Source organism: Neofelis nebulosa, chromosome 4 (assembly GCF_028018385.1).
Source record: "Neofelis nebulosa isolate mNeoNeb1 chromosome 4, mNeoNeb1.pri, whole genome shotgun sequence".
NCBI classification, from domain to species: Eukaryota; Metazoa; Chordata; class Mammalia; order Carnivora; family Felidae; genus Neofelis; species Neofelis nebulosa.
Window position 1 is genome coordinate 37065557 of NC_080785.1, and position 60948 is coordinate 37126504.

General features: G+C 36.5%; 1 protein-coding gene across 1 annotated transcript; it reads left to right on the forward strand.

Annotated features, from left to right (window-relative positions):
* The first annotated feature begins 21116 nt into the window (after window positions 1-21116).
* PPP1R3A (protein phosphatase 1 regulatory subunit 3A) lies at window positions 21117-60308 on the forward strand. The gene is made up of 4 exons (XM_058724541.1): window positions 21117-21961; window positions 54568-54626; window positions 54960-55084; window positions 57004-60308. Exons 1-4 carry the CDS (start codon window positions 21174-21176, stop codon window positions 59395-59397), a joined length of 3366 nt encoding a protein of 1121 aa, XP_058580524.1. The 5' UTR covers window positions 21117-21173; the 3' UTR covers window positions 59398-60308.
* Window positions 60309-60948: the final 640 nt, after the last annotated feature.

The window sequence follows — 60948 nt, forward strand, 5'->3', positions numbered from 1 at the left end:
CTCCTACTTCCATTCTCTCTCCAGCTGGTCCTGTCCCTTCTCCCCATGTACCTGCAGTGGGCGCTAGATGCACACGTTGTATGTGTGTGGGACGGATGGGCCAGCTGAGAACCCTAGAATTGCTTCTTGTTGACACATAGTGCTTCTCCCACGCCTGGTCCTCTTCTGGGCGAGAAGCATGCAGTTCCTGCATGGTGTCAATACCAGCTGCCTCAGATCTTGGACTCAGAGTCTTAAAGGGAAGATAGTCTCACCCTCTTCCAGGAGGTTTGGAACTCTATTCCCAGTTTTGCTGGCATTTCCAGTCTTCTGGTTGATTTCAGGAATGCCAAGTTAGGGTTAGTTCCAGAATCTGATGCCTACCTGGGTACATACCCCTCAGAGGAAGGTAATATTTTCTTCTGAAACTCTCATATATTTTTATCCAGATAATGGGTTGCTTGCCTGCTTTATCAAGGGAGACTGCCCCTCATGGGCCCCATGGTGATTTGTCTTCTGAGGGCAAGTCTAGGTAGGAGGACTTGTTCAAGGATACAGAGGGCGTTCTGTGGCAAAACTCTCAGTTGAGAAAATGAGAGAACAATTTTCCCTGTCCCCCCGCCCCCAAACATACAAACTTCATCTCTCCTAGGGTGCCCAGCCTCATAATAGTAAAAAGAAGAATCGTTCAAGGTTTTTAAGGAGTTTACAATCTAGTCGAGAAGATCAGGGTTAATTTTCTGTAAGGGGAAGAACATTGTCTTACATTTCTTTGGAGTCTCATTAGCCAAGACTCTCAGTCATTGCTAAGGTTATTGTTATGTACAGTAACTAAGAGAAGATGATATATCAAGTTTCAGATTTGTAAACTGAATAAAATACCGTTCAAGTGGAAACATTCAAATTAATAAAGATAAGTAAGACATAGATGAGCCCTTTTGATTTGAAATGCAGATTGGGGTGTTACTGTACAGTGATGAGAGAAAAAATGGAGTACACTGCTGTCCTAAAGGAAACTAGCTCCAGGTGAAGATGCTGCTGCATGACGTTTTGATACATAATAATGGTAATAATAAAATTTGTTATTTATTAACTCCCCTGAAATTATTTAAACCTCTCAACAATCTTATGGGTCAGATGGTATTATAATCTTTGTTTTACAAATGGGGCTCACGGTACATTGGTTGTTTTCCAACATCATATGGTAGATATTAAGGTATATGGTAGAGATCAAATTAAAACCTAGAAATTTGGACTTCAGAGCTTATGCATTGAAGAAGACTAATAACTGGTTGCTTCTGCAATTTTGTGCACTCCTGTATTTTGTGAATTTGTTTTATGTATGTATGCATGAATGTATTTACATATATATATATATATATATATATATATATGTATGTAAATATCTGTTCAGTTCTGCCTCTGATCCTTTAACTAACCTCATCCCTAGTCAGGGGAAATGTATAAGGTCCTAGTCTCACAGCGCAGAGATTTAACATTATTGTTGTCTATTCTTGATTCATTCAAGTCTTACACCTAATTTTAGGGACTGAGCTTTTGCCTTGTGATTCACTCCCAGAGCCTTTTTGTCCCTCTACATTTCCATTTTGGTTACATGGACAGCATTCCAGTTCTGTCTTTTGCATGCTGTTCTGTTACGAGATTAAAGTATTCAAGTTTGTGAACCTGAATGCTTGAAACTTCCAAGTATTCAAGTTCGCACATAGCTCAACTTGATTTACCTCTTCACTATCTGAAAGCTTAAATTCAAGACACTTTTCAGATGGTAATATCTACTGGCTCTGGTAATTGATTGCATCAGGGGTGGGGGAGTACTATCTACATTGCTATAATCATTTTCTCTCAAGCTAGATAGATGGGGTATTGGACATAAACATGCTGCACATTTCTGGCCTAAATCGTTGAATGGTTGCTGATGCTTCCATATGGTATACAGAAAGAATTAATAATTGAAGATGAGGCCAAGAAAAGAATTAACAATGAAACCAGCCTGATGGCTGGCTGGCTCCTGGCGCCATCAACTAAAATAGAAAACCTGGGAGAGGAAAATGTTTGAGGGGAATGTAGTTGAGTTATAAATATAACATAACTTTGGATACAGTAAGCTTAATATACCTTTGACATTGAAAGTAAATGTATAACTCTTGAATTTAGAAGAGAGCATTAGAGGGGTGCCTAGGTGGTTCAGTAGGTTGGGCATCTGACTCTTGCTTATGGCTCAGGTCGTGATCCCAGGGTTGTGAAATCAAGCCCCATATCAGGCTTTGTGCTGAGTATGGAGCCTGCTTGAGGTTCTCTCTCTCTCTCTCTCTCTCTCTCTCTCTCTCTCCCTCCCTCTCTCCCTCTCTCCCTCTCCCTCTCTCTGACTGCTTGTACTATCTTTAGCTACTAAGGAAAAGTGTAATAGGATCTCTATGTTGAATATTATTAACGTGGCTTACTCTTTTGCTTTTGTGAGCTGTAGTCCATTGAAGAGATCTTTCTGATTTGATGTAGGTTAAATTTCTTCCAAAAGGAATGAAAAGAAAAAGATAGAAGTAATAACTAGTATTCAAGAGTAGAATGTACAGCAAGGCAATAGTCCGGATTTCAGTGATTGAGAATTGGACTTTCCATATTCCATTATGTCTATCGTTAGCATAGACTTAGGGATCTAGAGTATAGATTTTTGCATAAGCTTTCTAGACAGGAAGAGGATGGAGGACAAAAAAAAAAAAAACACAAAACAAAAAACCGTGTCTCTTTCTAACCCTAGAGAAATGTGACAAGAAAAAAGAGAAGTGGGAGAATATGATGAATAGATCTATCCCTTCTGTGAGTCAAGATACCACCGTGCGGAGTGAAGTCTTGCCCAATTGAGACTCTGGGTGGAGGGCCTCTCATACTTTTTCTTGTACCATCCTGGCTGGGGCTCAGCCATAACAGAGTAATTTTGAAGGCACAGCCTGAAGTTTTATTTTTCCAATTCACTCTTACCCGTTCCTGTGTATTATAGGCCCCCTGGGTAGCTAAGAGTCTGATTGGCGACTTGCCAAGACTTGGCAGTGTGATGTATTTCTGTGAGTGGACCACCTAGGCTGGTACTGAATGGGATACTCAGCTTAGTGTTTATAGCAGCAATATGAGCAAAAGTGAGGGTGAACCTGCCAGGGGAGCGATCTGCATATTGGAGAACCCAAAAGAATGGTACACCATTTTCTTGCTCAGTTTTTAGCATGGGAGGACCACAGAGCATCCAGAAACTAGACCATTAAGGAGCATCACCAGGAGGCTGGAGGAGCCAGAAAACCCCACCAAAGGAATGCCCCACTCCTGTGACCCTTACCCCACACCCAGGTGTCATGTTGAAGAAGAACCTGGGAGGCGGTACAAAGAGTAAGAAATCTGAGAGACTCAAGTTTCCCAGAGTTGCTGAACATTACCCAAATGTGTTATTTCAATTGTCATATTTGACTAAGTTTTAAAATGGATTGGACAGTTAGTTAATGCTTCTCCTAATAAACCACAATGGGGTCTCCTGAAGACCGATTAGCTATAGATGAAAAACTTAAAAATTGTATATTCCCTAAGAATTACATTTTGTAACCCACTTTCATGTTTATTAAAGTAACAACAATTACCCTTCCCATATATCTGTGCATCTATTAGTTCTTTTCCTAGTCTTTTATAGAAAATGATACATGTATCTGTCTCTGTATTAGTCTGCTAGGGCTGCTCTAAGAGAGTACTATGGACGGGGTGGCTTAAGCAATAGAAATTTATTTTTATACAGTTATGGAGGCTGGAAGTCCAGGATCAAGGTGTCAGCAGGGTTGGTTTCTACTGAGACCTCTCTTTCCAGCGGTATACTCTGCTTCCCATTGTGTTTTCATGTGACCTTTTCTCTGTGCATGCACACCCCAATGCCCTTTCCTCTTCTTATAAGGACACCAGTCCTATCGGATTAGAGCCACTCTTTTGACCTCACTTAATCTTTCCTTTATTAAAATTTTTAGTATTAATTTATTTTTGAGATAGAGAGAGAGAGAGAGAGAGAGAGACAGAACATGAGCAGGGGAGGGACAGAGAGAGAGGGGACACAATCCAAAGCAGGCTCCAGGCTCTGAGCTATCAACACAGAGCCCAATGCAGGGCTCAAACTCACAGACTGCCAGATCATGACCTGAACTGAAGTCAGACACTTAACTGACTGAGCCACCCAGGTGCCCCTGACCTCATTTAATCTTAACTGCCTCCTTAAAGACTCTATTTCCAAATACAGTCACGTTGAGGGTTAGGGCTTCAAAATACAAATTTGGAGGAGATATATTTCAGTCCATAGCAGTCTCCATCACTGTATTTGTTATCTGACAGAGACCTTGTCATTATTTCCCTAATCTCTGCCTGGTGACTGATAGGTAGTAGTACTTAATAAATGATGGGTAGATACAAAGTAATACATACATAATCTAGAGTATAGTATGGTGAGTAAAGGCACAGACTTTTGAGACTTGTGTTCAAGGTCCAGCTACACCTCTCATCCAGACCCAGTTTCTAAATCTGTAAAGTAGGCATAATGATAACACCTCTTTTTGTTGTTGTTGTTAGAAGATTAAATGCTTGTCTAGTAGATTTTACATACTCACTAAATGTTAGTTATGATTCTTAACATTTAACTGCTTCATTTGATCAACCTACTTTTATTTGCATATCAGCTTAAAATTGGCACCTTTCAGTCTGATCAGCAGGATCAGGGCATCTGGGTTATAATCAAGGGCTACAGACATAGGGGTAGAGTGAGCATGTCACAGAGCCATCATCCTGGGCAGTTGTTCTCTAGGGATTGTTTCTGTCTGCTTGGGGGTGATGTTTTGGCCCTCGTGATGGGTAATATTCTTAGTATTTTCAGGCAAAGTTAGGCTGAATTAATTTTAGAACTGACCCACTTACATATTTTTAAACTTTAGACTACGGCAGCTGCACAGCTAAGTTGGACAATTTACAAACTGTATTATGGCTTATATGGGGCAGGCCATTCTCGAAATAGGACCAAGAGGCTCGAGAGCCCAAGTGATTGGTTCTTGACAGATTCAAAATATCAATTAAATCCTTAACCCTTGGTCATCTGATGGAGTCTAGCAGTTTGGGAGTGGGGGTGCGGTGGGGGAGGAAACATATCATATAGTCTGGTATGGAATCAAACCCAAAAAATGAAAATTCAAATCTAGAATGCCACAGAATGGTTAACAAATAAATACAAATTTGGGCAAGTTTCCATTACACTGAACTATAATTACCTGCCAAATTTTTATTTTATTTTTTATTAATTTATTTAAAAATTTTATTCATTTATTTTGAAAGAGAGAGCATGAGCATGGGAGGAGGGGGGGGGAGAAAGAGAGAAAGAAGAGAGAGAGAGAGAGAGAGAGAGGGAGAGAGAGAGAGAAAATCCCAAGCAGGCTCTACACCATCGGCACAAAGCCCAATGCGGGGCTGGAACTCACAAACCATGAGATCATGACCTGACCCAAAATCAAGAGTCGGACGCCTAACCAACTGAGCCACCCAGGGGCCCCACCAAATTTCAATTTTAATACTTGGATTAACTTGGTAAACTTGCAGGATTTTCATGTGTTCAGGAAATGGTATAAGAGTAATTATTAACCTCAAAACAATATTTGTGAAGTCTTTTTACCATTTCCTCCATGAATCTTAAAATAATTGTTTGAGCTAAAATCCCCTCCCCTAAACTGATTAGAACTTGATCTGTGTACTCCTCATATGTTACTGTTATCATTCAGTGCATGATGGTTTGTTATACCTCTTCTTCCTCCCTCTCCCTGCTGCCTTCCTTGAATTCAACAGTTGTAACTGATTGATCTTTATATCTCTTGCAATGATGTTCAGAGTCCTACACATAGTAGGTGCTGAATAAATATTAAGGAAATCCAATGTAACCAGTATCTATTCAGAGCCCGCTCCCTGCTTCGTCCTCTCATTCACAATTCAACCATAACGTTTTTCCTACTAAGTTGAACTTGGACTTACAATTTTTCTCAACACAGCGCTCCAGGGAGCTACTATCTGTCAGTTATGCTTGGTATGAGAATGAAATGACTTTGCTATTCTGGCCCTTGAGTTTCCAGCCAGAGATTTTGCCTTGAATTGTGGTCATTCATCTAGGCTCTTGTTAAGGATAAATGAAGTGAGGGGTTTTTAAATGAGGGCAAAGCTATCACTGGTACCTAAAAAATAACTCTTATATGCTATGTGTATTGATAATAGGTCAGGAACACTATTTTAATGTGGGAAAGACAACCAGCTCCTATCAATAGTTGTGACCAAATAAGAGTGTAAGAGCGAAATAATTACTACTAAGTATCCTGAGTCACATTAGGCCAAATCATTTGCTTTGATAATTAGATATAGAGATAGCCTTATTTCCATTAGTGTTTATTCAGTATTCATTATTCAGTGCAGTGTGAAAGAATTCCAAGACGTTGCCCTACCATTCTCACTGAAGAAGTCAGTTTATTGACCACTTTTCTTTTTTTTAAAGAGAGAGGGCACACACGCGAGCCAGGGCAGATAGAGAGAGTATCCTAAGCAGGCTCCACACTCAGCACGTAGCCCAATGCAGAGCTCGATCTCAGACCATGAGATAGTAACCTGAGCCGAAATCAAGAGTCAGACGCCTAACATTTTATTGACTACTGTTTTAAAGATTATGGAGTTCTCCTTTATTATTACCTATTTAGTTTAAATTATTTTTAAAACTATTTGACACTATTATGAAGTTTCTAAGAGTAGTTATAGACATGGGGCGCCTGGGTGGCTCAGTCGGCTAAGCGTCCGACTTCGGCTCAGGTCACGATCTCACTGTCCGTGGGTTCGAGCCCCGCGTCGGGCTCTGTGCTGACGGCTCAGAGCCTGGAGCCTGTTTCAGATTCTGTGTCTCCCTCTCTCTGACCCTCCCCCGTTCATGCTCTGTCTCTCTCTGTCTCAAAAATAAATAAACGTTAAAAAAAATTTTTTAAAAATAAATAAAATTTAAAAAAAAGAGTAGTTATAGACCTTTGCTTCAAAATAAATGATTTCGCTCTTTTAGAATTTTGGACAATACTTATCTTGGTATTTATTTCTATGTGCATGGAAGTCTGTTTCTCTTATGTCCACCTCAGGGAAAAGTTTGTGATCATGTGTGCATGACAAGGGGAATTATGAACACTTGGCCACACTCAAGGAGATACTGGGGAGGCAGCCCTTTGTGCACTAGACCCTGTGCTCTCTTTTGATCAGAGTTAAGAAGACTACTCATACTAAAATTCTTCTGGTCAGTGAGAGGCTGTTTGGAGTAAAGTGGAGAAGGCTGGAGAAATGGTCAGTTACATTCCCCATTATGTAATTAATGCCTTTTACAAGTAGACACTAATGATATTGTATTTACTAGTAGCTTTGATGCAAGAAAGAAATAAAGACAAAAATTACTTGGTCAAGAAAGAATAATGAAACCAGAATAAATGAATTCTCACAGTCAAATCTGAAAGTAGTAGTATTTCTTCAAAGAGCTGAGACGTATGCAGAAGGTTTTATCCATTTTTCTTAGAAGATATATTACAAAACATAACTATAATAACTACATGTCTAATATCACAACAAAGCACTATATTTAGAAGGAAATTTAAAGATATTAGAATTTCATCTCATCAACCAAACTAAAGAATAAATTAACATCATTCTAAGATTTATTTATTGGCAAATAGTTTCTTCCTGTCAAAATTCTATCAGGATCCGATTTTCTAGGCCTATTAAAAATAATAGGTAAATCAATAATAATTTGGTGAACTTCTTTCCACTTCAACCTCCTTCACATAAAATGAATGAAAACATTCCACTTAACCACTTATTGAAAGAGAAATAAAGTCATAATTTGTTGACATGGAATCAATGTCTCCTGTTTGGCCTTGGTCTTGCTTTTTTATCTAAGATGAGATACTACCTTGTGAAAATATTTTGGTTTAAGCACACATATTTTAAAATTAATTGTAAGCCTTTCTATTCAACTAAAGGCAAGTCATAAAAGGGACACTATGGCTGCCAACGTTTTGATAATAGTGGGTACTGTGGTTAAAAAACCTAAAGTCAAACAAATATTCCTCAATATTTATCAATATTATTCATTTAATATCTGATTATGGATCACATTTTGATAGCATGTTATGGGTAACGGCTCTACATAGTTCTAATATCAAGTAAATTGCTTAAAGGATATGTCCACTTATGGCAATTTACTGTTTATTATCTATATTGTGTGAGAAACATTTCTAAAATATTTACCAATATAGACTAATACTATTAATCACCAATGATTGATGGAGAAAATTGACCAGAAGTTTGCACTTGTCAATGACAAAACAAAAATGCTATAATTAAAAAATGGAAGTATAAATGCATTCAAAATTGAAATTTCTAAAAAATTAATACAAACCCTTCTCCAAGGGTAGCCTGTTTTTATTCTTACTGGAGAAATCATGGGATAATAATTCACTTCTTCATTAAAATATCAGCATCCCACATCTTTTATCTCTGTTAGAAAAATAACTGAAAACTAAAATCCCACCAGTTCTCAACTTTGTGTTTCTGTAACTGTTAAAACAAACAAACAAAAAAAAAGAGTACTACATTACTTGTAAGGCTCATGAGACATTTTGAAAGTTTTAATTTATACTAGTTGTAAAGTTCTATTTGCTTATTATGCATGTTGTTTTTACATGCATAATTGTTTAGGTAGGTGAATGAAATGCATAAAAGGCAGAAGGAAACTAAAGGACTCTAGAACACCAACATTCAACTCCTCTATACCTTACACCTTGCCTTGCTCTTAGTCCCAATTCTATTTTTGGTTTTGTCTTTATTCTTAGGACATATTTCGAACTCCATATGAAGACCTTACAGGGAGTCCATGCATGGAGCATGCCTGCCACATGCTGGGGAAATAGAACACACTGTAATTATCTCTATTTTATAAGGGATGAAACTGAGATGCAGAAAGGTTAAGCCATTTGTGAGAAACCACATATAAGTAAGCATTCTTTGAGATGGAGATAGAAACCTTTAATCAAGAAGAGGTTAAAATGTCATGATTCCAAATCTGAAATAGATGGTCTGAAATGGCAGATTCTTAAGAGAGAATAATTAAAGGAGTTGATGCCTCATTGTCTTTAACGATATTCCTTGCTGTTCCATCAAACCATTGAATAGATAAGAGGTGAGCAATAAGTTTCAAGCTGATCTTTTGTATAGCCAGATAATTTAGACAAAAGCTCATAGGGATGGTGTGGAAAGTAAATTCACCTACCTGGCCTCCCAACTCCAACTTTCAGTAAAGGGTGAATGAGTGACACCTGGACACATGGAACAGAATAAAATTATTCTGTATATTCTGCTTTTCTTTTTGAAATTTGCAGTGTCGGGCCACTGACCGTGTATGCTATGATAATTGTAGTAATTTGCACCTTGGAATCAGAGATTGCTATGTCTCTCCTGAATTTTAGACTGGGCAAATGAACTTTATTCATATTCTATTTTCACTTCACCTATGCTCAGAAGACTCAACCTACAATTATGTAAGATGGTTCATCCTACTTCTTTACCACAGTGACCATGATTTCCAGTGTTTAAAAAGTGAAAGAGAATACCACCTTCCAGACAGGCTAGCACCTATTTTTTTTTACTTCTCTCTCCATTCTGGGAAAGTTCAGGATCAGAAACCTTATCACACACCTTCTCACCCTCGATTTAAATTCCAATTACTCTCCTGGGGTAAGGAAATAGGCCATTCCTAAATTTAAAAAATTTGCAACCAGGGGCAAATAGTGAAAGTATGTATTTATCACATCTCCTGTAGTGATTCTAATTCTCTGATATCAGTTTTTAATGGATCATTTCCCTTACATCTTTATATTTTATATGAAACTATACTTGAAAATGATCTAATGTTAGTCTACTTGTTCATGAATTCATAACTCTTTTCTTTTGCACTCTACTGTTCTTTAAAGTTTTTTTTTCAAGTAAATCTGTATAATGCATGATGAAAATTTATCCTAAAGGGCTTCTTATATAAATGAGTGTGATAAACATCTCACTATGGTGACTGTCAATACATTAAAACCTTTTCAGTTGTTCTTTTCAAGAGGTTATTCTGAAAGATACAAAGCACTCTTTAGACTCCATAGAGGCAGTGGAGAAATCACCTACAAGTGAGGAGAAGCAGAGAAATGATGATGTATTAGTGATGAAGGATTCCTTTATCAATTAGGAAGCACCTTTGGACTTTCTCATTGTCAAGGAGTGTGATAGTGATCTCATTGCAATTGCTTGGATAAAGAGGATAGATACTGCTTCCTTTTAGGGGACTCCACTGATCCCCAGAGTTAGATTTTACATACTATCCCAGTCTTTAATATGGATACAACAAAAATATCCAGAAGAGTTTAGCTGCTTATGCCCAGGAGAACAACTTCAGGAGTGGCAGGGGCCACACTTTAAGCACTTCTTTTAGTTATTAGACAAGATCTACTTAAAGAGTTTGAGGGGGAAGACCATCAAATTGTGAGCTGAGCAACGGCTGGCTTTGCCTATACTGCTAGTGCTCTGATAACAAGAGGGGAAAAAATTCCCTTCTTCCTTGTAAACCTGCTTCTTTTACAATAAAATGTAGTACAGTGTCTACTGGCTTTCTAGAATCCCTTCCAGTTTAAATGTGCTCTAGTATACAAACGTCTTCTGGTAAGCCCTTCAATACCAGCTCTTATTTACTTCATCCTCTGTGAAATTAGTAAGAAAAATTAAGCTGAAATTTTGAGCCAATCTTGCAATATTATGCAAGTAATGAAATGACTCAATAATGTTGTCTGATCTGAATTTGGTGATAATTATGGTACTATCTTCGTGGTCTAGTTCTAGGACACGCAGATTGCCTGTTAAGAGTGAAATGCCATTTGGCGTGCCTGGGTGTCTCATTGGGTTAAGCATCTGACTCTTGATTTCAGCTCAGATTATGATCTCATGGTTCATGAGATTGAGCCCTGGGTCAGCCTCTGTGCTGACTGCATAGAGCCTGCTTGGGATTCTTATTCTCTCTCTGCTCCTACCCTGCTTGGCTTGCGTAAGCATGCTCTCTCTCTCTCTCTCTCTCTCTCTCTCTCTCCCCCCCCCCGAAAGAAAAAGAAAGAAAGAAAGAAAGTAAGAAAGAAAGAAAGAAAGAAAGAAAGAAAGAAAGAAAGAAAGAAAATGTTATTCATCACAGCAGTCTAGTGTGGTTCAGCCAGTTGTTTATGTGATGTAGGCAACTTACCTAAATTATGTGTGGAAAGCTATCAACTGAAATTTTTAAAATTAAAAGAAAGTCACAGTCTAATAAACTTTTAACGAAGTAAAAGGATGAACATTAATCATTGTATCTGAAAATATTTGTCTAATTCACATTGGAGAAGTTGAGTTACACTTCCTGTGATAAACTGTGGTCCCCTTAAAGGCAAGAGCACTTTCTCATTCACCCTGGCACAGGGTAAAAGTATTAATAAGTATTTACTGAAGTGAATCTTATGAAATAGAACTTTAGGGAGTTCATCGATTGTGTGTGTTGGGACAAGCACTTTTATACACACAATGAACAAACAGGCACGATTCAATACACAAGTTTAAGCACATTGCAGTAAACTTCATGAGGTATATAGAGTCAGAATTAGAAAATTAAAAAGGACCTTGGAGATTATCTAATTGTTTTATGATATTGAAATTTTATTTTAATGAGAGAACATGACTAGAAATCACATTCTCATTCTCTGGGAGCTGGGAATGTGAAAGAATTTATATTTAGCCTTTCTGAGGGAATTACCAAGTTAAAATAAGTTTAAATTCCAAAAGTGTAGAAAGGAGAATATCAGATCCTTCCTATCCCCACCTGTTTACCCTTTAGGCCTCTAGGAACTTCCTGTCTTCTGTTGTGTTATTTTGGTATGGATTGAGGGTAGCGGTGACTATTTTTCAGATGGGCTGATGAGACTGGGGTTGGGAGATAGAAAGATTGGGAGCTGAAATATTCAATGGAAAAGATACAACAGCTACAACTCTTCTTTTTCTTCTGTGGTTATTCCAGTGTAAAGCGAACACTGTAAGTTACCTTAAAAGGAAGTTACACAAGCAGAAAGAGAAGAAAGTGTTTATTATAAAAGCAATAATATCTAACGAATTTGTGCTTCAAAAATATAATATTTTATGCAAGTTTAAAGCAATATATTACCTTATGTTTCATTTCAGTGTATGTTACTATAAACCCAACACCTGCTGTTTGCTAGGCACAGTGCTTGACCTTTAAAAAAAAGATATCATCTTGGGGCAACTGAGTGGCTCAGTCAGTTAAGCAACCAACTCTTGATTTTGGCTCAGGTGATGATCTTACAGTTGCGTGAGTTCAAGCCCCACACTGGGCTCTGTGCTGACCCTGCAGAGCCTGCTTGGGATTCTCTCTCTCTCTGCCCCTCCCCTGCTCAGGCTCTCTCTGTCTCTATCAAAATAAATAAACTTTAAAAAAAGGTATCATCTCATTTAATATTCATGGCATTACTGTTACTATTTTTGCTTTACAAGTATATAAAGAAAATGAGGATCCCTTAGAACAGTCAAATATTTGCTCAAGGTCACAAGACGGTCAATGTATGAGCTATGTTTTAAATAGAATTTTCTTGACTCAAATGCTGTTTTCATAATGGGCTGCTCTCTCCCCAGTGGACATCAGTTGAACTGAATCTAGCGTAAAACGGCAGGTAGATGAAGGGTACTAGCTTTGGGACTAATTCCATCCTTTACTAACTAGCTGTGCTGAAAAAATTTAGTTCCATCAAAGTAAAGCTCAAAAATCAGAAAACTCATCAGTGGTGTGAGAAATCATGATAGTGGTTACCTTTGCGAAGTAGCCACTGGGAATGGATAGGAGACAGATCTCTGGCTGAGCACTGGTAATCTATTTTTTTAGACTAAGTGGTGGTTAAATGGCTAGGTTCACTTTGAGAAAAATTCAGTGAGCTGTACACTAATGGTTTATGAACTTTTCTGCACGAATGCAATACTTTAAAAGTTTTCTTTCAGTTGACATAATTTTATGAAGAATTTGATTAGCACAGTAAGTTTTTATGACAATATCAAATGCTGCTTCCACAATAAAAATAAAAATAGTGGTGCTGGGAAAACTGGACAGTGATATGCAGAAAAATGAACCTGGACCACTTTCTTACACCATACACAAAAATAAACTCAAAATGGATGAAAGACCTAAATGTAAGACAGGAAACCATCAAAGTCCTTGAGGAGAAAGCAAGCAAAACCTCTCTGACCTTGGCTGCAGCAACTTTTTACTCAACACGTCTCCGGAGGCAAGGGAAACAAAAGCAAAAATGAACTATTGGGACCTCATCAAAATAAAAAGCTTCTGCACATTGAAGGAAACAATCAGCAAAACGAAAAGGCAACCGATGGAATGGGAGAAGGTATTTGCAAACGACATATCAGATAAAGGGTTAGTATCCAAAATCTATAAAGAACTTACCAAACTCAACACCCAAAAAACAAATAATCCAGTGAAGAAATTGGCAAAAGACATGAATAGACACTTTTCCAAAGAAGACATCCAGATGGCCAACTGTCACATGAAAAAAATGCTCCACATCACTCATCATCAGGGAAATACAGATCAAAACCACAATGAGATACCACCTCACACCTGTCAGAATGGCTAACATTAGCAACTCAGGCAACAACAGATCTTGGTGAGGATGCGGAGAAAGAGGATCTCTTTTGCACTGCTGGTGGGAATGCAAGCTGGTGCAGCCACTCTGGAAAACAGTATGGAGGTTCCTCAAAAAATTAAAAATAGAACTACCCTGCAACACAGCAATTGCACCACTAGGTATTTATCCGAGGGATATAGGTGTGCTGTTTCAAAAGGGCACATGCACCCCAATGTTTATAGCAGCACTATCAACAATAGGCAAAGTACGGAAAGAGCCCAAATGTCCATCGATGGATGAATGGATAAAGAAGTGGTATATATATACAATGGAGTATTACTCAGCGACCAAAAATAATGAAATCTTGCCATTCACAGCTACATGGATGGAACGAGAGGATATTATGCTAAGTGAAATCAGTCAGAGAGGGACAAATACCATATGATTTCACCCATATGAAGACTTTAAGATACAAACCAGATGAACATAAGGGAAGGGAAGCAAAAATAATATAAAAACAGGGAGGGGGACAAAACATAAGAGAACAATGGAGAACAATCTCTCTTAAGTATGGAGAACAAACAAAGGGTTTCTGGAGGGGTTGTGGGAGAGGAGTGGGCTAAATGGGTAAGGGGAATTAAGGAATCCACTCCTGAAATCATTGTTGCACTATATGTTAACTAAGTTGGATGTAAATTTAAAAAGTAAAAAAATAAATAAATAAAATTTTTAAAAAAAGTAACCCTGGGGTGGGGTTACTAATATAAATTAGGTTGTGGCACAAAATGACAAAGATCTTTTTCTTACAATTTTTAAAAGTGAGATGTGCTGCCTTATGATGCAGTGAGTTTGCAATCACTAAATTTATCTAAGGTAAAGATAGAAACATTCCTATTAATAAATCTTAAAAGGGAGTCTTTAAAGGGTGGAGGTGGACAGAATAACTTCCAAGGAACTTTCTTACCTAGGAGACATAATTTTATCCTTATCATGAACAAACACAAGCTCCTGAATGTGTTCTACCAAATAATTTTCCAAACACTGGTCATCAGTGAGCAAATCATTTAAACTTTCAAGCTGATTCCACCTGAAAGAACACGTATTTCTCAGTTCCTTGTATTTTTGACAACTCTTTTGTTATAGGATTTAAAAATATATATGACTAAACTACTGGTTAAGCAAGAGATTATGTCCAGATTTTTTTTTTTATTCTTAAGAAAAATCTAAAATAATCCCAAACAGTTGACTACTCTATTGGTAAAAGATGATGTGCCAAGGGAAAATTTTAAATGATGCTAAATATATCTATTCACTGTTCCAGGAGTGCCTTATGAAAAATTGAGCAAGTTCTATTTATTTCTCCCCTAAATAAATTAGATATGCATAATATGTGTATGTGTTCACATAAACATCATCATGTATTTTTCATATTATATAGCAAAGAGATTTTTATAATGGGTCCTGATTCGATTTGTGCCCAACTTTAGGTGCATGAAAGGGACAGACTGGTACATGTTCTACTTTTAATTTACACGACTGCCTCCTCCTGACTGTCAAGTCATTTGTGGATCCCAATAATTCTTAAATATTTGGTTCAGAGACCCAGGAAGTAAATTTGGTATAGTCAACACAGTAAAATGGAGACACGCACAAATTTAACATATACTTGCAGAGAATTTTCAGATCCTTTGTTTTCCATCCACTTACCCTGCAATGTAAATAGATCACAGGTTTCAAGCTCCTAGCCTGGTAAACTAATATGTGCAGTAGAGGCAACTAAGTAATGCTGACAATGTTGCTGACTTTGTTAGAATGTTAAACGCTGTTAGGCATTGTACCCTGCATGGCAAATTCAGTTTAAGGTTCTTTAAGCTGTTACCGAAGCATGAACTATTTATCCTCATCCAAAACTGTGCCAAGCATTGCATAAAGTGAATATATATCTTTAGAACTTCAGGAGAAACTCCTGGTTGATGCTACATTTTTGGCTATATTAAGTGAGTCAAATGGGAGAAGAGCCATAAAGGTCAATTAATAATTTACTAAGAAATTATTAAGTTATCCTGGTCTTTGAGAAATTTATGATCTATTTTTCTTCTAGGGCTAATACTGGATTCACCCCCAACCTGAGTTAAGAATCCAGTTGACCACTTAGATTTGGATGTTTTTATATGTAAAATGAAGGGGTTGATGCTTGATTGCTTCACAACCTTAGAACTGTAGATTTTTTTTTTTTAAGTTGTATTTCTATGTCTTTATTTCAATCAAAGGAGTTTAAAGAACATTATCTAATCCATAGAAAATAAGCACTTGGCGCTTGAATATTATACTAGTTTTTCTTTTGTAAATTAAACTAAGGAATGAGGATGCTGCCTTTGGTGGCAAACTCTTTTCCTGTAACATGATCAATTACCTACACTGAATCATTCATCTCTCCATGGGATAAATGACACATACCGTTAAAAATTTATCTTCACCTGGCAAAGTTTCCACTTTCTGCTGATTTATCTGCGTGTCCTCTGTTGGTAGATGTGCACATTTGCAGAGGATTTTTTCCAGTAATTGGCATCTGATGAGCCAATCTGTGTCTCAAACTATGTTTGAAGTAGTGTCCTTTAACTAATAGTCCTTTAAAATACCAAGTATCAATATTAGTTCTAAAACGATCATATAATTCATTTTTATAACTTAGATCAGTAATCCCCAAATAGGAGTATAGCTGAGTCTCCGAGGGAGAGAGAGGACAGTGTAAGATATTATATTTACCCAAAGCAGCAAAGGTTAAAAAAGGTTGAGTGACTCTGTCATGAAGAAAAATTATCTGGACACTCTGGAGATCTTTCATCAAATGGAAAAAAGAAAGTTCACAAAAGTTAATTGATTTTAAAAAATAAACTGGATCTAGAACAAATGAATTTTAATGACTATTTTTCAAAAAATGATTACTTTGTTAATTCTGAATTGTAAAGCTAAAAGTTGGTGTATGTATGGGATAATATGGAGAACACCAGACAGAAAGCAAGAAAGAGCTGGGTTCAAGTTCCAGCTCGGTTACTAAATGATGGGGCTTTCACTATTCCAGGCTCCCATTTTCCTTTATGAAAGTGAAGGGACTAGCCTACATGATTTCTAAATGCCTTAAAATTCTGCTACTCTGTAACTCTACTAAATTTTTATGCCTTTTTTTAAATAAAACTATTGTATAGATTCTATGTCAAAAACAAAAACAAAAACACCTAAAACTTGAGGGATGATAGCTATGATTCTTTCTAACCAGAATACAAGTCCTTGTCTCTCTGGCCCACAGACTCACAGATCATGTACCTTAACCGATCTATACCGGAATCACTTGTGCAGTATCATCAACCTGGAAGCTCTTATTCAGTAGATCTAATGGTGCACCTGAACCTGTGTCATCTGAACACCTCTCAGTGATGCTTGGTTGAAAATCACTCTTCCACGTTCTCTTTTGACAAAATGTCTCTTGAGTTTAAGTTGCAAAGATTTATGACAACAAGGGAAACAGATACAAAGTTATAATCTCAGAAAAGAGGGTTTCTTTCTTTGCCATCTGTGGATAAACTCAATATTTCTTATTTATGACCCTCACCGGATCAGAGTTTACAGATGTTAGATATTTGAGTATTTTGCTGTGACAACAAATTATCAGGGAATAAGAATTCAGTTGGCATTGAGATAGACTATGTATAAGGCAAGAGGAACACACATACATATTTTAAATTATATATGCTTAAATATAGTGCATAAGCACATAATGATAACTTAATAATAAACTTTGAATCTCTGATACCTTTGTCCCTCCAGCTCCATTTGGCACTTTTTTCACCCTTCTCTACCCAGCTTCTTTGCACCAGGAGACTGACCTGAGTGAACTGTAATTGTCCCCAAAGCCTCTGGCCAATGCCTAATTCTGGTAGGACATCATATGAAAGGAGAAAAGTAAATTAAGTGTATTTTTGTTCCTAGATCTCTCCTGGAAAGGTCATATTTGGCTGGCTGTGTCCCTCAACCAAAGATCATGGTGCTCTTTGCTTTCAAGCTCTGATGATTACCCCTTTCCTCATCCATTGAGGGAAGGTAACCAACGCTGTTGCAACTGGCTCCCAGTTTGTTGCACTAGCCCTGTGGCTTTTCTGCATTTACACTTTATAAATAGATCCTTGTAAATAAACCCTCCTGGAATTATCTTATTTTGAGCATGACATTGATTTCCCACTTACTGGGATCCTGACTGATACAGATGTTAAAGGTGACTTTGAGACTCTTTGATAAGTACGAAGTGGAATATGTGAAAACTCGAGCTGTAGTTTGTTAAAAAAAAAAAAAAAAAAAAAGGTATGCCTATACAGTTGAAGAACAGGGTGGTAAAAGTCATGTTAAAATTGAAGTAGTAGTGAATATGAGAAAATGGGACGTTGGTTTGACCTAGGATATTAAAAAGAAGCAAGGAGATGTGAATTTTAACTGAATACAAATACGAAATCACAAGGCTGAAACCGGTAGTGTTTCTGTACCTGCTCCAGAGACACCTGATCTGTGATTAACAGAATACTATGGGCAAGCTGGAAGGAGTTCCTAGAGGAGTAACAAAATGATAAAAAAGTGCTGGAGGACTGACATGTGAGAAGAGATTGAAAGGATGAAATCACCGGGCTTTAGCTAAGTGACTAAGGAGCAACATTCAACTGTCTCCAATCTTGTGAAGGTTATAGACTCCTAAAGAGAGGCAGTGATTACTACAAATCAAGGGAATAGTGCTCTGTGTAAAGAGACAACTTAAGAAGGGAAAAGTTTACCTCAAATAACAAGCCCATTTTCTAATGTAGAGCTATTTTGTGTCTTATAAAACTATGTTACAGAGTTAAGTGTTACATATTATAGTCTTTGAAAAAGACAAAATCAAACAAATTACAAATTATTACTTAATATTCTATATGTAGGTTCTCTATAATCTATTATCTATTGATGTATCTTAGAAATCAGCCTTCCATAGCATATTTAGAAATAAAAATAATGCCTGCTATTATTACAGTAAGTTTTGTGTTAGACATTTAACACACAGCTCATTTAATCGTTAACATTGCATAACAGTTATAGAAAATGAGGGTTAGAAAATTTGAGCAAAATTCTGAGCGTTGCCCAGCTACTAAGTGGCAGAGCCCGAATACAACCCATGGGTCTTTATCTCTGTCTCTGCTTATCATCCTTCAATAGTTAAGTTACTTCTGTATATTATTGTATCTATAAATTTTCATTCTTCTATTGTTTACATGACTATAAGGATTATTGACTAATTCTTTAAATTATTTTGTTACTATTTTCCTTGAATACCTAGTGATATATTTAGGTAACTTGGATTATGTCTACTCAAAGTTTATGGTCATGAACTTTGCCAAGGATAGCCATTTCCATAGCCATTTTCCATTCTTGCACAATCCGTGAGGTTACCACTCCTTCTTGTTTTATGGGTGAGGTAAGGCCCAAATAACTTAATTTCCTTATTCTAGATCCTACTCATTTTTAATTAAAAAAATAATTTCCTGAACCACTATTTTATGCAACTCAAATTGTCCAATAAGTTATAATATACTTACAAAGCTATGATATTAAAGAAATGCTATTGGACAGCCCGCCTTTTTTAATTAATCACCTCTCACAATTTAATTAATTGAGGGGCATCTGGGTGGCTCAGTCAGTTGAGCAACTGACTCTTGGTTTCAACTCAGGTCATGATATCATGGTTAGTGAGTTCGAGACCCACATCTAGCTCCATGCAGACAACAGGGAGCCTGCCTGGGATTCTCTCTCCCCCTCTCTTTCTGCCCCTCCCCTGCTCTCTCTGTCTCTCAAAAGAGATAAGCTGAAAATATATTTTTTTAATGTTTTTAATTTAATTCATTGAGTCAAAGAGATAGCGAAAGATCTTGCTCATGTCTAATATTTCAAAGAGTACAGAAGAAGACTATCAAGTCAAGAGTCTCCTCTACCCTACAACCCTCAACCTCTATGATCAGAGATAACCACTGCTAACAATGTCTTCTGTGTCTTTCCAGGAATTTTCTGTGCAAATATCTGTACACACTTTCTTTTCTCACTTAGCTATTTATCTTGGTTATCTTTCTGTATCAATATATAAAGAGCTACTGTAGCCTTTTAATGACTACAAAACATTTTATTGTATGGGTGTCCCAGTATTTACTTTCTTGTTGATGGATATTTGGATAGTTTCTAGAGTTTTAAAATAATTCTGTTATGAATACACACACACACACACACACACACACACACACAAATTTATCTTTGTATACTTAGGTTGTACTGATAAGGCAATTTCTAGCTGGAACATTCCAGGGCCAAAGCTTATGCATATTTAATTTTTTTAATAGGTATTTACCTGATTGTCATCCCCAAAGTGGGTTTTACACGAACACAAGAATTCAGTGGTCTAAAAAGGCTGCTCACATTTTAAAACTCACATCAAACTCCAAGATTTCATGGTATTAACTTCTGCTCTGTGGGCATGAAATGGCAATTTGCCAAAGATGAACATTTTATTCTACATAAATATTTCACTCCTGGGCCAGGCTTACCATTGCTCATATATATTTTTAAGTCAATAACATATTACTTGTGTGTATTTTTCCATAGCTTAATTAAAAGAAACTCACTAATGTTTAAAATAACGGATTTGACTAATTATTTGTTCTAGGCCTTGGCTTAGGCCATTTCTCCCACCTGGAAAATCCGCTTCACTCCAACCCTGTATGTCTATATCCTACCTACCCTTCGTGCTTTATTTCAAATGATGCCTTCTCCATCTAAATCATGTTTCCTGAGAACTCCCAGCACCTCTATTTAACCCTTTTATAGTTCACATTTTACATTCACTGTAAGGCCCTGTTAAATAGTAGCTACCATTCTTATTAGGCACTGGATTTTTCCAGTTCTACAAATGTTCTTATTTTCTTCCGTCTGCCCTTGTCTGCTCCAATTGATTGATTTAGCTCAAACTACATATTAGTATTGTGGTTGTTTTTATTTTTAAGATCAACTGGTTATAACAATTTTTAATTGTAAAGCTTCAGATTTTTCAACACAGTAAAAAATGATTTAAAATGTCTTTTTAGAACTCAGCTCATAAACAAATGCAACTTTAAAAGCTGAGAGTTAAATCCGAAACATACTGGTGAGAGTAACATGGATGCTATCATATTAAAGGCCTTTGGAGGCGAGCTAGCATAGTTTACACGCCATTGGACCTATTTATAGAGCTGACTCCTTTCTGCAATGTCAACTGTAACATTATACTTATTTTAAGCCTCAGTATCTCAAATATCAGCCTCTACTAGTTGTACAGTTCTCTCTTATTTGATACCAGAGAGCCCAATGGAGTCTTCTGAAGAGCCTAGTCAGATTAGCAAAGATAACTTTTTAGAAGTTCCTAATTTGTCTGATTCTCTTTCTGAAGATGAAGAAGTTAAAGCTACCTTCAAACCTGGTTTCTCCCCTCAACCTAGTAGACGAGGTTCTGATTCTTCTGAAGATATGTACCTGGGCACTCCATCTTCAGGTACAAGAAGAGTTTCATTCGCTGACACCTTTGGATTCAATCTTGTGTCTGTCAAAGAATTTGATTGCTGGGATTTACCGAGTGTTTCAACCGGTTTTGACTTAAGTAAGGACATTTTCCACACAGAAGAATATGTTTTATCTCCACTCTTTGAGTTGCCTTCTTCAAAAGAAGACCTTATGCAGCAACTTCAAGTACAGAAAGCAATACTGGAGTCAACTGAGTATCCTCCTGGGTCTACGAGTATGAAGGGCATTATTCGAGTTTTGAATATTTCTTTTGAGAAGTTAGTATATGTGAGAATGTCCTTGGATGACTGGCAGACACATTATGACATTTTAGCAGAATATGTCCCAAATTCATGTGATGGTGAAACTGATCAGTTCTCCTTTAAGATTTTATTGGTTCCCCCTTACCAAAAAGATGGCAGTAAAGTTGAGTTTTGTATACGTTACGAAACTTCTGTTGGTACGTTTTGGTCAAATAATAATGGCACAAATTATATACTGATTTGTCAAAAGAAAGAACAAGAGCCAGAGCCGGTAAAACCACGGGAAGACGTTCCTAATAGACAAATAAAAGGCTGCTTAAAGGTAAAATCAAGGTAAGGATATGTCTTACATTCATTACTCTTCATAGTCTTAAAGTATTTTATGTCATTCTTCATTTCATGTGTTGTAAGAAATAGCCATTCTGTTTAAAAATATACTGCTCATTATATAGAAAACAACGGTGCTAGGCTTTAACAACGTCAGTGCTATTCAAATAATAGCACTGTGTTATCTCTCCTCCAAATGCAAGGAAAAATATGGGTATAATATAATAAATGGAGAAGCAGGGGAGTACAATGTGCATATTGCCCGCCTAATGACTTACAAATTGTTAAATTCAACCATGGAATGTAGACTCTTAACATGTAAAGCTTCTTTTGGACATATATAGTATATTTACTTTCAGTGGCTTTTAAATGTCTATGCCATACTTCAAAACATTTCTGATTCTCACAAAACAGTGTTTCAATATGCTCTTAGTTCTCAGAAATTTGTAGGCTTCCCTCCAAACTTTTTAATGACTGATTAAGTCATATAGGGGTGTTTGGAGTGATATGTGTTAAGTAAATCCTAACAGTGATGACTTTAACGACAAACTAAGACAAAGACAAAAGTATATGAGTGATGTATGAATCACATAGAAAGTTTATAATTATAAACAAATATAACATTATAGAACACAAAGTAGCATAAGTTAGTAAAAGCAAATGGAGCAGAATTAAAAAAAAAAAATGACCCAAATAGAAATAAGGAGATTCAGCTTTATAGATCAGAGATTTGGGATGTGACTCCTCATTAGTAACCCTGCTCTCCTGTTAATATGAAAAAATAAAGAAAACTGCATTCAGCTGTCTCCACTGTAGAGTTGGCTAATTTCCATGACACTAGGTTAGTAGATAAAACATCCAGGAGGAGATAGATTCCTTCTGATCCTCCAAGTGTCTCAGTGGGAAAGTCGACATTGCTCCACAAGTCACAGGCAAATGTTTGATTGTCCTTTGGGTGGTCCATCCTAACTGCTACTAGACCTAAAGATTCTCACAATTGCACCAGAAATAGTGTAATTTGAAGGTGGAACTGTATTAGGAATCAAGACACTGAGATTCCAAGTGGAATTTAATAAAAAATATAAGGAATAACGTTGGAAAAATTTTAACCTCTTTATGCTTTAATGTCTTGATTTATTATATGATAGTAAATAGTAACACTAAATGTGTTAGTCTAACACATTGATGAACTAAATATAACACAGGTGGAAGCAATTCAATCATATAAAATATTTCTATTTTCATTATCCTTTAAAGTCATTTGAAAGATTGGCTTGCTCCACTTTGAGAAGTTTGCCAACTTTCTCAGTCCAAATAAAACTTTCTCAGATTTTAACTGATGCTGTTAAGAGAATAGTATAACCATAATCTCTACATGTGCTAAAATAATAACTTAGATGTTTATGAAATTACTTGGCAACATGTTACCTATATAGACAAAATAAGTTCAACACTATTTAACAAAGTAATTTATATACACAAACATGCACACTGAATACTTTACAATATCTATTAAACGTGCTGCAACTTGCTCTCTCTGTTAGTGAAAAGCAAAATTTAGAAAGGTCACAACCTTATTGTCAACATGCTAATAGAAGAAGCAGTGTTTAAGTCCAAGGTATTTTCTGAAGTTTAAGATGCAGCTTTAAAAATACAAGCAGTGAACTATGGTATAGATAGAGGATTCTTTTGATAGATAAACCCTGACTTGAGACCAAGAACAAAAAAGGGCAACTGATAGGTCTAATCTTCTACCCCAGTTATGATATTATTGGAACTTCTCCTAGTCTAAGATATGTATAACTATATACATCCATACACACATTTGTATTCAGAACAGTAATCATTGGATTCATAGCGGACACCATTCAAGTTTTAATATTGCTTTGGGGAAAAACCTGAGAAGAACTAAACCACAAAATGGTCTAAAGGCCTGTAAAGTTTCCTAATGAGTTATAAAAATGGAAAAAATCTCTCTCCTTCAAAACCACAAATACATTTTCTGCACTTCTATAACTTAAAAATGACCAACATAATTCAAACCACATTTTGAAAAAAGCATTTGCCTCTGGAGGAGGCCTTTTGTGCTGAGTTTCAGTCCAACATGAATTTTTACATCTGATTTATATACCACTCAAAATGGAGTGTATAAAGGAAATCCTGACAGATCCTTAGAACAGCATGTGCCGTAATAGAATATTTATACAGCTTTTCCATGATATAATTTATATGCAATGGGGTTTCAAATATTCCTAAAACTCACACAAGAGAGCATTATCAAATTTCTAAATGAATATTGCAGTTGGATTTCATTGTGAAGAATTTAGTTAGGGAAAAAGAGCACACCTTATTAGTGTTATTTTGCAAAACGTGTAGTTGGCTGAAATAAAAGTGAACTAATACTTATTTGATCAAAAAATTATAGCTTCTAAAATACCCTCCTCCCTTCAAAGAGTTACGGAATCTAGATAGGTTTTTGTTGTTGTTGTTGTTGCTGTTTTTAGTGTTTCCACACTTCCTCCATAGCTTAATTTGGAGGGCACTTCTTCCATAGGATAAATACAGAAGAGAAATTTATGTGGATTTTTGCTCCATACATGCAAGCAATTGATAATACTGTGTTATACAACTCAGAGTTAAAGTGAAAATAAACTGTCCTGATGCAGACAGTAACATCTAGCTCCAATTCTTTTTAAAACCAAAGTTAATTTCCTATCAGGGTCCTGGAGATTGTATCTTCTGAAAGTGTCAATAATTCCTTCTAATAAATACAGAATGAACTGTGGGAACACATTTAGTGAGGTAGGATTTCTGTTATGTCAATCACCCTAGGCACTATGCTTTTCCTGTGGAGATTTTTTTCAGGTCAGAGTCTGAAAATCTCTACATTGATATGGCTGTCTATTTGATGTTTGTTAATCTATCCACTTTGACAGAAAGAAATATCTAGAGGGAGAGGAAAGCAGAGTTTGTAACTCTCAGGCATGTGACTGAGAGTGACCCAAAGGTATTTAATTGCACGGAAAGTCATGCATCATGAGATACTTGATAAGTGTCACCACATATATGGCACAGGTGTATGTGTTAGCAAACAAACTAAGCAGATTTCTGATCTGCATTCCTTGGGATTTATTTCAAAATAAATGACCAAAAGAAATAAATGACATTGATATAAATTACATTAAATTTACAGAGATAAATAAGCCAAAAATAGCATGCATAAGCAGTTAAAATTACGGGCTTCAGAGTTAAACATATCTGGCTTTGAGTCCAAGCTCTACCATGCTGGCTGTGTGACTTTGGGCAAGTTAAGTTTGGTTTCTTCATCTGTTAATTGGGAATAACAGTAGTACTACTATCTTCTAGGGGTTGAGATTTCTGTGGCATGATACATATTAACTTCTATGGCACAGTGTCTGGCCATGGTAAGTTTTCAGTAAATGTTAACCAGCATAAAAAAAGACAAGGCTAACTTTAGCTTTAGGTGGATCTCAAAAACCCTAGAAAGGCTCAACCTGCCCCAAAGTCTTGATACCAAGACTTTCCTTTCAGGGTTCCCAACTTTTCAGCTTTGGAGAGCCATTCCTTTGTCTGTTGCAGGATTTTAATCAATAAACAAAACTAATTCAATTGCAAATTTTCGTGAGAAATGTGTCACCTTATATCTGAAACACCCTGAAACTGGGTTTCTTAATGAGTATTAAAATTTCCACATTTACTAGATGACAAAACGGAGGAACAGAAAGGAAGGGGTAAAAAAAAAAAAAGGCATGAATTTCAGCATTGAACAGACATGCATATTAATCCCAGTAAAATATATAGTTAGTAGCTAGGTGACTGTGGACATATTACTTCACTTCTCAGCGCCTCAGTTTATTCATCTGTAAAATAGGGGTAATGATGCCTGATATTGTGATGATTCAATTACCATAAAATTAGATACTTTTAAGGCTTCTAGTAGAGTGCTGGCCACATACAGAGTAGTCATCAAAAGCGAAGCATATTCGCCATGATTATCAAATCTTGTTCAGCTAATTTCCTGATTCTTGGACTTGCATGATTTCTCTAGACCTCATAGTCTACCTTGTTCAGGTTCCAAAACTCATTCAACAAGTGTTTATTAAGGACCTGTGTGTTGTCAGACACCAGTATCCATGAGAAAAACATGGCTGCAAACATGACTCTGAGATGAGGAGAGGCCCCAAAGAAAAGGCCTCCCAGGGGCTGAGAGAAGAGAAAGGGAAAGAGAGAGACCATCTCTTTCAAGAGCTCCAATTCTTTGGGTATACGGTGGGATAAAAAATAAAGTAAGAACCATTTACATTATGTTTCATGTTTTCTAGAACATGTGATCTATCACTGATCTTGTGCAAGGGCTAGAGGAGTGACCTTTTTGTTCCCCCACCAGCTGCTAAATGTATGTTCCCAACTGTTGGGTACACAGACTGACTTCATCTGGTTTTCTATTTTATTAAGTGAACCCAATTTATTATTTTAAGTAAAGAAATGGCATGATATAGGTGTTGGATGGTATTTATAACTTGGCCAGGTGAATGCAAATAAATTCCTGAAAGATTTCAATGCCAAAGGAGAAAATTGATCAGTCTTCAATTTTTGTACCCGAGAATAGAATAAGGCACATTCAAGAAGGGAAAAGAGAGAAATATTTTCTAAAGCATGATTTTAAGATTACAGAGAGTTTACCTTTCAGGGTGGTATAAAATCGTCAAAATGAAGCCAAGAAAAGCATTGGAAAATGGAGCATAAGATATGGTAATGTTGCACGTTCCAGTCAGGCCCATTGGATCGTGAGACTTCCTTAATTTACACTTACAGTATAATCTGGGATCCTGGAAATAGTCCAAAGAGGTGTAAATAGCCCCATGAGGCCTTTAGGACTTAATGTATTCCATAACTAACTTGTTGTGAGTCCGTACTAATTGTGGAAGCCAGGTCTGGTTAAAGCGGGGGGGACCCTGGCAAGGCCATATGGAAACATAAAATGCAGCTGCACAGGACCTGTCAAGAGGACCGTTTAGAAGCTGCCAGCTGGTTGACAGCAAGGAGCCAAGTAGCTTAGTTTCCTTGGAGATCTACCAGGGCTTTGTGGCTTCCTGGTTTTGTATAAACCCATAGCCCTAGAAGCCTAGACTCCATGGAGTAGTTTTGGAGCCTTTTCTGAGAGAAGAAGAACATGAGAGTCTCATCATTCAAGGTGTTTCTGAAGCTCTGGTTGAAGGAAATCATTATGGATCCCGTTTCTTACATGGATCCTCTGGATCTCCATGAGACTTTACTTCCCACCCAAAGCCCATCTGCAAGTCTACACAAATTCTGATAGGGCCCAAGCATTCTGAGCCAATAAGGCTGCAAGAAGAAAAAATGATTATAATTTGGGACATTTAGTTTTCCACCTTCTTCCAATTTTGCTGCCTGTGGCTCTTGTCCCTCTTCTAAGTTTTCACCCCAACACCCCAACAGAAATAATATAGGGGAAGTGACCTCAGGAGCAGACACCTGAGGTGGGCCCGACTCCTTAGTGCCCTGGCAGACGTAAAAGGTCTTCTACGCTCTGACACTTCACTTTGAAACCATGCCTGAAACTTTTACACACACACACACACACACACACACACACACACACTTCCCTTCCTTAAATGCAGACACATCTAGGATGGAAGGGACTATCTTTATCTTACACCTGATTAAAGTCAGCTGCACAAGTGGCTTTAAGTGTGGATTGAAACAATGGAAATGGATACTTTTAGAGCAGAGAGCATTATGGGATACAAGGCAAGTTTGTGTACGGAGTTGTAGTAAAGGCTCCATAGAGGCAAGAGGACTCGGGGGGGGGGGGGGGGGTCTGGACTGTATGTGTGTATTGAAAGGAAAAGGTGGATTCCATAAACAATGAGGCCTAATGGAAACAGCATACCATTTAAAGTCGGGCAGATTTGAGCTGTCAGTATAACTAATTACTAACTGTGCAAACTTGGATAAATTATATTTTTCATCCTTTTCACTAAGGCCAAAATAGGGATAATAATTTCTACTTGGCAGAGGTGCTATGAGAAATACATGAGTTAACATATACAAGCATCTGTCTCAGTTGCTGATACTTTATATGCACTCAAAATGGCATTGGTGATAAATTCCACTTTTTAAAGTTTATTTATTTATTTTGAGAGAGATGCAGAGAAAGTGAGTGGGGGAGGATAACAGAGAGAGGGTTAGAGGATCTGAAGCAGGATTCGTGCTACAGACAGCCTGATGCAGGGCTTGAACTCATGAACCTCAAGACCACGACCTAAGCTGCAGTTGGACACTTAACTGACTGACCCACCCAGGCACCCTGATAAATTCCACTTTTATAAATCTTGTATATGGCTAGTTCTATGCTCAGGATTAATGGAGGCATGATTTTCTTTCTTATAATAATTTCTGCTGCCAGGACCCAGGCTAATACAAAGAGTTTCAAATTTAGTTTATTAGATTCAATAAGCTTTTGGTCACCAATCAGGGACACCAATATTGATGCCACTGCTGCTATGAGGAAAATTATTTCCAAATTCCAGCAATTTCTGGGTTACAAAAAAAAATCTGGATTGCCTGTTCATAAGTTGAACACTACTTACAAAAAACTACAACGTGTTTCTTTTTAAGGTAGTTCTTAAAATAGTTCTTTTGGACTAAATAAATAAAGTTACCGGCACACGACTTCACCTTATCACTTTATACCTATGAATAGAAGATGAAATTGAATTTTATTTAGTTCTTTTCCTCTAAGAAAATATATTATATACCATTGCATTTCAGTCATTTCTTTGTTTTAAAGCATTCTCCGTACCCTACCTCTATATAAAAAAGAAAAAATCTCCTCAGGACATATGTCTCGGATCTTTTCAGGCTTTTATTCTGCTTCTCTAATAGTTTTACTTGGGTAAATGCCATGGTAGTGTTATTATCTATTATATAAGTAATAACTGGTTTTGAAAGCTTAATCATATCACCCTGCTGTTTAAAGATTTTATGACAAAATAGAAATTGCTAGATTGGAATGCTATATGGCATTGTTTAGTGACAGAGACCAAGTGTACATTCAACAAATCTGTCTCAGGAAATTTTGCTACTCCCTCCCCCTCAAGTGAAAGGGTCTGAAAATGGGGTATGTTGCAAATAAGTACCATTTACGTCACAAACAGAAATGGGATTCAAACTGTCATAAGACAATGACTGTCCTATGTGTGGTTGTGGATTTGAATTTTATTTACCCCTTTTGAAATCTGTAGTAGTAAAAAAGACAAAATATCCCCCAATTCAGATTTGTAAAGCATGCCAAATAGTAGGCCCTTTTCTTAATTATGTGAAACAGATTTTATAGCCCATTTAATATTGATGGTATTCTGATTTGTTTTACAGATTTAAGCTATGATACAAATCAAATAGACTATAACTTCCTAAGTAAAACCCCAAGCTTATTTTCATTCTTAAAAATTACTGTGGATGTCCATACACAATTACAAATCACATAGAAATGTGTAGGTAAATTTCAGCTTCATAAGCCATGTGTGAAATGAAACTGGGAACAATGCTCACGTTTTACTAATATCTCCCTTTGAGGATTAATACAGCTGATTTTATAATGTACTGTCATATGTTAAATCTTTTGGGTATTTACCAATAGAAGCATTGCACAGATTTTGAAAATCACATTCAGGTGCAATAGAAAATATAATCTTCACATATATTCTAAGTAGGTCTCTATTGTGTTTGGTGTAAATAAAGTTACAATCATTGTTTCCAATGTTAAAACACACTTGATTTCTGAGTAATTTTCAACAAGTCGTATTGTTTTAGAAAAGACCGCTTAATTCTTTTGCTTCCAGGCAGACTTATGCCAAAAACTACTCGGGCCGAATGGTTATATATTCTCTTATTAATCATCTACCGGGAAATTGTGCTCTTCAGTAATGTATTCTATCAGGAATTCCTTGTCTTTTATGTGCCATTCATATTGTTCTAGGTCTTTAATCTTGCCATTTGTTTCCTCGGTTTCTGTGACTGATTTCTATTTTCTTTGTCAAGTAACCTAACAGCTTTAGATTGTTACCCTGCAGGCCTAACTAGTAAACTACTAAACTAGTTGGTGGTATTCTAATGCAAAAATCAAAGAAGAAAAAAAACCTCCTCACCAACTAGATTTTCCGAAGGAGTGAAGGGTATCACTATTCCAAGGATGGCACTGTGGGCACTAACATTTCAGGTGTGGCAGGGAACAGAAGGCTGCTAAACAGCTCTCCCGATCCTGCCATTAGTAGCTTTGAGTTCTGAGTTCTGGAGTGATTGTTATTATTACTGTACTTCCTATGGGAGTCACAGAAGAGAAAGATACTTAATTTACAAAATTACAAAGTTAGAGGTATTTCAGAAGATTACTCAGTGTATTTCTCAATTCTACCTAAAAAGATAGCTGTTAGAATCTTAGAGGGGCGCCTGGGTGGCGCAGTCGGTTAAGCGTCCGACTTCAGCCAGGTCACGATCTCGCGGTCCGTGAGTTCGAGCCCCGCGTCAGGCTCTGGGCTGATGGCTCGGAGCCTGGAGCCTGTTTCCGATTCTGTGTCTCCCTCTCTCTCTGCCCCTCCCCCGTTTATGCTCTGTCTCTCTCTGTCCCAAAAATAAATTAAAAAAAAAAAAAAAAACGTTGGAAAAAAAAAAAAAAAAAAAGAATCTTAGACAAATAATGAATAATTTAGAATAGCTATGTACACTATTTTATAGATATCTAATATTTTAATAAAATTTCACTCAAGAATATAACTGTATAAGACAATGAAAAGAAATTTTGAATAGGTTTATAAAAGTCAAATGTAGTCTAAGCCAGCTGAAATTTAAATTGTTAAGTGTATCCTTTTGTAGAAAGGTTAATACAATGTCTACAAGCAGAATTCATCTGAATAGATGTTAAATTTCTTGACTGTGTGTGTGTGTGTGTGTGTGTGTGCTATTTGCTTTAATGAATATATGCAGAGGACTGGGAAAGCTAATCCAGTTCATAATTTATTTAGTAAATTGAACATAGCGAGCAGAAGTAATACTGTCCATCTATATTCAAATTATTCTTGACTCAATTCCTTTTTGTGGAAAAATATACATACACGTATCCGTTTTTATGGGCTTTTTACTTAAACCTTATCTTGTTTGTGTATATGTGTGTGTAATACATAAAGACATTCTTCAGATAGATCATATGTTTGCTAATCGTGTGCATATTTTCTGTATTAGTAATATCTCATTTAAAGCTAACTTTGGCAAACAAAGTTAAATTTTTAGATAATGCTCGTTATATGGACATTCAAGACATTTGTTTACCATTCTCATTAAACTCATGTAGTTCAAATAGGATCTCTTTTGCCCTTATATTGCTTTGGGGTTTTATTTGTGTGTTTGTTTTGTTTTAAGTTTAAGAGAGAGAAAGAGAGCAAGGAAGGCGCAGGGAGGGAGGGAGAGAGGGAGAGAGCGGGGGAGAGAGAGAGAGAGAGAGTGAGAGAGAATCCCAAGCAGGCTCCTCACCATGAGCGCAGAGCCTAACTTGGCACTCAGTCTCATGAACGGTAAGATCATGACCTAAGCCAGCTGAGCCACCCAGCTGCCCCTTGGCCTTATATTTCTTTGTTATTCTTCCTTTAAATGACAGTATTTCTGGCCATATTCTTTCATGGAGCAGTTGCTTCTAGGGTACAAAAGGAAACAGCTTTCCTTAAATGAAAGGATTGCTGTTTACCATGTTTGTATCTGATGTAATTTATTTAGAGACAGAAAAATTAACATTTAACAGAAGACTTATTGCTTATCATATATTTGTATGTCTGGAAGGAAGAGGACTTCTGTCATAGGGCTCTCGGTATGTGTTTAGTCAGAATGTTTACAAAGGTGGCATTTACAGTGGTGGCCTTTTCCTGTACTTAAAGAAAAACTCGTGTGTGTGCCATCTTCCCAACTGGACTGCAAGTTCCTTGAGGCCAGGAATGATATGTTTGTCTAAGCATGATTCCTCACTGTAACTAATAAAAGTATTTGCATATAAAAAGCTCTTAAAGATATCTATTAAAGGCAACTGGTTTTCTCATTGATAACCCTGAGGCCTAGTAAAATCCAAAGCAGCTTCTGAATAATTGAAGAATGAATTATGCTTGTTACAGTTTAATGATGAGTACGTTTATTGTTTTCCCAATCTTTAAAACTCAGATGCCTTCTGGACATCTCCATCTGGATATCCAGGTGGCAAATTACTTCCCTTGATGTCTCACACCAAAGTTACATTACTCCTTAAATCATAACTCTTCTTCCTTTATTTTATATTTTGTTTAAAATAATAGACAACATCCCTGCCACGCATATAAAAAACTTAATAAAAGACAACATCCCTTAATAAAAGACAACATCCCTGCCATGCAAATAAAAAACAGAAGAACTGATTTCTCTTTTGCTGGTTCCTATTGATTCTATATCCATATTATATTTTATGGCCATGAGGTAATGATCGTGTATTTGATCAAAAATAAAAATTACTTTAAAAATTAAGAATAGAATATATAAAGACTATAAGTACATATTATAAAAAACAACAGATGAAAAGCAAATTTGTCTCTGCAGTAACTTTCTCAACAATTGAGAAATAAATTAATATGGTCTACTATGGGATTGTCTACTATGATGGTCTTTTTTTCTATCCCGAGTCTTCCCGAGTCTTCCCAAGACCTGATTCATGGAGTCACCATAATATTACTTTGAAGTAATGTCAAATAATCTTATCTCAAAAAAAATAAATATTCATTGGTTGGCCTTTGACTTTCTTTATACCACAGTCCAGACCAGTGGGACCAGAGCCAGAAAAATTTAACAGGCTGAGTAATGAAAGACCAAAGGCAGATATTGTATGTCTACTGATCAGAATTGGGTCATTCATTCTTATTTCTTGCCAGGGCTAGGACCGAAGCCAATACTCAGATTAGTGCTACTGTTGCTCGTGTGCTGCTCCCTCAGCCTGACACCTGTGGATTCTGGGCCTGCCTGCTGTCCTGTTAGCTTTTCTTTATTGTCTTCCCTTGACTGGGTCTTTTGCCTCTCCTGGATGCCTCCTGTGTACCTAAAGCTCAACTGTGTTAAGTTGTTTGGCACTTTCAGCTCTGTCTTGGGACTGCAATCTTGGTCTTCCCCTACATGAAATCAAAAACCAAAAATATTTAAGGGGACTAATGCAATGCATCTAAATGTTTAACCTTAAACCTACAAAGGTAGTGTGATGGATCTGCTACACTCTATATAATACTATTTATATTTTTTTGGATAAAATTTTAGATTTAAAGAAAAGTTACAGGAAGAATAGGAAGACTTCCCATATTCCTGTATGCAGATGTTTTGAAACTATATAACACAGGGGCCCATTTGCATTGATTCTTATAGGCAAGAGCTTTAATTTTTGAAAACTTTAAGCAATGTAAAGTTTCTAGTTTATAGCTAATTGCTGATTTTGCAGAACATAAAATACCTTGAAAATACTTGCTGAAAATGTTAACAAGCTCAAAGTGAAATAGTACGGTCATCATCAGAGAGTATCAAGTTTTAATTAAAATTTTTTAAACATTAAAAATTAGAGTTTTATTACAGTAAGATTTGTGAAACAAACATCTATCTTAGGAAACTAGCATAAATAATTATATATTTTTATGGCACAAATACTAATATGCTCCCCCTACACTGACACAGTAATTAGTTCTTATATCATCACCCTCCACTGACACCCCATACTTTTCATTAAGAGTTTTACTATAATTTTCCTAATATTTTAAAGAACTTGATTGTATAAAACCTAAAGTCTTGACCCAAAGTGAAAATGTATTATTGAGGGAGGGAACGCATAGCATTTGTAAATAGTTCTTATGTTATAAGAAGTTTTTAAGTGCAGTTAGGTAGAAATTAAAGTTTTATTATTTAAACTTGTTGTTTCCCAATTAACTTTTTAAAAATGTTTATTTGTTTAATTCGAGAGACAAAGAATCTCTAGTAGGCTCCAGGCTCAGCACAGAGTCCAACAGGGAGCTCCATCTCACAACTGCAAGATCATGACCCAAGCCGATATCAACAGTCTGGTACTTAACAGAGGCCGCCACCCAGGTGCCCCCAGTTAACTTTCAAAGTACAGGTGGAGATGGGTTCCCACTGAAAATGTTATTTGTGAGACTGAATTAAACATTTTCTGGGTAAGGCATCGTTGTTGAGAAAGTTGGGGGGGTATTTTTTTTAGTACAGTCCAATATAATGGTCTGTGATGAATTGTAACCTCTAAGGAAATTAATTTTTTGAAACCCCTTTCAAAATTATGTTGGCATGATTATAAATGTCAATTGTGTGCGTGCATGTGTGTGTGTGTGTGTGTGTGTGTGTGTGTGTGTGTTTCTCTAATTCCTAGGGAATTCCTTGGCCAGTTATGGTAATTTTTGATGAAATTCCTTTCATTCTTTTAATTTTGTACCTAAGGATCTGTAACATTAGTTAGAACTTGGCTACAAAACAAGGCGGGACTTTCATATCATGTATGGACTATATCACACTGACAACTTTAATTCTATGATATTAATATTATGATATTACTACTTTAATAAGTTACCTTGTCCTTTCATTTAGAAATTTCTAATTATATAAGCTTAAAGAATATTTTTTAAATCTATCACATTTCTATAGTGATATAAAGTTATCTCCCATTAGATCACTTTTATACATTGTAGTCAGCAATACCACTTCATTCCATATAAGAAATTGGGCAAAAGGGATCTATTTGATCAAGTCCAGAAAATATTTAAGAGAAGTCAGGTTTGTGATTTAAGCTCTCTAATCTGCTATGGCTCTGAACCAAAATGCCTCAAGCAGCCACTTATTCATAAAGAAATAAGAGGGTTCTTGTTTTATGTAGAACACTACTAGGTAGCTTCTATCTTCAAGCATGGATTTGGTTAAGGGATAATATTTATATACCTGAAGAGTTAGCTATCAACATAGTATGTGCCAAATGGAATGACGTACTCAGAGAAAATCAATGGAGACACGGAGCAATAGGCATTCCAGAAAGGACTGTACTTGTAGGCTGCCCTCATTAGGAAGGGCATCTCAGAGGAATTGAGTTTGACATTGAAACGGTAAACCCCGGTAGGTGGAGGAGGAGCAGGAGAGCAGTTACATACAGTAAAAAATATTTGTGGAAAAGACAGTGTGAAGGACAACGGGAGGATTTTGTTGGTCAATCAGACTGCCTAGAATGGACAGAATTGTGAAAGTCAAACTTGAAAAACAAAGTTGAAAATGAACTGTGCCCTCTTGCTAGGTTGAACATCTGAACTTTAGTCTCTCTATTCAAAGATAAAGTAGTATTTCAATTATATTAATTCAGAAAGTATTCAGAATAAATAAATAAAAAGTATGAACTGGGTTGCTAACTGTATGAAATGATATTGATTTAATTGTAAATGTTGAGCATAATTGCCCTCATGTTTTTCTCCTAACGTGTTTCTACTAATTGTGTTTTATGGAAGATCCCTTACTGCCTTGAAAAACTGCTTATGGCATTTATGGACACCATTACACTTCTGCTTGTGTTTTGGGTGTCTCATGGTTTAAAATCTTTTTTATGTTATTAACCATTTTTTTTACTGTGTCTTTACCATTTTTACTATTGGAATGGTTAAATATAGGTTTTATTCCTTTCTCGTTATCAATGTTAGTTGTTTCATTTTGCTATAGGTCATCCTGAATATAAAAAGCAGATATGTATGATGGCACACATTTTTAGATATTTCTAAACCTATTTCATGGTCATGCCTGGGGAAATTTTCTTTTTATAATTAGTTGATCCAAATTCTTCCTTTAAAATCTAAGGGTTATGTTTTAACTGAGTGAGAAAGATTAGTCCAGGCGTCTCAATGTTTATCCTTGTGGTTGGGCATATGGAAATTACCCTAGTATGGTCCCTTCTATAACACCAGTGACCTCAAGATTGACAGAGTATCAGTTTTGGTTAACTTGAAAGAAAAAAAATCAGAATATCAGTAGCAAAGGTCTTACTGTGCTCTTCAGCTTGTGCATGGATAGAGAATAAACAAACAAAAGACACTAGTGACTGGAGAAATCAATCAAGGGTCTTCATACATTCAACAAGTGTTATTGAGCACATACTACACGTGCCAGATACTATTCGAAACAGCAAGGGTACATTAGTGAAAAAATGAGTCTCTTTCCTGGGTTAGCTTACATTCTAATGGAGGGAAAACTAATAAGTAATTAACATAACGAATAAGTAAGTTATGTTAGAAGATGGCAAATGCAGCTGAGAATATAAAACGCAAAGCGGCATCAGAAGAATTAGTAAAGACGGCACATCGCTGAGGAAATGAAAACTGATCAGAGACTTGAAGAGAGTTAGTCATGAAGAAATCTGGGGGAACAGAGTCCCATGCTGAACAAAGCAGCTGGGGCAATATTTGAAGTGATTTTAAGTGATGGACCTTTCCCTTTTGTCTACTTATGTCTCCTATAGACCCTTGGGCATATTTTCCACAGGACCAGTCACTACCTCATCACAGGGTCCATGACAGAAAGGGAAGCGTGCAGTAAAGAGAAAACAGTTTCTCTTTGACACCATACCTTTCTAGGATCCCTTTCTCCTTTTCCTGGCTGCTTTCTGGCTGCCCAGATTCTCATATCTTATCTTTCAAAGGTCCATCTTTTCCACTGAAGGACCAAGTTGCAGCTTTGTTTTAGTGAAGATGGAGTTGTGTTATAGTGAATCTAAACAAAGAAGAAATTTAACACTGGAGTTATTTGAATTTAAAAGCACTAAATAATTGTCCCTATCATTTTTACTTTCACATATTTTGATTATCCTGATTATAGACTACTAGTATCATATATATATAGTATTGTACAAACTCGCATAAGTTTATATAAAATGAGACATGTGAAAAGAATTTTTTTTTCATAAAATCAACACCATACATATACAAACAAAGCAAACCATTGCGAAATGCCGATTCTCAAAGACAGCAAGTATAATCTTCTAAGTGCCTTCACTTGCGTATCATATCAGGAAAAAAGAAGACCAGAATATACCTGGTTGTGGTATTTTTACATGAAACATTCTCTTACATATGATAAACCCCAAAAACATGAAGCTATTAGCATTATCCATAAACTTACATTTAAACTATGAAATTGAAAGTCCTGCCTTTTTCAACACTGTTTTACTAGTCTGGGTCTAAAATTTTACAAACACTATCAGTTTTATAATAGCAATATGGTTCTTAGTGTAGAAATTATGAATGTTTCTTACCCTAAACAACATGTAGTTTTCCTTTCAGTTAAAAAAAATAAGTAAATTTAGATTCACTGAAGTATGGATGGGCAATCTCCATGATGAATGAAAATTAATTGTTTTATAGACATAACAGTAGCAGAAATACAACCTGTGTAAAATTTATATTAATGCTAGCATATTTGATTATATGTTCCATCTCCTCTTTCCACCCCACGAAAACTCCAAGTATTTTTACTGAAGGAATTAATTTCACACTAACCATACCTTCACAGAGCAGCCAGTGTAGTAGCGTAAACCAGGGTTTCTCAAGTGTGGCTGCACACAGGAAAGGGGAAAAAAAGGCACCCATACGTAGGCGCAATGACAAAGACGAATTGCACTTGTCGGGGGCTGGGCTCAGGCGCAGGTATTTTTAAAAAGCTCCCCAGGTGTTTCTGTTATGCCCCAGGATTAAGAATAACTGGTATAATCTGAAGACATAAACACAGGGGTTCTGAGTTAACTTTTAAAAAAAAAATTGCAATTCATTTGGTCTCAGTATCCACTAATAGAGTTTAAACGAAAAGAAAGTAAATCTAAACGAAGTAACACTTTTACAGGTATGGCACGTGAGAGGGTTAAGTAACAGTAGCAATGTTAAAGATAAAGTTAATTACCATTTAGAATGAAGTAAATTTTAGAAGTTTTCTTTTACAAGGTTGTCTTTTTGAGAATTGTGTATTTTATAAATCAGAAAATCAAGCTTTTAAAAAGTGTCTGTAATCAGATTGCAGGATCTCCTCTTCCTCCAGTCTGATCTCTCTTTGCAAGCCCATGTATCTACACAGCCAGCTCCCTCCCTGCTTTGAGTTTGGGTTAGTGCTCCTAGTATTTTTTTCTGTAGGACGCCAGGCTTCCCCAGTCGTGAATGGTACAATTGTGATTTTTAAACTGCTGGTTTTATTTATCTTTCTTTGCACTGTAAACTTTATGAAGGCAGAGTTTGTTTAATCTTGGCTTGTGTTCGTGGTTTAACTTCTAGTATAATGTCTAGCAAATATTAAATATCTGTCCATCGAAAACACACTGAGTTGTGTCTGACATTCTGAATTAGCATGATGTCCAATAGATGGACTGAGTCCTTCAAGCCCACTTGGTAGTACGATTCTTCAGAGTATTGACTCCAGAATCTTCCTCTGCCTTGTTGAAAGTGTGGCCGAGATACCACCTTTGGCAATGTGGCTGCATCTCAGCAGAATTTGGCTCTTGCACCCGACTCCTTCAGCAATCCCAGTCTGTGGCCCAACTTCTTTAGTCACCTGCTCCTTGCCTTTTGACTCATATCAGGTTCTCAACTAGTCCTTCCAAGCACCATATTGCTCTTGTACTAATCTTCAACCATAGTCTATCTTATTGAGCCCTTCTCACTTCATCTTCTTAGGATTTCCTAGTAATAAACTTTGCTCTATTTAATCAGGGATCCAAAGACCTTCAACCGGGAGAGTCATCTTGGCACTGATGAACTCCTCCATGCTTACTCTATCTCTTCTAATGGTAGGCTCCAGACAAAATAACATGATGTTTGTACTGTGAGCTTCCTAAATCAGTTGGACTTCTTTCCTTAAATCTACATATTCATTTGGATCATTTCTGTATCTGTTTACAACTACTTCAGTCTAGAACCTAGGTAGGACCAATGACTGTTGGATGTTTTCTAGCATTTGGTATTGAAATTAGCATTAGTGAGAATGTGAAGTATAATTAGCTGCTTGTGATAATTATATTAATAAAGATTATTTATATTAAAAATAATATTTTTCCCTAAAGAGATTTAATCAAATAAAGTCTGTATAGGAACTCTCCAAGGTAGCAAAGACTTTAGGGCTAACAAAAATTACAGCCATCATCCAAATTAAAAACTTTTGCACTTCAAAAGACACAGTCAAGAAAGTGAAAAGGCAACACACATAATGAGAAAATACAAATCGTATATCTAGTAAGTGAGTTATATGCAGAAGAATTCTTACAACTCAATAATAAAAAGAGAACTCAATTTTAAAATAAACTAAGGGGTGCCAGGATGGCTCAGTCAATTGAGTGACAAACTCTTGGTCTCAGTTCAGGTCATGACCTCATGGTTTGTGGGATTGAGCCCCATTGTGCAGGGCCTGCTTGGAATTCTCTCTCTCTCTCTCTCTCTCTCTCTCTCTCTCTTGCTGTCCTCCCCTCTCTCTGCCCTTCCCTCATTTGCACGCTCTCTCTCTCTCCCAAAATAAATAAATAAATTTTAGAAATTAAATAAAATAAAATGAAATAAGCATTTGAATAGATATTTCTCCAAAGAAGCTATTTTAATGACCAATAAGCACATAAAACAGTAGACAACTAATTAATCATTAGGGACATGCAAATCAAAACCACAGTGAGGTATTGCTTCACACCCACTAGAATGATTATGATGGATAAGAGATAATAACAAGTGCTGGCGAGGACATAGAGAGATTAAAACCCTCATGCACTCACTAATGGTGGGATTATAAAATAGAACAGCCACTTTAAAGGAAAATAATATGACAGTTTCTCAATATGTGAAACATGGAATTATCACAAGCCCAGCAATTTCACACCTAGGTTTCTTCCAAGGGAAATGAAAACATATGCCCACGCAGATACGTAAATGTTCATAGAAGTACTGTCCACAGGAGCCAAAAGATGGAACAACCCCAATGCCCAACAACTGGTGAATGGATAAACCAAGTGTGGTGTATCTATATAGTGGAATACTATTAAACAACGAAAAGAAAGGAAGAACGGATACAGGCTACAACACTGATGAGCCTCAAAACATGATGTGCTGTGAAAGAAGCCAGACACGAAAGAACACATACTGCATAAATGTGTTTGTATGAAATGCCCAGATTAGGCAAATATATAGAGAAAGGAAGATTAGTACTCCAGGGCTGGGGGTGGGGAATGAAGAGTGATTCTAAGGGACATGAACTTTCTTTTTGGGGTGCTGGAAATGTTTTAAGATTAGGTTTTGGTGATGGCACGACTCCATCATGTACTAAATATACTAAAATGTACTGAAAATATACTAAATATACTAAAAATTACTGAATTGTACACTTAAAGTGGGTGAGTTTATATACACATTATACTTCTATAAGCTGTTAGCTTAAAAAAAATTACTGATTTTGTATGGAAATATGAATTTCATGATAAACAGACTTCTGTGGACCCACTGCAGAGTTTAGGGTTTATGGAATTTAGAAATAGAGTCTGTTTCTCCTGAAATGTAGTAGAGAAGCTATTGTATTTTAGACACGGCTAGAGTAATAAAGTGCAAGAAAATGAATATGGGTAGTATATAAAGTCCCACATGAAAAGGTATATTATAACACATTTTCTAAACATGAAATATGGAGAAGTTTCAAAAAATACTTGAGTATCTCTCCATGAATTCTGTAGTTAATTCTGCTGTAGGAATAGAATATGTTTGATCCCCTCCTTGTGGTATGTTACTTCAAAGACAAAGATGGAACAACTTTCACTCCATAATATTTTTTCTTATTGTTTCAATAGGAAATGTGGATATTACCTTCAACTTTTTGCAACATGCAAAATGCCAACATAATAATACCAGCTAATACTTACTGATTACTTGCTGTATGCTAGACATTGAGTAGTGTAAATCCATTTCTTCATTTAATGTATTACATTGGTATGAATAGTTACTCTTCTTGGTTTAATTAAATGTTTTTTTTCTTGTGTCTTCTTTCTTGGGCCTTTCTCGGCTCTCTGTTTCTCTTTCCCCTCCCACTTTCAGGACAAATGATACTATTCACGTTTCAGAGTCTCACTTTTTTTTTTTTTTTTTTTTAAATTTTTTTTTTTTCAACGTTTTTTATTTATTTTTGGGACAGAGAGAGACAGAGCATGAACGGGGGAGGGGCAGAGAAAGAGGGAGACACAGAATCGGAAACAGGCTCCAGGCTCCGAGCCATCAGCCCAGAGCCTGACGCGGGGCTCGAACTCACGGACCGCGAGATCGTGACCTGGCTGAAGTCGGACGCTTAACCGACTGCGCCACCCAGGCGCCCCAAAGTCTCACTTTTTAAAAACAACGACTTTGTTCACGTTGCCCTGCCTTTAGCCAAAAACCAATTTGACCTTAGAGAAATATCTCAAATCAGGTTTTATGCTGAATTTTTACTGCTTTATTCTAAATGTTCAAGCGATTTGTATATGTAAACCTGCATTAAATCCAAGAAACATGCGCTGAAGGGGAGGAGGTCTTTGAATGTGAAGTGATAGATGCCACGTGAGTGCAGAATCTTTTGTGAAGAAATCCGCAACAGAAGATGGAAGAAAGAAAATAGTTCACAAAAGGGGTGGGTGAAGGGTGGCAAAAACATGTAATGCAAAATGTGGACATTTGTGAGGGATGCCTCAGTGCATTGCATTAATAATTTGCATATTAAGAAGTCACGAGTCTTCGCGTTAATGAATCCCTAACTAGTCTCTGACACAATAGACTGAACCGTCCCTAGAGGAGTCATTATGGCCTATCATGTCAATGAGCCGCATATTAATGACTCTCTTACATGCTCATCAACAGGTAGCCTAATAGGCTTCCATTGAGTTCTTTTTCATTTGCTTTTTAAATGTATCCTCTCCTTCCTTCCTTTTGTAATACTATTGTGAAGAATTGACAAAAAGGTGCATTAAGATGATTTTAATGTGTGACGTAAGTTCACAAAAGCATTAAATTTAGAAATAATGCTTTAAGCCTTACTCCGTCTGCCTGGAAAACTTTTCAAATGCAGCTAAATACAAATCCACTTGGATAATAGGGTTCTTATTTGGATTTTAACATAAACCATCCAACCCAATTTACCATATTTCTCTTTTCCCTGATATATCAATTTCTGCTGTGATTAGCATAAGTAGAAGAGCTAGTTTGGAAATATGTTAGTGAAACTGAATTGCTTGAGAATGGAAGTGAATTACAACGGACTTCATATCATAAACACTCATTAAAACTAAAAAACAGTCGCTGATAATATATAAAAAATTAAAAACATAGAGGAAATAGACATGTATAATTCCATAGCAAGGAAGAAACAAGCTAAGAATGACTTTATAGCTTTTAAATTTAACAAAGGTAGTCACAGGAAGGCACCGTGTGTTGGAACTTTTCTAACTTGCTTTGTCATGCCTCTGCTTTTGTTGGTCCCAGATATTATATTTAAGATATCTGGTGACTTTTTACAAACATAAAACCTGTGATCTCCTAGAAGAAATACTGCAGAATTGTTCTTTCAGTATTTCTACTGAACTGTATACCATCTCACCCAACTTACTATCCAGATGAAGGAAAGAGTATTGACACATGCTTGAAATTCTTGGTCAGGAGACAGGAATGGACAGAAGCTGGGAAAAAAGTTGGAGAAGTTTCTTAGCACTTTGTTCCCCATAAAAAAAAATGAATTACTACTTGTCAACACTGCTATCTTGAGACACAGTTGAGGGCAAAGATGCTCAGGTGAATAGTCGCAGGCTGGTGCTCTGACTTCATACCCATCACCCTTACTTCGGCAACAATTCCTTCCCAGAGGTGTCACTTCTGGAATGATTGGATTTTCAAGTCTGGAAGTCTCATGCTCCTCTGTATTGACTCCGTCTCCCAACCCTTCCAAACATACACTGGATATATCGATTTACACTTTAAAGCACTTTCTCTCTTTTTTTCTGTAGAAATATTTATTTATTTATTTATTTATTTATTTTTCCAGTGCCTCTCACATTTATTTTATTTACTTTTAAGAGATATTTTGGTCACTGTAGGGATCGAAATTGCTTTTTCTTAAAACAGTTTCCAAACGACACGTAACACAAATGCTATAGAGCTGGGATGTCAAAGCTCTGGATTTAACAAACCAAATAGCTTAGGCGATGCTTACATGTAGATTCCACAAAGAAAACACGTTGAATCAGAATTTCTTAAACTGCAATTAGCTGGCTCAGTAGTCAGGACTCTGTGCATAATGACTTTTTACACCACCAGAGACAAAATTGGTTTCATTATGAAAAAAATAATGCCTGCAAATTTAGTATCTTCTGGAAAAAAATTCACATGACAACACTCTGATAACTTTTGAAAGGTGGAGATGGTATAAAGCTCTTAGCACTCACTTTGCTGGGGAATTGTGGAGAAGAAGAATGTCAGACTTCTGAAGTAGCAAGAGTCTCAGCTGAATAATCTCTAGTTTCTTGTCACCCACCTACTCCATGGGTGACAATTACTTCCTTTAAAACTCAAGCGAAATAAGGACTGTGGGCCAATAAGTTTAAGAATATTTTCTGAAATCTCTCTGATGTGTATTCTTTAGTTTTTCCAGTACCTATCGCTTACAAACATTCACATTTCTCCCCCAGTGGAGTATAACGAGTATAACTGGCAGGACGTGGCAGAGGCCCCCCCTTGGGCCAGGTTTACCTATAAGCCTTCTTCACTTAAAATTCATGGATTCTACTTACAATTACATCTCCTCCCAAAGCGACCTCCAATTTTTCGTTCACACTTGGACCTCCAAGATCCTCCTAGATCCTCACAAATTAGTACCTCTTTAGAAAATACACATTGCTGGGGCGCCTGGGTGGCGCAGTCCGTTAAGCGTCCGACTTCAGCCAGGTCACGATCTCGCGGTCCGGTCCGTGAGTTCGAGCCCCGCGTCAGGCTCTGGGCTGATGGCTCGGAGCCTGGAGCCTGTTTCCGATTCTGTGTCTCCCTCTCTCTCTGCCCCTCCCCCGTTCATGCTCTGTCTCTCTCTGTCCCAAAAATAAAAATAAAAAACGTTGAAAAAAAAATTTAAAGAAAATACACATTGCCACAAAATGGCACATGTTGCCCAGATGCCATCACAGAATTAAATCTAAGTAGTTGTTGTTTTGTTTTGTTTTGTTTTGTTTTGTTTTTGTCCTGATTCCTGTGAGGTGAAGTGAGCAAGAAAAAAAAAAAAAAAAAAGCACCTAGTGCTTTGACATAACAAAGCAGATTCGAAGGGGCAATCCTGAGTAGGAAAAAGAGTGACAAAGTGAAGAAACTTTGGAAAATAAACTTAACAAAGAATTTTTCAGCAAAAGTATGTTTTTCACTTATTGAAATTTCCCGCATCAAGAAGGCACAGTATCATTGTTTCCAGTACATATTCACGATCAAGCACTGAGGCAATGGGCAATGCTCTGAGAAATAGAAATAGAGATTTTCAGAAATGTAGTAAATGGAAAACAGGTAAATGACTCTATAAAACCATCTGCTCCCTAATGCCATGGTATGTGTTTAGTTTCTTGAATGCTTGAGCAGTTCACTAGAGTTTACACAAGGGGCGTGTGGTTTGCCATGGTTTATGATTATATTTTAAAAGTAATAAATTAGCTTATATGTTACGTATTATCCAATACACTTATTTATCCCAACCAGTTTTGATACTGGTAATGTTCCATTATTTGAAACGTTCTACCTGGACAAAAGCCAAATAATGTGGAAATACATGATTCTGTCATCTTTATCACAAAGAATAGAAGATGAGCTCACACACTGTGCAGGTAGGATTTCTATCAATTTGAACTGATACTGCTGGTCGTAAGATTTTATCAAGAGTTTATTTTTGACTGTATTACAATTTTAGGTTAACAGCTATTTCTACTGATTCTTCTAGCATTTTGATTTTTTTAATTAGTTTAAGAAATTTCCAAATTAAACATGTCAAAATTATATTCATAGATACTCCCATTATTTATATAAATATAGAACTCTAAAACTGGAAGGCATGCTATTTAATAGCAAAAGTGAGAAGAGCAAATTCATTCCAATTTGAACAATAAAGGGGTTGACAGGTGGTGGATGCCAGGCTGTGCGGAGAAGGTTCGTGGAGCTCAGTGGAGTCTCAGCAAGGAAATCCCTTGATGCGCTATCAGTGCTTGCCATGGATGCTAGAGAGGGAGGCCAGCATGAGGGTATTGTATTTGATATCCCTAATCTAATCCAGAGCTTTCGCTTTAAAGATAAGGAATGTGATGTCCACAAAAACCATGTTCCTTACCGTATTAGTTATTCATCTCCAGATTCAGCATCGAAGGGAATATAAAGCCATTTAAAAATTTTGAAGTTTTTCTTTAAGATGATTTCCTGCTTCTTTCAATCCCTGTTAATAATGCAGAGCTGTCTTCCCTTTACTGTCCTTTCTTTATCATCAAGGAACTGAACGTAACTCGTCTTTCAATCTAAATCCCTTCTGCATAATGCCTTTAAATGTTTTTCCTTAGATACGTCTGTGCACAATTAGAAATTTATCTCTTTAATTCTCTCTCTTTTGATCATATATTTCGCTTCTGTTTTCAGTTTTATTCATGGTTAAGAGAAGATTCCAGGTATTGTAACACCAAAGGAATAGATATTAAGTGCTAGTAGTTAGTTAATGTATTACAAACTTTACCTCTCATTAAGTACAAGCTTTTGCTTCCTTTCTTCCTCTAGTTCAGAAATGGCTAAAATAAAAATGTCTGAAAGTCTTTTTGGTATTTCTAGAAGTAGCCATTTGTCTGTGCCAATGTCAAGGCTAATGTACTCTTCTTAAGTGTCTTTTTAAAAAAATCTCAATTGAGGTACATATTTTTTTTTCTAATTTAAAAGCTCTCCATTCATTTATTTTCCTTTCTTTCTTTAAAGGAGGATGATAGAGGAAATAAAATGAGGTCCCCAGCTTTAAACAAAAGGACAGGCTGAACTTCTCAGTTCAACGTTTATTTACTCTTTAGCTGTTTATCTCAGAGTGGAAGTTTGATTCTCTTTGAGCAATGCCAAGCATTTTCAAGCAGTGTTAAGGAGACACAGAGACAAGTCATGACTCACTTTAGAAGTGATCCTTTTTTATGCCAACTTTTTTATTCCTCTTGGAAAAGAGTTACACTTCTGCTGCCTACAACCTAATCCTGACATTTACCCTGATTGGTTAGGTAATTCCATCACATCAGACGTAGATTGTGTGGAATGGGTCTCCGAGACGTTTCACTCCTATTTTAAGAGACATATGAACTTTTAGCACAATGGCATTACAGGACCTTAGGAAAACCGTATGATTACTTACACAAAACCTACTACATTTTGACAGTGTTAAAGCAGAAGGTCCATATACCCAGAAACTGCAGTAGCATTAACTCAGTGCCCAGATCTTGACACTGAATAAAACAACTGGGTGATAGAACAAAGTGTGAATTAACATTCCCATGCACACTGTATTTGGAGAGGACACTTTTAAATAAAAGGTTACTTTCACTGAAGATCTGGTGATTTTTCTTTGGAGAATGGTCCTCAAAGAAGGGCACACTAAAAACAACTAAGCAAGTATGCTAGTAAGCAAGTTGCAAATTTTACTCTTGAAAGTAGCTTGCGAATTAAAGATATGAGAGAATATAGGGTAAACATTAAAAAAATACAGGTAAGTCCAAGTAAAAGGAAAAAGATGGGACTTGGGTGCTATGGTGTTATAAAACATATTTACCACACAGTAGTGATAATAATAATAAACTTATCAAACACTTACACATATTGAGACTATGTTAAATAATAGCCCTGTATAGAGAGGAGGCAATATTTTGGAGAAAGTTGAGGCATAGAGAGGTTAAGTATCATGTCTGAAGTCACATGGCTAGTAAGTGGTGAATGAGATGTGCATCCAAGCCTTTCTTTTTCACTCTGGTTTGACCCTCTGTGAGAGAACATTGGCATGGTGACCAAGAAATCTGAACATAGTTCTAGTTTACTTACTAGTTAGTGTGCGTGACTTCTGCCATATTGTTTCACTAGGCTTTAGTTTCTCTGTCTGTGATATGATGGGATGGGACTATCCAAGTATGAGGCCTCTTACAGAACTGAGGTCCTATGAATTGAAGGAGTTTGGCAAAAAAAAAGTAGGATAACATTTCTGAAGTTACATGAGGCTAAGAAGTTGAGCGTCTGTAGAACTGACTCAAGTTGTGAGTTATTAACTGCTGACTCATAAACACAAATTATTGTTTTCTTGTTAATTTATTAGATATGTTGCAAATACCTTTCAATTTCTACCTTATCGATGTTTCATCATTTTATTCTATAAGATACCTAGACTGGTCTGTTTTCCAATGTACTTATTTTCTGGGTATATGTGATACATAAACAGTTATTTTGTACATAGAGCTGCAGCCATCCTTACAGAATTGGATGGGACTTGCTGAAAAGTCAGAGACATAAGGAGCTACTTCCTGCATCACTTTCCTGGATTCTTAGAGTGTCTTCCTGCAGCCCTTATATGAGCAGTGAGACTAGATGTTTTCAAACACTAGAACATCTACTAAAAAATGAAGTTCTACTAAAAAAAGCAGTTCCTACTCCCCACTCCAGACATGCTGATTCAGAACCGGTTTTGGGCCTTCAAAGCAGCATTTGTAATGAGTACCAGGTCATTTTTTGAAGGCACTCAGTGAACCACATTTTAAGAAGCATTGTTAGGATTTTAAGTTTGTGCCTCTTGAACTGGCTGACTACTATTTGATACCTAGGGTTTTGATCTTTCATTCTTCCTAAATTGTATCTTAAATTGCTTGACATATTTAAAATAGCTCTTTTTTACTGATAACATACTTGTACATGACACTTTAAACTTAGAATTGCCGCTCCCCTCCTCCCTAACTAGCGTTACTTCTTATTTCCAACTTAGAGGCCAGATCCTCCTGGAAACTATTTCTACCCCATCTTCCACCCCACTGAACACACACTTATTACACTGTGATTTGTGTAAAAAGTATCTGTCTTCCCACGGGTTTGGGAGCTCTTTGAGGGCAGGAACTCGGTCTTATTCATTGTGATGATCTAGTACAATATTTGGAAATTTGTGGGCACTCGAACATTTGTTAAATGATGCTTGATTGAATGAATGAATATGGATTACTATATATTTTGTTACTATTACATTTCATAGGGATCATTAACTGGAAATCATTAATTTCTTTACACATCCAAAACATATTTATTATCTACTTGAGGCCATCACATAAAATTTCAGTACTATATCCCATTTCTCTGAAGTGGAGGAAAATTTTTAAATGTAAAGATGTTGCAGGCCTTTGTGCAATAGTATTATGAGAGGTAAAAGAAACATATTCTGGGCATTTTTCACTCAATAAGAACTAATTTTCATTTCCCATTTTGTCAAAAGCCCAAAGGCTTTCTAAGCCTAACACATTTCCTTCAATGAAACCCATCTGCTTTCCTTCACCCTTGCTTCGCCTCCTGATTTCTCCATCTCAGGTGAGGGTAGTTCCATCCTTTGGAATTCTGAAACTAGAAACCTCTGCATTAGCCTTTATTTCTCTTTACCCATACATGTTTTCCAAATAGTAGGAAAGCGTGTTACAAAGTCTTATCAAACTAACACGGAGTAAGGGAACTGGGTTTGGGGCCAGGAGGGCCAACGAAAGCAGAAGAATGACTCTCTCCACTGCCTATCACTAGGGAAGGGGCCACCTGCACAACAAGACCCAATGGACTCCGGGCACTGACACACACCACGTCTATATTGGGGTTTGCAAATCTGCCTCGCATGAAATCACTTTAGGAGATTACCAGTAATATCATTGTCCATTCCCCCCACCCCACCTCCATGTGCAGGTCTATTAATTTAAAACTTACAGAGATAGGACCTGGTGCTTCTGATGTGAAAGGAGATTTGGGGAACTGTTGTTGTATCAAGAGCTATAGTTTTTATGGGAAAAGAGAAGGACAAGGCAGCAGGGCTCCTGAACAACTGGCATGCTTAAAGTTCCGTTATGAGCTTGATCTCTAGTTCCTTAGAAATTCATCAAGATAGAATGCCCAAATCTAGCAAAACAAGTTGGCTCCAACCTAGAGGCTGACTGGCAACTACTTAGAATATTATGGGCCCAGGTGAACAGAATGGATGAAGAGGCATTTTCTTTTTCCCCAGTGAAGGACTAGAATAATACCCAGAAAACTAATAAGCATAACTTGAGGGTCCCCTATCTAAGCATGTGAGATTAGAGAGGAAGGTGCTTCTCATGGGTACCTGAGAAGCAGATCACCCAGCCCATAAGAGATCAGAAACCACCCTGGAGACTAATTCAACACCGTACTGACTGGTAGTGCAGGAGCCCCAGTTAACTACCAGACTTAACTCTCCCTTACTTAGGTCTTAGGAGGAAAAATAGTAGATTTCTAAATCTCATGAGTGCATTAGCTTTAGTCATTTTTTAAATCTATCTACAGGAATTGATCAACAATCATATTGTTGCTACATCAAAAGGATGTAGCATTTCATTCCTCTCCTCTTTCCTCTTGGCCATCGCCTTTAACCCTCATCATTTTGTGCCTGAAATACTGTAGTCATCTCATGGCTAGTCTTTTTGCCCCACCATGGCTCATTCTATCCAGGTTCTCCTTAGAAAGGTCCCTTAATGTACCTCTAGAGACTGGTTCTGAAATGGACATCTGACCATGTCTCTCTCCCATTGAATTCCCTTTACCCACCATGCCCGCAGTGGCTAAAAACATGCTTAAAGAACTCAGATCCACTTCCCCACATGCTAAGCCCTTTAAAACATGCTCAAAAACAAACTGATGGTTACTAGAGAGGAGATAGGGGCATGAGGAGTGGGTTGAATAGGTGATGGGGATTAAGGAATGCACCTGTTGTGATGAGCACTAGGTGTTGTATGGAAGAGTTGAATCACTAAATTGTACACCTGAAACTAATATTACACTGTGTGTTAACTAACTGATATTTAAATAAAAACTTTAAAAAAACGTACTCAAACTAGCTCCAGTTCTGTTCCTTGGCATTCTTCCCCCCCAAAAAAAAATGCAATCCAAACAATCCGAACATTTCATTTCTGAATGTGTCTCATTCTTTTGTGCCTTCTTAAATCCCTTAAATACCCTTAAATCTTTTACCACTTGTTATTGCCTCTGTCTGGAATGACCTTGCCATTCTTCTCTCATTGCCAGGCTCCTACTTTTCTCAATAACTCAGTAACTCAAAATGTTATTTCCTTTGTAAAAAATCCCATGATTCTCCCACAGAATAACCTCATTGTTTCTGTCCTCTCTTTTTTTGTCTTAGAGAATATGTATAATATTCTATAATTTATTATAATATTTATCACTTATTATGATTATAATTGTCTCTTGATGCACCTATTTTAGTCATTACATTATAGCTTCCTAGAAATAAAAGGCTATAGTTTATTTATCTTGAATTTTCCACTGTTTATGGGAAGTTATGAGAGTGGGTGATCAAAATATCTTCTGGAAGAATCAATGGCCCTTTTTTAAAAAAGTGTTTTATTTTTATTTATTTTGAGAGAGAGAGAGAGAGAGAGTGGGAGTGGGGCAGAGAGAGAATCCCAAGCAAGCTCTGCACTGTCAAGACAAAAAGGTAAAGACCAGGGAAGAGTAGAAAGGATGCTATGCGTTTATTGAACAACATTTATTATGCCAATATTATGGGCCAAGCAGTGTGTTAGCCACTGGCATTACAAATAAATAAGAAACTTGCCCGCTTACAAAGGGCTCAGAGAACATAAAAGGGAGACTAGAAACATCCAATAATGCTTTTCATTTCTATGAAAATTGTGTATAGTTCTAGCCCTATCGTCATCAACTTGTCTTTCTCCTCAATTCTTCTAAAGTTGTTTTAATTATACTCTTTAGATGTAATGGTCATATGACTGATACTTTGAGTGTCAGAGTGGGATTCGATCTATAGACATCCTCTAATCTAATGAAAAGAGCAACTCATTTGTCTTAACAAATTATCTGAAACTAGAGTTTAAGTAGATATTTTAAATAATGTAATAAGCACCTGCAAAACTACCACTCAAAACAATAACCAACTCCTAACAATCTCGTTTTCTCATTCCTTACCCCAAATTGTCCCACCTAATATAACCATAATCTTGGAAATCAAGCCTTCTTGATTATTTAGCTTTTTAGTATATTCTGTTTTCCTTCATATATGTATTCAAATTATTTCAGTAGTTTTTAGCATATAAAAAAGAACATCCTCTGATGTAATGTTTTTGGACTATTCACTTAATGTTATGTTACTAAGATTTATCCATATTGTTGTATGAATCTTTGATTTATTAATTCTGAGTGCTATGTAATATTCTTTTTTGTGATATGCCATAGTTTTGTGTCTACTTTTCTGTTGATGGGCATTTGGGTTGTTTCAAGATTCTGTAGTTGATAGCAATTTTTATCAATTAAATAGATATAAAAGAGTATCTCCTTGTGGTCTTGATTTATGTTTCTCTGTTCTCTAACCATACTGACTACCCCTTTATGTGCATATTATAGGCTTATATGAAGTTTCTCTTCTGTGAAATGTCTGTCCCTCTCCCCTGATTCTATTGAAATGTTTGTACTTTCTTATTGATTTGTAGGAGTTCTTTATGTAGTCTTGATACTTATTTGTGTTGATTTTGCATTCTTTCCTAGTTTGTAATTTATACATTTCTCTTATAAATATGTATTTTAATGAACCAGTTTTAAATTTCAATATAGTTAGGCTGACAATCCTTTTTATAGCCACTTTTTTTCTTCTTATTTAAGAAAATGTTTCCTACTCTGAAGTCCATAAGATATTCACATGCATTTTCTATTAAGAATTTCAAGGTTGCTGGGGCACCTGGGTGTTTCAGTCAGTTGAATGTCTGACTTCAGCTCAGGTCACCATCTCGCGGTTTGTGAGTTCGAGCCCCGCGTTGCGCTCTGTGCGGACGGCTCAGAGCCTGGAGCTTGCTTCAGATTCTGTGTGTGTGTCTCTCTCTGCCCCTCCTCCACTCACACTCTGTCTCTCTCTCCTTCAAAAATAAATAAACATTAAAAAATTTTTTTAAGAATTTCAAGGTTGTTGACATTTCAGATCTTCATCCATCCAGAGTAGATTTCTGAATATAGGTTGTGCCAATTTCATTTTTTTTTCCTCATAAGTATAGTCATTTTCTCTGTCTCCATCTGTCAGCACAGATATGGGGCTAGAGCTCATGAACCGTGAGATCATGACCTGAGCCAAAATCAAGAGTCAGACACTTAACCAACTGAACCAGCCACCCAGGCACCCACAACATAACTGTTTTAGTAACTAAAACTTCATAAGATCTCTTGAAATCAGGTAGAACAAGCTTTCCTCACAGCTACTTCTCAGAAATATTTCTTCTTTCTTCAGTCTTTTGTTCTCTGTAAAACCATATTTTCAAATTTTATAAAAGACTGTTGTGGAATTTTGATTAGAATTGGATTGAATTTGTGGATCAATTTGGGAAAGAATACTTTCATATATCTTCTTCTTATCTATGAACATGGTATGTTTCTCAATTTTTCTAGGTTTTTAGTATTTCTTGATACAATTTTATTCTTTTCCTTGTAGGAGTCTTACACAACTTCTATTAGTTTACTGAATAGATATTTGATATAATATTTAAATTTCATGTAGTTCAGCTTCTCTTTCTTGTATTTATTCCTGAATCTAAGATCCACCCCCCCCCATATTTCTGTATTTACATGTTTTGTAAGACACCAGTGTAATAATACACAGTTTAGTAACTAATTATCCCCAAAATGAGTTAGAAGCATGTTTATTTCCTTTCGATGCACTTATTTTTTTAAAAATTGAATTATCTTAGATAATTAATTTAGAAAAATGATTGAGAGCATTTTGGTTAGTAAAAAACAGAAGGCTTTAAATGTCTATGATTTTCCCTCTACAAATGAGATTTTCAACACTGTTATGGGAATAAAGAGGAAGCAAGAACAATCAAATGATATTTAATGGTTTGGGTTTTTTAAAGCTCCTATATATTAGGTGTGTGGAGAAAGGAAAATGCATCAATTTGCAGTTAAATTCCATAAAAATAAATCTTTGCATATTTACTGGCCTCATTAAACAATACAGATTTATAGATTAAGTCAGTATCCACTATGTAAATGCTATATTTTTTCCAGTGATACTATATTTATATAGAAACATTATTTTATTTAATGGGCCCACTGGAAAATACCAAATATTTTTGGTGCAGTTACAATTAAGCATCATAAATATATACAAAACTGAATTTCTTTCTTGCATAGTCCAGATGGAAGAATTTGCAGTTTTCTCATGATTTGTTGAAAAAGATTGGCTTTCCTGGAAATTGGATCAACACTATCCACGTAATGAAGAGTAGACTGTATTATACAACTTTATCAGACATTGCCAACTCTCTATGTGCATTTTATTCAAGAAAAATCATTGAGAAAAGTCACTAGAAGAAAATTCAGCTGAGACAATACAAGAAAATGTGGACACTGGGCCAATCGTTTCTGATAGATTGGCTTGGGACATAGCTATACACAAAATGGGCTTTTTCAGTAACATTTTTCTTGCTGAGTGTCATGGACAAGTCTAAATCCTAATGATGCCACAAATAAAACTACAAATGGAGTACATTTGAAATAAAAATATTTTTACCTTTCTTAATCACAATGCAGAATATTATTATAAAGGAAGTATAACCCAAATAATTTTAAAGAAAGAAAATATATGCTTTCATATGAGCAACCTGAAGTCTTGGTTGTAAAATCAGCCTTTGGCAATACACACATAAAGTCTTTAAACTGAGTATAAATTTAGCTGCCTTTCAGTTTTTTAGTAAGTTTGTTGTTTTCTCCTTTCCTGAAAGGAGAGTTAATGTTGTATCCATCCAAATGAAAGAATTTTGAGTAAAGTAGAACACAAAAAATTAATCATTAGAACATTAAAAAACAATTTCCATGACCACAAATGGACTGACAGTTCATAAAACTTTAGCATTTAAACCAAGAGAAAAATGTTCTCACTTGCAAATATTAAATTCATGAATGATGGAATAATCAACATTTACACTTATTTTTACTTTGGTTATGTAAGTTTTAATATAGGCAACACAATCTTATTTAGAAATGCAGCATTATGGAAGTTGTTTTTAAATTTTTCTACTACTAATATTTGCTACTGAATTATTCTAAGAAATCAATTTTATTTATAAAGCATACAAAGTAACGCAAGAAAATATGAAAGGTTATATAATACTTATTTGGCTCGCTATTTGTTTGACTTTCCCCCTGTACAAAAAATACTTAGAAGATGTAGTCCCAGAAAACATGTATAACATTTTGTTTTAAATTTGACAGTAAAGAAGAATCATTATTGACATCAGATGAGAATGACTTTGAGAATTCAAAGATTACAGGTACTATTTTTTATTTGATTTATTCAAATTAATTTTTTTTTTTTTTTAATTTATTTTTGGGACAGAGAGAGACAGAGCATGAACGGGGGAGGGGCAGAGAGAGAGGGAGACACAGAATCGGAAACAGGCTCCAGGCTCCGAGCCATCAGCCCAGAGCCTGACGCGGGGCTCGAACTCACGGACCGCGAGATCGTGACCTGGCTGAAGTCGGACGCTTAACCGACTGCGCCACCCAGGCGCCCCTCAAATTAATTTTTAAACAAAGTCTGTGTCTTTTGTTAAAGCCTATGATGATAATAATCTCACATAGATACAATTGTATTAACTTTGCAGATACCTACATCCCAACAATTGTTTGTTCCCATGAAGACAAGGAAGACTCAGAAACCAGTAATCAAAATGTAAAAGACGTAAACAGGGAACATGATGAACATAATGAAATAGAATTAGAGTTGATGGTAAGTGTTCTGGTTGCCACGGTATTAGAGACGATGAATCCATTTATGCTTCAAAGATGCTGCAACGCCTGCCTTTCGATAGTTTCAACTAATATAATTTGCAAATGTGAAAGCACAGCCTATTCTGTCCTCGCATCTCTAGCTTGATCAACAAGGCACTTTGATTTCAGTATGTTGCTTCTGGTCTCTGCAGTGGTAAATTAATGACATTCATTTCTTATCTCTTTACCAGCGGCTCTGAGTAATAGTTTGTAGGAATTACAGAAGAGGTAGCACTATCCTGATGTGCATTTCTAATCTTTGTGACAAGTGCACACTTAGCATAAACTCATCTCTAAAATGAGAGGGCTGGACTAGATGATTGTTAGAGTCTGTCCAGCTCTTCAAGTGTGATTCTTGCATTTAGCAGCATTTTTAAAAACTTACTTCCATCTTTATGAGACCCTCACAGTTCTATGTTGTTGGAAAGTATTAAATCACCAAATGAGGAGAAAATAGCCTGTGCTATATTTTTTAAACAGGAAACAAATCCAGCACTGTACAATTTAGTATTAAATTTGTTATCATAAATTTCACACTTGGTGAACATTCAATCTATTTGGAATTTTTGGGGGGATGGTTTAGATAGCATTTTTATCACAAAGGAAGAAATGGGAGTAAATGAGTCACATAATGCAATTTATCCTTTACTGTATTTGGTTGGAGCTCATATCATTAGGATACATGGATTCATAATCATCTAAGATTAAAATGACATTTGCCTCTTCAAGTGTCAGAGCTGGAAAAGAAAAGAAATAGAGCTCATCTCTTTCCCTACATTTCCTACCTTTTCTATAGTGATATGGAAGCTGCATCACTAAAGTATGCAATTTACTTTGCTCCAACTTTAAGAAACTACAAAGTTGTCACCCATTGTGAGAATTCTCACCAGCTGAAAGTTAACATCGCCATTTTTTTTTCAAACCACAGAATATAATGAAAGGGCCCTGAAAAATCACATACTTCACCAATACACCTCATTACAATGAGCAGACTCAAATATAAAAGTTTGTTTAGAAGTTACTGAGATTGTACATCCAATAAATGAACAGGGAGCTGTAATTTAGATGCTAATTTGCTCCATGCTGACGTTAATGCATAAAACAATGAAGCTCTATAATAGATGGAAATACAACCAAATCTGTGGAACCCACAGGCATTGGCTTACAAGACAGCTGTGCAGTTGACAAGTAACATGAGCCTTATGTGAGAAGAAGGGGAAAACGTAAGATTTGCATATAATTATTGAGATCATGCAAATGTCAGTTATGAGGAGAAAAAAAAAAACACAGGCATCTCACTGTTAAATCCTGACAGTTGGCATCACTGAAGAGCTCAAATACATTTGAGTACCAGTTGGCAGAGGGTCATTAAAACAGAATTTGCAGAGACATTAACTCCCTCACTTTTCTTTGAGTGACGTTTTGCTATTAATAGTTTGCAGAGGCTTTGCAGAAAACATATTAATAAGAGAAACTGTAATAGGGGCACCTACAGCAAGTGTAAATGCAGGAAGGGGCACCCAGGAAGCTGCTCTCTAATTGATTAGCATGGAGCTATCAATGTGTATATCCTAAGTGAGGAGAAAGTGCAATGACAAGCAAGAATAGTTGAATAATACAATGTGATATTTGGAAGCTGGGAAGGAGAGTGATTAATTTTGGTCCCTTTTCTTATTAATCTCATTCCCAAGTCATAGCCTACAAGGATCCCCCCAAAACATCCGGCTTTGAGAATTTATACAAAATCCATAAATGAAACGAGCCAAGGAAACCTACCGGTTAATTGCTAGCCCCGTTAATGAAATATATGGAGTTCATTTTGTATATTTAAAATCACTTGGTCATTATTTGTTTTGTTTTTGTTCTTTATCCCCTAAGATAAATCAATGCTTAATAAGAAGTACAGCTTCCAGAGATGAAAAGAATACATTTGCGATAGATCCGGTCAATTTTCCAAATAGAGCTGAGGGGTTAGAGAAGAAGCAAATCCATGGTGAAGTGTACACTGACATGTTTAAAAGGCCTTTGTCTCCAAGTTCATCAGCAGGAAGCTCCTTCAAGGGAGATTTTTACTTCAATGAAAAATACTCCTCAGGAAGTAAGTGTAGTCATCAACCTTCAGAGACAATTACTCCAGATATAGGAGAAATCAAGCCACCATTGGGAGATACTAGTAGTAATGAATTAGTGCAATTACACATGGGCAGCAGAGAAGTACTGGATGATAATGCTAATCCAGCCCATGCGAGAGGCAGAGTGCAAATATCTTGCCCCTCCTCAGATCAACTAGTCACAGAGAATCTCAATAAAAAACATGAAGGAGGAGCTGAGAACATTGAAGTGAAAGATTGGGAATGTTTAAGAAGAGGTTTCTGTTTGGATTTCCATTCAGAAGAAGCAGTAGGAAAGGGATCTTCTAAGAAAGATCATGGCAATGGTAAGACTGAGGAGGGGGAGCAAAGAACACATTCAGGTGTTAACGAAAAACAAAGCAAAAATTTTCATTCAGTCGTACATGACCAAGAAAGGAAGCAGGGCCACTCTGAAATAAGTATGGAAGGGACCGGAGCTGGTAACAGAGACCTAGCCGTTCGGCTGAGTAAAGACACCACAATTCCCGACCAGACAATCAGAGCAGATACGTTTCATTCACCAAGGATAAGTCTAAGTCGGGAAGAAGCTGGGTTAACTCCAGAGCATGGTCTCTCGACTAGTGACAGCACCACTTTTGGAGGGATGCCTGATCAGGTTTGTTCACGAAGAAATGGAAAAGTTTTGAGGAATGATTGTCTTTTCCAAGTTGAAGAAGAAAAATCAGGTTGGATTAATCCTGAAGATCAGAATAAGAACGCACAACACAAACAAAGTTGGAATGTTCTGGAAAGTCAGGGAAAAGCGAGAGAGAGTAAGACAAATAGAACAGAACAGATCAAGGAACAAGCAGATTGTGAAGACGTGTGGGGAAAGAGAGATAATACAAGGAGTTTGAAAGCTACTCCTACGGAAGAATTGTTTACCTGCCAAGAAACAGTGAGCTGTGAAGTGTCTTCTCTAGCTGATCATGGTGTTACTGAGAGAGCAGAAGCAGGTACAGCTTATATAATTAAGACAACATCAGAAAGTACTCTAGAAAGCATGTCTGCTAGAGAAAAAGCAATAATTGCTAAGCTACCTCAAGAGACAGCACGAAGTGACAGGCCCATCGAGGTAAAGGCAACAGCGTTTGATCCACATGAAGGGAGAAATGATGATTCACATTATACCCTTTGTCAGCGAGATACAGGAGGTGTAATCTATGACAATGATTTTGAAAAGGAGTCACGTTTGGGTATTTGTAATGTACATGTAGATGAAACGGAGAAAGAAGAAACCGTATCTATGTACAATCCCAGGAAGACACATGACAGGAAGAAACGTGGCATTGGAAATATCACATCTGTAGAAGAATCCTTACAGGTCATTACAGGCAATCAAAAGGCAGCCTCAAAACTGGATTTACATTTGGGAATGTTACCAACAGACAAAAAAACATTTCCAGAAAACAGAGATCATAAACAGGTCCAAGAATCATCAAAGAGAATGGATCTAGAAGCTGTTATTCATTCTGCTTTAAATTCAGACACTAATAGAGCTTCTCAGAATGGCTCTCACGTTTCCAATCACCATGCTAAAACCTCAGTGCCATCTCATGAACAGGCAACTGCTGTAGAGAATATAATTACTACCATGACTCTCCAATCTATTTCTACTAAATCAAAATATAATTGTAATCCAACAAGTGAAATCCCGGGTACCGAGAAGCACCCTCATCCTGGGTCTACACCTGAAGAAGTTTCTAAAAGTTCAGGAGTAGTGACATCAGGTAATAGCAGAGAAAGATTGACAAGCCAGATTTTTCAACAAGAAGAATGCAGTGAGGAAAAATCTCTATGGCCAAAGATTTCCGTCAGTGAAGCCGTGGAGAACATGGAAGAGGCAAGGCATGGAAAAGAAGGATTCAACTCTGGACAATCACCGGGCTCTTCAGGTGACAAGGAATCAGAGAGCTCTTCTTCTGCTAGTCTCCTTGCCCAGGAAGGTCAAAGTGAAAGCAGTGAATCTCTGATTTCGAAATACACCAACTCTAAAATACCTTATTTCCTTTTGTTTCTGATTTTTCTTGTAACTATCTACCAGTATGACCTGATGATTGGCTTGGCATTCTACCTTTTTTCATTGTACTGGCTATCCTGGGAAGGGGGGAGACAAAAAGAGTCTGTCAAAAAGAAGTAACCTCACCACTATTATTATTTTCTCTTAAATGATAAGCTTTTTAGCCCCAAACATTTGGATTGGTGAAAGAGACTATTCATTGTTCAAAGACCCAGTGCAGTTTTTCTCTTGAAGGATCATTTAAAAAGGAATGCGTATGAAGTTTGCTCCTTCATATAAGTAATTATTCTATATAGGACCATTATGTTTGGATCATTAAATGCCTATATGAATATGAGATCTGAAGCACGTCAAGTTGAAATTAGGTACAGCTGTTGCTCCTTAGCAGGCTATGAAGTTGCAATGCTTCACGTCTCTTCACTACTTAAAGTGCCATTTCTTGCATTCATTTCTTTTGCAGTAAAGCTTCATTTTTCCCCCCGAGAGTATTTTTCCCTCTACGGTTAAAAAAAGAAAAAAATAGATAAAACATGAACAATGGCAGAGGACTTTTTTTTTTTTTTTTTGTCTTTTGGTATTGACCATGAAATTTGCATTTATCACTGTATCATTTATCAGCACGTTTTGATAGATCAAATCTTTCAACTTTGATTCCATATTTTTAAGAACAATACCCATGTATATTGAAATGCATAAACTTAAAGAAAGACCTTGTTTGTTTGAATACTTTATACACAAATCCTTTTTACCTCCTTCACACATTCAAAGAGCACTCATAAGCCGAATCTGACAGAGACTGAAGCAACTGGGAGATAATCTTGTAATCTACAAAATTTTGTGGGTGGCCCATCCTTAAGCAATGTTTTTCTCTTGTATAAAGAGAAAGCATAACACAGCTGAACAATTTTAATGTCAATTATTCAAGAGTCGAGGTTTTAAAGTTGTACAAGCATTGCTTCAGAATGAATTTGTACTTATAAAGCATAAAGCATTAAATGATAATAATAATTAAAAAAAGATTTCCAAACGAACTATTTTACTTGGTAGTATTTTTTTGTCTTCAAAAAAATTTTTAATCGCTTTTGTTATAAGACAATGAGTTATTTCCCAAGGTGCATATAGAGAATGAACAACTAACCATTGGTGATAGTTATAATACCATTAGGTTATATATCAGATAATAACTCAGGCTTTTCTTGTTCGTTCTTTCTTTCTTTCTTTCTTTCTTTCTTTCTTTCTTAAATTAATTTATTTATTTGAGAGAGAGTGTGAGTGAGGGAGGGGCAGAGAGAGAGAGAGAGAGAGAGAGAGAGAATCTCAAGCAAGCTCTGCACTGCCAGAGCACAGCCCAAGGCAGGGCTCGAATTCACAAAACCATGAAATTATGACCTGAAACCAAGGGTGTGCCGCTTCACCCACTGAGCCACCCAGGTACCCCGATTACTCAAGTTTGAAATAGGCAACTAAGTAGATCTAGAAATCTACTCAGGGAGAAATCAATATCCAATATAGCAGTGACAGTGGCTGCTGTTATTATCTATGGCTAAGTATGTGAAATCATGGAACTAATCATTTTGGTCACATAAAGGTAATGCAAAGATTTTTATACAAGATTTCAACAACCATTTATTGAATGACTGCTAGATGCAAAAATCCTGTGCTCTGGTCTAT

Coding starts and splice junctions, on each gene's coding strand:
- PPP1R3A (XM_058724541.1), top strand. CDS start 21,174: ATGGAGTCTTCTGAAGAGCCTAGTCAGATTAGCAAAGATAACTTTTTA. Junction 21,962..54,567: donor TGCTTAAAGGTAAAATCAAG/GTAAGGATATGT, acceptor TAAATTTGACAG/TAAAGAAGAATCATTATTGA. Junction 55,085..57,003: donor AAATAGAATTAGAGTTGATG/GTAAGTGTTCTG, acceptor TTATCCCCTAAG/ATAAATCAATGCTTAATAAG.